The sequence below is a fragment of the Natrix helvetica genome (assembly GCF_964273705.1).
Source record: "Natrix helvetica genome assembly, contig: HAP1_SCAFFOLD_226, whole genome shotgun sequence".
Taxonomy (NCBI): Eukaryota; Metazoa; Chordata; class Lepidosauria; order Squamata; family Natricidae; genus Natrix; species Natrix helvetica.
Genome location: NW_028113550.1, coordinates 11,668 through 75,094, shown reverse-complemented (window position 1 = coordinate 75,094; position 63,427 = coordinate 11,668). Strand labels below are relative to the sequence as shown.

The 63,427-nt window shown below is 46.5% G+C and overlaps 1 protein-coding gene across 1 annotated transcript; it reads right to left on the bottom strand.

The window, feature by feature from the left end:
- Positions 1 to 2,717: 2,717 nt before the first annotated feature.
- On the bottom strand, positions 2,718 to 30,723 carry PDRG1 (p53 and DNA damage regulated 1). The gene is made up of 5 exons (XM_081971842.1): positions 30,564 to 30,723; positions 29,390 to 29,465; positions 19,325 to 19,399; positions 15,570 to 15,650; positions 2,718 to 3,243 (listed from the first exon to the last, which is right to left on the bottom strand). Exons 1-5 carry the CDS (start codon positions 30,648 to 30,650, stop codon positions 3,161 to 3,163), a joined length of 402 nt encoding a protein of 133 aa, XP_081827968.1. The 5' UTR covers positions 30,651 to 30,723; the 3' UTR covers positions 2,718 to 3,160.
- Between the last annotated feature and the right edge of the window lie 32,704 nt (positions 30,724 to 63,427).

The window sequence follows — 63,427 nt, the reverse complement described above, 5'->3', positions numbered from 1 at the left end:
ACAACCGCCGTCTTCAGCAATTCAAATCCTGGTCCTGATTGTGGTCGTAACTCAAGGACCCCCTTTACCATTTAAATTTTTTTTTTAACCTTGTCGTATCTCCAAGACTGGAGGCTTTTAAGAAGAGTTTGGATAACCATGTGTCTGAAATGGTATAGGGCTGTGATGACAAACCAATGGCATGCGTGGCACAGGTGGCACATGAAGCCATATTAGTTAGCATGTGTGCATGGGCCAGCTGATTTTGGGGCCTTCCGGAGGGCTGGTGGAGGCCATTTTCATTTCCCCAGGCTTCAGGAAAAACTCCAGGGGCCTGGGGAGGGCGAGAAACGGCCCAACCGGCAAACAGGAACTTCAATTGTTTGTTCTTGTACTTCCAGTTGGGACATTGGGCCTGTTTTTCACCCTCCCCAGGCTCCGGAGTTTTTCGGGGGGGGGGGGGTGTCATGCGTCCATGCGCAGGTAGGTGGGCATGCGTGTGGTGCATGAAAAAGGTTAGCCATCACTGGTATAGGGTTTCCTGCCTGAGCAGGGGCTGGACTAGAAGACCTCCGAGGTCCCTTCCAGCTCTTGTTATTCTGTAATTCTGTAAGGGTCTCCTGCTTGACAAGGGGGCTGGACTAGAAGATCTCCGAGGTCCCTTCCAGCTCTTGTTATTCCGTAAGGGTCTCCTGCTTGAGCAGGGGGTTGGACTAGAAGACCTCCGAGGTCCCTTCCAGCTCGTTATTCTGTAATTCTGTAAGGGTCTCCTGCTTGACAAGGGGGCTGGACTAGAAGATCTCCGAGGTCCCTTCCAGCTCTTGTTATTCTGTAATTCTGTAAGGGTCTCCTGCTTGAGGAGGGGGCTGGACTAGAAGACCTCCAAGGCCCCTTCCGATTCTGTCATTCTGTAAGGGTCTCCTGCTTGAGGAGGGGGCTGGACTAGAAGACCTCCGAGGTCCCTTCCAGCTCTTGTTATTCTGTAAGGGTCTCCTGCTTGAGCAGGGGGTTGGACTAGAAGACCTCCGAGGTCCCTTCCAGCTCTTGTTATTCTGTTATTCTGTAAGGGTCTCCTGCTTGAGCAGGGGGTTGGACTAGAAGACCTCCGAGGTCCCTTCCAACTCTGTTATTCTATTCTATCCTATCTCCTCTGTTGCAGGTTATAGCAACGACAGAAAGAAGCAGCTGCAGCAACTTTTCAAGTCCTTACAGGCTCAGCAAAAAATTTAAGGCCCAGCCAGAAGGTGGCTGGATGTTTAAAATACAACAACCAGAAGCCGGACAGGGGATAGGAGGGTGGGGGAGCTCCCTGCTTTACAGAGCTTAACCAGGAATCGTTTCCAAGTTTTCTGCCTTCACCTGGATGCCTCTTTATTTTGGAAGAGGTGACACCTTACACCCTTGAAGGAGTTTCGACTGGCAGGGTTGATTGTGGGCACCAAACGGCTCTGAAGATGGATGAACAGCAAGTTATCTCCGTGGCGGAGATGCCTTCCGGAGGCAGACTGGCTGCGAAACGTGGGGAAAAGGCTGTGAGATGTTGGCTCTGCCCAGAATTGCCACCCGGTGGCACTGAAGCTGGGCAGAGAGAGGGAAATCTTAGCGAAAGAACGCTTCTGCCCATCCGGATGCCAATTTAAATCTATTGGAACGAGCGGGAATCATAAAAGAACGCCTTTGTACCACAGAGCATTTGAAAACCTTCTTTTCCTCTTCATGGTGAATATAATCCAGGGACTGCGGGGTCCCTTGGTGGTCTCTGAGTAGGGTTGTTTTCTTGCAGATGTTTCCTCACCACGCTAGGTAACGTCATCAGGGGTAGAAGGGAGGGGAGTTTGTGGAGAGGAGGAAGGAAGAGACCTGTGGGGTCCTTGGTGCTCTCTGAGCTTGGTGGATTTCTTGCAGACTTTTCATGACCCAATTAGGGAACATCATCAGTGCTAGGAGGGAGGGGAGTTGGTGGAGAAGGAAGGCAGGAGAGGAAAAGGAGGATGAGAGGGAGGGGAAAGGAGGAGGAGGAAGAGAAGGTAGAGGACAACAACAGGAGGGCCTTGGTGCTCTCTGAGCTTGGTGGTTTTCTTGCAGACGTTTTGTAACCCAATTAGGGAACATCATCAGTATTAAAAGGGAGTGGGGTATGGGAGGGGGAGGGGGAGGGGGAGGAGGAAAAAGGGGAAGGAGAAGAAAGAGGAGGATCGTATGGTGCTTGGTACTCTCTGAGCTTCGATGTTGTTCTTGCAGACATTTCATTACCAAACTAGGGAACAACATCAATGTTAGAAGGGAGTGTGGTTTGCAGAGAGGAGGGGAAGGATGGATGGAAGGAACGAACGAAAGGAGGAAGAGGAGGGGCACTGATGAGGTCCTTGGTGCTCTCTGAGCTTGGTTGATTTCTTGCAGACGTTTCATGACCCAACTAGGGAATATTATCAGTGTTAGGAGGGAGTGGAATTGGAGGAGGAGGAAGGCAAGTAAAGAAAGGGAGGATGAGAGGGAGGGGGAAGGGAGGAGGACGGTGAGGTTCTTTGTAGCCTCTGAACTTGATTGTTCCCTTGCAGACCTTTTGTGACCCAACTAGGTAACAGCATCAGGGCTAGGAGGGAATGGGCTTTGCTCTCTGATTAGATACCTAATCAAGGGATTGCCAAAAAGAAAACCACAATCCCACCAACACTGACAAGATAAGGTATGGTCTAGAAACAGAGAGCAAAGCCCCATGGATGAAGCGGGGCGAGAAATTGTCCTTCATCTCAAAAGGGTTTTAATAGAGACGATGTTCAGAGGGACAAGCAAAACGAAGTAGAGACCTTCTCCCAACGGAGGTGGGCATCTCCTTCCATTTATTGCCACGCAGGCCCTGCGCATAGAGGCAAGAAAAGTGTGAAGTCCTACAACCTCGCTTCCAATCGTTCCCATTCAATGTCAAATCTCAAAAGTAGGAAATTCTGACCCCCTCCTCCAATTTTTAGTCCGGTGTCCATAAAGCGTCAACGAGGTCTTCTCCGGGTCAGATTTTGGAGGCATCTCAACAGCTCTACGAGAGGGGCATAAAAAACGCCCATGAAATGCTCAACTGCTCGTCAAACTCGGGAGCATGGGAGCGAGGCACATGGAAAGCAGCCCTCCTTTGCACTTTGCCCCCGCCGAGAGCTTCCGCGGGAATCCACACCAGGAGATGGCTTCAGTTCTCCACCACTTTCTTCATGAACCACATTTCTTCAGTGGTCAAGGGTTTCAAATTGAAGCCTTTGAGTTCCGGTTTACCTTCAAGAAGGACAAAGAGATGTCATTAAACCATGACGAGTCTGTTCGGTTTAGTGGCCAAGGCACCGGGCTAAAAGCTTTGGGCCAATCACCAGGAGACGGTGAGTTCTAGTCCTGCCTTAGGCATGAAAGCCAGCTGGGTGACTTTGGGCCAATCACCAGGAGACGGTGAGTTCTAGTCCTGCTTTAGGAATGAAAGCTAGCTGGGTGACTTTGGGCCAATCACCAGGAGACGGTGAGTTCTAGTCCTGCCTTAGGAATGAAAGTCAGCTGGGTGACTCTGGGCCAATCACCAGGAGACGGTGAGTTCTAGTTCTCCCTTAGGAATGAAAGCTAGCTGGGTGACTTTGTGTCAGCTCTTGTCTCTCAGCCCACCTTCTATTTCAATTTTCAATTTTATTTAATTTCTAGACCGCCCCCTCTCCTCGAAGGGACTCGGGGCGGTGTACAGGCACCACATTAAAAAACCATATACATAGAATAAATACCCTTAAAATCAAATTAAACCATTAAACCCTGTACAAATTGATAAAAATTAAAACTCGGCCTAAAACCAACCCATAAAATTTAAAAATGCAGACTTGAGGTGGGTAAACTGGGATTAGGCCAGGCCTGCCAAATTGAACAGGTGGGTTTTAAGCTTCTTACAGAAGGGGCGGAGGTCCGTGGTGGTTCTAATATCAGGGGGAAGGTCATTCCAGAGGGTCGGGCCCATCACAGAGAAGGCCCTTCCCCTGGGCGTCGCCCACTGGCACAGCCTCGTGGACGGCACCCAGAGGAGTCCCTCTCTGTGTGAGCGGATCGGCCAAAGGGATGTATGGGGCAGGATACGATCCTGCAAATACCTAGGCCCTGTGCCATGGAGCGCTTTAAAGATGATAATCAACACCTTGAAATGCACCCGAAAAGCCACAGGCAGCCAGTGCAGACCGCGCAGGAGAGGTCTTACGTGGGAGTATCTAGAGACTCCCGAAATTGCCCGCGCGGCCGCATTCTGAACCAACTGCAGCCTTCGGGTGCATCTCAAGGGGAGCCCCATGTAGAGAGCGTTACAGTAGTCCAGCTGGGATGTCACAAGCGCATGGGTGACTGTGTGCAGGGCGTTCCGGTCCAATAGGGGACGCAATTGGCGCAGCAGGTGAACCTGGTGAAATGCCCCCCTTGCCACGGCTGTCACATGGTCATCCATTGACAGCCGGGCATCTAGGAGGACGCCCAGATTGCGTACCCGATCCATGGGGGCCAGATGTTCGCCCCCAATGGCCAGTGATGGAGTCAACTGGTTGAACCGGGGTGCCGGTAGCCACAGCCACTCCATCTTGGACGGGTTGAGCTTGAGTCTGTTACTTCCCATCAGATCCGTACGGCTTCCAGACACCGGGACATCACTTTGACGGCATCGTTTGGGGTGGTTTGGGGTAGAGATGTACAGCTGGGTATCATCCGCGTACAGATGGTAATCTACCCCAAACCCACGAATGATCTCGCCCAGCGGCTTCATGTATGTGTTGAACAGGAGAGGCGAGAGGACCGACCCCTGCGGCACCCCACAAGTGAGCGGCCTCAGGGTCGACCTCTGCCCCCCTGCCAACACAAATTGAGAGGTAGGAGGAGAACCACCGCAGAACGGTGCCCCTCACCCCCAGCCCCTCCAGTCGATGCAATGGGATACCATGGTCGATGGTATCAAAAGCCGCCGAGAGGTCTAATAGGACCAAGATGGAGGAGCAGCCCCCATCTCTGGCCCTCCAGAGATCATCTACCAACGCGACCAAAGCCGTCTCCGTGCTATGGCCGGGCCGGAAACCGGACTGGCGCGGGTCCAGATAATCAATTTCCTCCAAGTGGCGTGGGAACTGTTGTGCCACCACACTCTCTACAACCTTCGCCAAGAAGCAAAGGTTGGAGACGGGACGGTAGTTGGCTAGCATAGCTGGGTCCAGGGAAGGCTTCTTGAGTAGGGGCCTCACCACCGCCTCTTTCAGGACGGCCGGCAAGAACCCCTCTCTCAAAGAAGCGTTGACTAACTCCTGGAGCCAGCCTCGTGTGACCTCCCAGGATGCCAGTATAAGCCAGGAGGGACACGGGTCCAATAAACATGTGGTGGCTCGCAGTCGCCCACGCAACCTGTCCATATCGTCGGAAGTAACAGAGTCAAACTCCTCCCAGAATGGAACCCCAAGACCCACCTCCGACGTCCCCTCTAGACCGCTAGAGGGGACGCACTCGCTGCGAATCTGAGCAATTTTGTCCTGCAGATACTCCCCAAATTCCTCTGCTCTACCCTGCAAAGGGGCTTCCCACGGCCTCTGTTGAAGGAGGGAGCGGGTCACCCTAAACAGGGCGGCAGGGCGGTTATCTGCGGACGCAATAAGAGTGGCACAATACTGACGCTTGGCCACTCTTAATGCCACAAGGTAAGTCCGCAAATAGGCTCTCACCTGTGATCGGTCAGATTCAGAGCGTGACGATCTCCATCTGCTCTCTAGGCGTCTCTTGCGGCGCTTCATCACCCTCAGCTCCTCGGTGAACCAAGGGGCCTGGGTGGATCGCTGCCGCAGGAGAGGCCGCAAGGGCGCAACCCGGTCCAAGGCCCCGGCGGCCGCACTGTTCCATGCAGCCACTAGGTCCTCCATCCGGGTGCGGGTCAGGGCTACAGGAAATGGCCCAAGCTCTGTCTGGAACCTATCAGGTCCCATCAGGCGTCTGGGGCGGAACCATCTTGGACATTCCGGTTCCGCCTCCCCGCGATGGGGAGTAGTGGCTGGGAAGTCGAGCCGGAGAAGTGAGTGATCTGACCATGACAGGGGTGTAATGACTAAATCCCCTACTCCTAGATCACTCCTCCACTGGCCAGAGACAAAGATAAGATCCAGTGTGTGACCTCCCTCGTGTGTGGGGCCCTGAATTACTTGGGTCACGTCCATGGCTGTCATGGAGGCCATGAACTCCCGAGCTACCTCGGATGTTTCCCCTACCGATGGCAAGTTAAAGTCCCCCATGACCAACAGCCTGGGGGTCTCAACCGCCATCTCGGCGATCACCTCGAGGAGCTCTGGCAGGGCTGCTGATGCATAGCGAGGAGCCAAGTATACAATCAGCAAGCCCAACTGTCTCCCTGGGCCCCATTTCACGCACAGGGACTCATAACCGGTTATCTGTGGCACAGTGGACTCTCTTGGCTCAAGGCCTTCCCTTACGATGACCGCTACCCCACCACCCCTGCCAAGGGCCCGTGGCTGATGAAATGCGCGGTAACCTGGTGGGCACATTTCCACGAGGGGGAGACCTCCCTCGTGGCCCAGCCAGGTCTCCGTTATCCCTTCCAGGTCCGGCTCCCCCTCCGAGACCAGGTCGTTAATGAGGGGGGCTTTATTGGCAACGGACCTGGCGTTGCATAGCATCAGTCTCAGGCCCTGGCTCTGTAAGTCCTGACCACTTAGATTGCGGGGGTTGGGACATATGACCGGCCGTAACCAACGACCACGGTCTCCCAACCGGTTATAGGATCTATGTCTACCCTCACACCTACCCCTCCCTGCGACCGTTGGGATAGAAAGACCCTCTTTTGGAGTGTCGCTACTCCCCCCCCCCCCTTAATAGCTCCGCTCACTCCCTTGCTAACCCCACCCGTCGGCCTGGCACTGGTCCCTCCCTCAGCCTGACTAACCCCACCCCCCACCCTGGAACCCCCTAAAATACGGATAAAAAATTTAATTAAAAACCCCCTGAGACTACGCTTCGTCCACCTCTCTGGATTAATAAATCCCTCTCTCACAAGGTTGGTTGTGGGCAAAATACGGAATATCAGCTGTGCATAAACATAAATAAAGCCAAGATATAAATGCTAAATAAAATAAAGAAATGGAAGGTAGATTCCTCAAGATATCACATTGGCAAAGAGGAGGAGCCAACGTCGTGACGGAACGGAGGTGCAGTCTCGATGCTCCGAGACTGCCACCGATACTTTTGCTGCTGGGTAGTCCAATCGGACCTAAACCGTCCCGAAGAGACGGTGAACAGGAAGACTATGTCTTGCTGATTTCAGGGACCCCGCAAAGTCCCTGATCGATCCAAGAGAAGGTTTTCAAGCTGGCGACAAAAGGCAGGCTAGGCTGATGAAATTGGGCCGGCTCCGGAACAGAAGGAAAACGGAAAGAGAAAGTGTGTCCATTTGGTGAGAAATCCTTTCTGTTTTGAAAAAGACTACCCCCAAAATTTCTCTTTTTAAGCTAAATTAAATCCTTAAACAGAAGAAGTAAGTGGCGAAATTAACCTGCATTGGATTGGTTTTTTTTTCTTTTTTTGGGTAATTATACTTTGCGGATTGAAGTGCTCGCAACTTTTTTTTCTCTCCTCTTTTTAAAGTGAACGGACCGGTTTTTCTTCTATTTTTTGTTGCTTTACTTTTTAACTTAAGGATTAAAATCTCCTTCTTTATTTTAACAAAAGTTTCTACTATTTGCTATTAAATTCCATTTAAGAACTTTGCTTCCCTTAAGCCTGAGACAACATTAGAGAGTGAAAGGAAGCAATACTGCCGCTTGAAAGCTAGAGGCTAGAGTTTATGAAACTGCGCATTTTCTCCTGTTTCTCCTTTGATCTTACAGTTTCTGTACTTCAAAGTTCCGTAATTAAAAGTGATAAGAGCCAAGGGCACGAAGTGTTTACACAGGTGTCCTTTGAGAGCTTTATCGGCACTGGGAGAGGGGGAAAAAACAGAACCCCTTTCTTGTGAAGATTACAAATGATCTTGCATTTAAGTTAAATATTTTTTTAAAAAGTCTGGAAAGCTAGAGTGGCAGCAATTTACAATTTGGAAATATGGATCAATTTTCAGAAGAGGAAACTTTAATTTTGCAAAATATTTGGGATGAAATTCAAAATTTACTGGAGGTAACTGGGAGAATTGAGAAGAAGATAGAGTTTTTAACTAGAAAAAATGATGGAGATGGAGCACCAAAAATTGAAGAGAAAAATGAATACAAAGATAAGAAAACTGATGATTTGATTTGTGGAGTGAATGTGGTTGAAAGTGAAAAGAGTATGGAAAAGGGAATGATGGACTGGAGCTCTAACCCAAAATTTCAAGGGACAGAAGAAGAAAAAAGGGGAACAATGATGATTTTAAGGAGATAAACTTTACCAGAAGCATGATCGCACAAGATTAATTAATTAAAGTAGCAAATGGAGGGCGCCGAGATTACCCGAGAGATGCAACAAGTAACAAGGTGCGGAGAGATGTCCATAAAAACTTTACTAAGGAAGCAAACAGAAGATTAATTCCACAAATTAATTCCACAAATTTCCACCCATTGCTTCTTGTTCTGTCCACAGGTGCCTTGGAGAATAGCTTGACTCCCTCTTCTTTGTGGCAACCCCTGAGATATTGGAACACTGCTATCATGTCTCCCCTAGTCCTTCTTTCTCTTAAGCTAGACATACCTAGTTCCTGCAACCATTCTTCATATGTTTTAGTCTCCAGTCCCCTAATCATCTTTGTTGCTCTTCTCTGCACTCTTTCTAGAGTCTCCACATCTTTTTTACATTCTGGTCGCCACGATGTAAAAAAGATGTGGAGACTCTAGAAAGAGTGCAGAGAAGAGCAACAAAGATGATTAGGGGACTGGAGACTAAAACATATGAAGAACGGTTGCAGGAACTAGGTATGTCTAGCTTAAGAGAAAGAAGGACTAGGGGAGACATGATAGCAGTGTTCCAATATCTCAGGGGTTGCCACAAAGAAGAGAGAGTCAAGCTATTCTCCAAGGCACCTGTGGACAGAACAAGAAGCAATGGGTGGAAACTAATCAAGGAGAGAAGCAACTTAGAACTGAGGAGAAACTTCCTGACAGTTAGAACAATTAATCAGTGGAACAACTTGCCTCCAGAAGTTGTGAATGCCCCAACACTGGAAGTCTTTAAGAAGATGTTGGATAGCCATTTGTCTGAAATGGTATAGGGTTTCCTGCCTAGGCAGGGGGTTGGACTAGAAGACCTCCAAGGTCCCTTCCAACTCTACTATTGTATTGTATTATTGTATTGTAAATGGCAAAAGAAATGACTATATGCCTATTGGAAGGACACAGGTTGATATATGAAAGTTGATAATAAAAAAGTAGCTAAGTCTGGTGATTAGTAAGTAGTAATTTAATAATTTTTAGATTGCTATGTTAAATAAATAATTGATAATGGCAACAAGGTACATATTTGTGTTGGCTGGATGTGAGGAAGTTGGATATAAATCGTAAATGATTTTGTTAACAAATATTAATGATAATAATGAAATGATGAGATATAGTTAATGATATACATATGTACTGGTTTAACATAAGGAATTTGGATATAAATTGCAAACAGTGACTTGGGAAAAAAAAGGCTTAGAAATTTTGTTAATTAATCCTTATTTTGAATGTGTTACAAAGGAGTAATGTTACTGGATATATGAAAGTTGATAACAAAAAATTAACTAAGTTTTATAATTAGTAAGTAATAATTTAGTAACTTTTAGATTGTTGTGTTAAATAAATAATTGATAATGGCAATAAGGACACATATGTGTTGGCTTGATGAGAAGAAATTGGATATAAACAATAAAGGATTTTCTGTTAACCAACATTAACTATAACAATAAATAATGGAATGATAATGATAAGGGATATAGTTAATTATATATATAATTAACTATATATATATATGTTGTATTTGTACTGATAAATAAATATATATGTGTGTGTGTGTGTTGTATTTGTACTGATAAATAAATAAAGGGAGACTAGTATAGATCTATTTCGAGCTAATTAGCTCTCATCAGCTAGCCATACCCTTACTAGGATTTGAACCTGGGCTGTATTATATTTTAGGCAGGCGTCTTAGCCACTAAGCCACAGGCTCATCTCCTTATCAGTTGAGCCAGGGAAATAGGTATGTATTTGCGTTATGCCTAAATATGGGAGGAAGGTCACTACACTCTCTCTCTCTCTCTCTCTCTCTCTCTCTCTCTCTCTCTCTCTCTCTCTCTCTATATATATATATATATATATATATATATATATATATATATATATATAGGTCTTTGGTTGTTCGGGTTTTCTCCCGCGTAGAATTGGAAGTATCTTCACGACGTTTCGATGAAGTCTCATTCATCATCTTCAGGCTGCTGCTTCCGGCTTGGTGCTTCCGGCTTGGTGCTTCCAGGAGCAACCAAGCCGGAAGCACCAAGCCGGAAGCAGCAGCCTGAAGATGATGAATGAGACTTCATCGAAACGTCGTGAAGATACTTCCAATTCTACGCGGGAGAAAACCCGAACAACCAAAGACCTACATACAAACACCCGCGAAAACCTCAGAAAACATATATATATATATATTACCATATATATATGTACTACCATAACAAAAGGAACTTGGACACAAATTGTAAACAGTGACTTGAAAAAAAAGGCTTAGAAATTTTGTTAACTAGGACTTCCGGTTCCGGCGGCTACGGCAACAGGCAAGCCTTTGCCTGCTCCCGCTCTCCCGGTGGGCTTCCCCCGCTTCTGGGGGGGCACAGGACGCCCCGGAGAGGCGTCCTGCTGAGGGAACGGCTCGCGGAGGGTCCTGGCGTCGGCGTCGGCTGGCGGGGGCTTCTCCGCTTCGTTCTAGGCATCGGGGAGCAGTTTTGGAGGGCGCGCGTGCGTCTCGCTCCATGCCGATCGGAGAACGCACTCTTGAACGAAGCAGCGGCAGTATGGTGAGAGGCTTCCTTTCTTCATTCCCTCTCTTTTGAATTGATGGACTTTTCAGCACTTTTAAAAAGTTAAACTTTCGGATCCTTGCTAGAGGTGCGGCTAGAGGGAGGGGGACTTCCCCCCCTCCCTTGGACAAGCGGCTTGAGAAGATTTTGCTTTCACCCCCAGGGGAAGGAGGAGGGGGGAGAGCCAACTAATGATGCCTCACCCTCATAAAAGTGACTTTCATTGGACTTAGCTCCAGAACTTATGGGTGAACTGAGAACTTTCTGAACTTTTAAAATTTTATTATGCCTCTGAGCCCAAAGCTGGCAGGGCAAGATGGCACACTTCCGTTGTCTTCATGAACTGTGAAACCTGACTCCACCTTTAAAATTCAGGCTTCCGGTCTTTGTCTCCGAGTCACCCAGAGGAACCTCTTGTGGATTGTTATTTTCTGAACTCTTTGGAGAAAAAACTTTCATCTATCGCTAGAGTGACTAAAGAAACTCCCACCTGTTTGGATCCTCTGCCTTCTGAATTCGCCTGCCTGCTCTACTTCTCCAGCTGCCCAGCTTCTACCCTGACTGATCTCCTTGCTTCATAAACCATGTCTCCAAAAAGACCACCTCCTGGAAAGCCTGGCTTTGCTACTTCTGCCCCAGCGTCTGCAACGTCTAGTTCAGCTACACAGTCAAAGATAACAGAACTGATGCAACCCAAGACTACAGAGATAGACTTTCAACAAATGCTTCAACAAATTTTACAGGGCCAGGAGGAAATTAAGAAACAGTTAAGGGAAATGAAAGATGAAATTAAAGAGAATCAAGCCCAAATCTTTAAGAACTCACAGAGACTGGACCTTGTGGAGGGTGGGGTGGCGGAGGCGAAAGGGGGGGTAGAGGCTTTACAGAAGGGGAACAAAGAACTCGACATCCAACAAATGAAAACAGAGTTTGAGAGAATGTCCTTTTATCTTAGATTTCAAAATGTAATAGAAGCAGATGGGGAAAATATAAGGGACATTATGACTAATATTTTAGCTGAATACATACATAAAGATAAACAGCAGATGGAATGGGAGATAGACCTAGCCTATAGAGTGAATTCAGCATATGCCAGAATACATAATGTACCCAGGGAGGTTCATATTAAATTCCTTAGGAAAACCACAAGAGATGAAATTCTGGGTGTACAAAGGGGGCAAACACTGACATACCACGACAGGGAGATAACCATTCTGAAGCAGATTCCCAAAAAAATTAGGGAAAAAAGGAAAAGCTATTCGCAATTGGCGAATAAATTATACCAGAAGGGGGTGTGGTTTAGATGGTTGATGCCTGAAGGTATGCTGATATTCTGGGAGGAGACAAGAATCAGAATCAACACACCCATAGAGGCACAGGCCTTTATGGAAAAAAATAAAGCGAACCTAGAAAAAACAGAAGACACTACAACGGTCACACAAGACACGGGAGGGGCCGGAGCTCTGCCAGCGGGGGGTGAAGGGGCAACACCAAGAAAGCTCAGATCACAAAAATAAATAAGAAAACCACAATGTTATAAACAGACCGAAAGTAATAATGAATTTATAACTAGACTATATATTATAACTATATAAACTGATTGAAAATTATTTCTTCTAGAATTAATATGCTGATTTTTTATGATTATGTATTAAGGTTTGATATTTTGATGTAACCTAGGAGTCTGGAGGGAGGGGGCGTCTGCCACACTTGCAACTGCCAAAATTTGTAACCATTCCACTTACCCTTTTCCGCATAAATGTTTTTAAAAAAAAAACCAATAAAACTTCTTGAAAAAAAAAAAAGAAATTTTGTTAACTAATCTTTATTTAAAATATGTTATAAAGGCTTAAGGTTATTGGATGATTTTTGTAATAACTAATGAAATGCCATCAGGTGGTTGTGTTTTTAACTATGGATTGTTTTAGGCAAAAGGGCGTTAAAACAACTTTAGTCAAATGAGAATTATGCTATGTTGACAGTAAGCTTCATAAAGAATTTTTGATAACTGATATGAATATAAGCAATGACTGTGGAAGAGATGCACGAAAGTTATTTGTAACCAATTGACATACTTTCTACAAGATGTAATGTAGGATTACAAGATTACAAAATGTAATGTAAGATTAAGTAACATTATCAAAGAATGCAATAAAATTAGTCTGGCATGATCTGTTTTTGGGTTTGTCAAAAACAGATCATGCCAGACTAATTTTATTGCATTCTTTGACAAAGTGACAAAATTAGTGGGCCAAAGGAATGCCGTCAATATAGTTTACTTGGACTTCAGTAAGGCTTTTGATAGGTAGACCATAACCTACTACTAGATAAAGTAGAAGAATGTGGGTTAGACAGCATCACCACCAGATGGATTCGTAACTGGCTGACCAACCGCACTCAACGTGTAGTCCTCAATGGAACTGCATCTACATGGAGAGAGGTATGCAGTGGAGTACCCCAAGGCTCTGTTTTAGGCCCAGTACTCTTCAACATCTTCATCAATGATTTGGATGAGGGAATAAATGGGGAACTCATCAAATTTGCAGATGACACCAAACTGGCAGGAATAGCCAACACTCCAGAAGATAGGCTTAAGATACAGAAGGATCTTGACAAACTTGAACATTGGGCACTATCTAATAAAATGAAATTCAATGGTGAAGAGTCAGGTTCTACATTTAGGCAAGAAAAACGGAATGCACAGGTACAGTATAGGTGGTACCTTGCTCAGTAGTAGTAACTGTGAAAGGGATCTTGGAATCCTAGTGGACAACCATTTAAATAGGAGCCAGCCGTGTGCAGCAGCTGCCAAAAAAGCCAACACAGTTCTAGGCTGCATCAACAGAGGGATAGAATCAAGATCACGTGAAGGGTTAATACCACTTTATAATGCCTTGGAAAGGCCACACTTGGAATACTGCATTCAGTTCTGGTCGCCACGATGTAGAAAAGATGCGGAGACTCTAGAAAGAGTGCAGAGAAGAGCAACAAAGAGGATTAGGGGAATGGAGGCTAAAACATATGAAGAACGGTTGCAGGAACTGGGTATGTCTCGTTTAATGAAAAGAAGGACTAGGGGAGACATGATAGCAGTGTTCCAATATCTCAGGGGTTGCCCCAAAGAAGAGGGAGTCAAGCTATTCTCCAAAGCACCTGAGGGTAGAACAAGAAGCAATGGGTGGAAACTAATCAAGGAGAGAAGCAACCTGGAACTGAGGAGAAACTTCCTAAGAGTGGAATACTGGGCGACACCAAGGAGTAGGGCCTTCTCTGTGATGGGCCCAACGGGCGACACCAAGGAGTAGGGCCTTCTCTGTGATGGGCCCAACCCCTTGGAATGACCTCCCCCCCGACATTAGAACCACTTCTGACCTCCGCTCCTTCCGGCAAAAATTGAAGACTCACCTGTTCCGATTAGCTGGCCTGGCATAATTACAACTGTCCCTCCTGGCAAATGTATTATTATCTGGTTATCTTAGGGTTTTTTAATCTGTTGTGTCTGTTTTAGGGATTTTAAAAAAATTATATTTATTTAGCTTTGTACAGTTCTTTTAATTGCATTTTAACCTCCTCCAAACTGTACATATTTAATTTTTTATTGTATTTTGTGATATTCTCTATGGACTGTACACCGCCCCGAGTCCCTTCTGGGAGAGGGGGCGGTCTAGAAGCACCAAATATAAATAAATAAATAAATAAATAAATAAATAAATAAATAAATAAATAAATAAATAAATAAATAAATAAATAAATAAATAAATAAATAAATAAATAAATAAATAAATAAATAAATAAATAAATAAATAAATAAATAAATAAATAAATAAATAAGAGTGAGGACAATTAATTAGTGGAACAGAAATTGTCTCCAGAAGTTGTGAATGCAACTTAATCAGTGGAACAGAAATTGCCTCCAGAAGTTGTGAATGCCCCAACACTGGAAGTCTTTAAGAAGAAGTTGGATAGCCATCTGTCTGAAACGGTATAGGGTTTCCTGCCTAAGCAGGGGGTTGGACTAGAAGACCTCCAAGGTCCCTTTCCAACTCTGCTATTGTATTGTATTGATGATTCTTTTTTTGTGTTGTTCATTTAATGAAAATTTAAAAAAAATGCAAAAAAAAGAGAAAGGTATCACATTGGCCCAGACTGGTGAAAACTGACTCTTGAGATTTCCCGCGGTTTTCATCTGATTAAAAAGTGAAAGAAAAGTTTCCCTTACAACCAAACAATGAGTCCCATGGCCCAATCTAGATGCTGGCCGGTTGCCTGGTTCCTTCTCTCTTCCTCCTCCTCCTCCTCGCTCCAGCCAGCGGTTGGAATGTCCTTGGTTCCCAGGAGAAAATATTTTGTTTTGGCTACTACAAAACCCCAGCTATCTCTATTCCCCCCTTCCTGATCCCTCAGCTCCGGTGTGGCAACAATGAAGACCTCAAAAAAACAGCCTCGGCCAGGCCAGCTTCAGGGTTGAGAATAGCAGCAAGCAAGATAGGATGCCCTTCACACAATGAGCAAATTGAAAAGGCGAAGAGAAGGCGGCTCAGGTTTCCTTTGGACTCAGGGGAGGGAGCCAGGTGGGTTGGTTGCCTACCTTCGGCCTCCATGAGGTTGCTGACTTTCACTTTCAGTTCCTGCTGCAATTTCGCGATTTCTTCCTCCAGCAGCCCTTGGTCTGCGGGAAAGACGAGAGGAAGAAGCAGCCGATGGTGAGATTTAAAAGCCCACACAGATGCCTGCTGGGATTAATACGATTAATTAATTCAAATTAATCCCATTCATTAATTCAAATTAATTCATTAATTCAAATTAATTCATTAATTAATTCACACTAATTCATTAATTAATTCAAATCAATTTGATTAATTCAAATGAATCCCATACATTAATTCAAATGAATCCCATTAATTCAAATGAATCCCATTAATTCAAATGAATCCCATTAATTCAAATTCAACATTGAAAAAAACAGACTTATGACTGGAATTCACACTTACGACCGCCGGTGCTGCAGCATTCCTGTAGTCCTGTGATCAAAATTCAGCTGCTTGGCAACTGGCCCGTACTTATGATGGTTGCGAAGTCACATGGCCACTGTTTGTGAACCTAACCAGGCCAGCTTCCGACAGGCAAATCAATGGAGGGGGAGCTGGATTCACTTAATGACCGCAGGATTCACTGAACAACTGCGGCTTCGCTTAGCTGCTGTGTCAAAAATGGTCGTAAATTGGCAGCCTTGCTTAGGAATGGAAATTCTGGGCTCAATTGTGGTTGTAAGCCGAGGATTAGCCATGTCTCCTGCTTTCCCTTAGAAATGCAGCTCTCATTTTAAAAAATGCCTTTTTCTTCTATTAGTGATCCTGGCCCCAAGACCTCCCTCCTCCGTATTAGTAGCCACGTCTCTTCCCAATTGGGGTGGTCACTCCTTCCCTTTGTGACTTACACATGCCTATTTCTCTCTGTCTCTTTCTGCCTTTCTTATCTCTTTCCTCTCTCTCTCGTCCTTTCATCTCTTCCTTTCCTATCTCTTTCTTTTCTTTCCTCTCCCTCTTCCTTTCCTATCTTCCTTTCCTTTCCTTTCCTCTCTCTCCTTTCCTATCTCTTCCTTTTCTATACTCTCTCTCTTCCTTTCCCATCCTCCTTTCCTTTCCTCTCTCCTTTCCTATCCTTTCTTTCTTTTCCTGTCTCCTTTCCTTTCCTATCTTTCTTTCCTCTCCTCTCCTAGCTCTTTAGAATAGAGTAACAGAGTTGGAAGGGACCTTGGAGGTCTTCTAGTCCACCCCCCTGCCTAGGCAGGAAACCCTATACCGTTTCAGACAAATGGCTATCCAGCATCTTCTTAAAGACTTCCAGTGTTGGGGCATTCACAACTTCTGGAGGCAACTTCTGTTCCACTGATTCATTGTTGTAACTGTCAGGAAATTTCTCCTCAGTTCTAAGTTGCTTCTCTCCTTGATTAGTTTCCACCCATTGCTTCTTGTCCTGCCCTCAGGTGCTTTGGAGAATAGCTTGACTCCCTCTTCTTTGTGGCAACTCCTGAGATATTGGAAGACTGCTATCATGTCTCCCCTAGTCCTTCTTTCTCTTAAGCTAGACCTACCCAGTTCCTGCAACCATTCTTCATATGTTTTAGCCTCCAGTCCCCTAATCCTCTTTGTTGCTCTTCTCTGCACTCTTTCCAGAGTCTCCACATCTTTTCTACATCATGGCAACCAAAACTGAATGCTTTCAAAAACTGAACTTTCTTTCCTTTTCTCTCTCTTCTTTCTTTCCTTTCCTTTCCCTTCCCTTCCTCTCCCCCCCCCCCACCCTCTGTCTCTGTCTCTCTCTCACACACCCATAGTACAATAATACAATACAATACCAGAACTGAATGCAGTATTATAGTGTATTATAGTGTAACTCCTTGCAGGTAGCCAAGAAGACGCCTGATTTTTTATACCCTGCAGTAGAGTCATTCTGATAGGGATCCGATCGTCCATATTTTTTGCAGGTTCTGAAAAGCTGAGATGCTCAGACACACAGGTGGTTTTGGCTTGATTTTTTTTTTTTAAAAAAAAGGTCTCAAACAGAACTGCAGATGGTCCCTAAGCGAGACTGGCACCGCTTGCTAACAGCATGGCAAGCCCTTATGCCACCCTCACGAGAAGGAATGAGGGGGACGACCCAATCTGCTTCCCAAATATGCTGATCCTCCCACAGGGGGGGGGGGGGGGAAGCAGGGAGATGGGAAGAAAGAGAAAGCGGAGGAACCCAAAAAGAACAAAAGCTTTGTTTCTCTCTAATGGGAAATAATTTAATTTAGCCTTTGGCCCCTTCAGCTCCAAGGGGAGCCGTGCGGGGTAGAGGCACCCTGAAAATCGGTTTTCGTTTCATGGATAAGGCTAGGATGCCGATCCTTTCCTAATCAAAGGAGGAATTTCATGGGAAAATGGGGACCTTGGTGCTCTCTGAGCTTGGTGGTTTTCTTGCAGGCCTTTCAGGACCCAACCAGGGAACACCATCAGTGCTAGAAGGGAGAGGGGGTTTGCAGGGAGGAGGAGGAAGGGGAAGAGGAAAAAGAGGAGGAGGAGGAGGAGGAGGAGGACTGTGGGGTCCTTGGTGCTCTCTGGACCTGGTTGTTTCCTTGCAGACATTTCATGACCCAGCTAGGGAATATCATCAGTGCTAGAAGGGAGTGGGTTTACGGAGTGGAGGAAGACGATGGGGAGTCTTCGGTGCTCTCTGTGATTGGTAGTTTTCTTGTAGACCTTTCATGACCCAACTAGGGAACATCATCAGTACCAGAAGGGAGTGGGGTCTGTAGAGACAAGGAGGGAGGGGAAGAGGAAAAAGAGGGGGGGCTGTGGGGTCCTTGATGCTCTGTGCTTGGTGGTTTTGTTGCATGACCTAACTAGGGAACATCATCAGTGCTAGAAGGGGGTAGAGAGAAGAGGAGGAGGAGGCCTTGTGGGGGCCTTGGTGCTCTCTGAAATTGGTGGTTTCCTTGAAGACCTTTCATAACCCAACTAGATAACACCATCAATGCTAGAAGGGAGTGTGGTTTAAGGAGACAAAGAGGAAATCGAAGGGGAAGAGGAAGAAGGAGGACTGCAGGGGTTTTGATGTTCTCTGTGCTTGGTGGGTTTTTCCCCCCAGACATTTCATGACCCAACTAGGTAACACCATCAGTGATAGAAAGGAGTGGGATTTGCAGAGACAAAAAGAGGAGGAGGTGGTAAAAAATTGGGTCCTTGGTTCCCTCTGGAACCTTGGTGATTTTCTTGCAGACTTTTCAAAACCCAACTAGGTAACATTGTCAGTGCTAGAAGGGAGTGGGTTTGAAGAGAGAACAAGGGGAAGAGGACCGTGGGGTCCTTGGTGCTCTCTGAGCTTTGCTGGTTTCTTGCAGACATTTTATGGCCCAACTAGGGAACAACATCAGTGCTAGAAGGGAGGGGGATTTTAGGAGAGGAGTAGTAGTAGTATTGTGGAGTCCCTGATGCTCTCTGAGCTTGGCGTTTTCTTACAGACATTTCATGACCCAACTAGGTAATATCATCAGTGCTAGAAGGGAGTGGGGTTACTCTCTCTTTATATACATTCTGGGAGTTGGAATCAGCGTGTCACAAAGTCACTAAGCCTGAGAAAAACTGTTGTAAGTTACTATCCTGTCAGTAACCACAAATCTCAGCCACCGCAAGGGAAGAGTGGAAGAAGTCTTTGATATTTTCCCGTGCGAGACACAGACGGGACCAATCTGTGAACTTGCCTGACGCCATTCCATGCTCCATCAAATCGTGCCCAACTCAGTCCTTAAGCCTTTAATTCTGCAAGCAGATCGCAGAATTAAATTATGGGGCGCCTCACCTCTCTGTAGCATCTCTTGCGTCTTTGTTTTGGGAAGCTGTATGAACATACTCCCGAAGCAAACCGTGGCTTTGTCTGAAAGCAAGAAAAGAAGGTGTGTTGAATTTAAAAGTATCAACAATATATATATATTTTATATATATATAAATACCCCAAACAGGTCCTGTTTTAAAATCTTAGCCTCCTGGACCAGGAACCTGAAACCTTCCAGATGGGGCTGAACTACAAGACCCAGCAGCCTCAGCAGCATCTGGTAAGGGGAATATAAGAAAAGAAGGCATGCTTAATTTAAAGCATTAACAAGGTTTTTTAAATCTTGAGAGGATGCCACAAAGAAGATGGGGGTTAACCTATTTAAATCAGATTTTTTAAAATTTAAATCAGATTTTTAAAAATTTAAATCAGATTTTTTTAAAAAAAATTATCGAAGTTATTTTAATACAATGCTTTTGGAGTTTAAAAAAATCTACCTAAAGATAGTTTTCTATTTATGATAGATTAATAATTTAGTTGATTCAGCATGAAATGGAGCCTAGCTATGCATTACGAGGCTGTGTATTCTGCAATATTTACATTGTTTTGGTCACCTCCTTCAACGAATCTGAGCTCTGCAAGCTGAGATAACCTGAACTGCATGGTTCCATCCACACAATTCCACAGTAAGCATGAGATAAACCATAAAGCGAAGTCCAGGAATATTCCTTTAGCCCCTTGTTTTGCAAATCTGTCTACACTACAAACTGTATGATTGTGGGAGGAGAAATGCCTCTGTACCCCCAGGCTCTAAGCGTGAGGAGGAAGGGCAAGGAGCGAAAATGAAAGTGAAACCACCTAAGCAGCTCAGAAATACAATATTAAAGAGCGCCTGTCATTTCAGATCCATCCTGGCAGCGCCTGTTAGCGGGCATCCGCTCACCTGCTACCCACCACATCCATCACCTTGTGGTGTCCCTGCCCCATCACCAGTTGTCCCATTAAAGTGAACGGGACGGTCGGTGAGTCAACAGCGGGTCAGAAATGACAGTAAGGCTTTCTACTAGTGATTTAAATCGTAATTTAAATTGACTTGATTTAAATCAAATCCACCCTGTTCAGAAGGTCAGGACAAGACGCAACGGATGGAAACTAACCAAAGAGAGAAGCAACCTAGAATTAAGGAGAAACTTCCTGACAGTGAGGACAATTAACCATTGGAACTGCTTGCCACCAGAAGTTGTGGGTGCTCCATCACTGGAGGTTTTCAAGAAGAGACATAAAGGCACTTAATCCGAAATGGTATAGAACAGGGGGCGCACGGAGCCATTTGTCAGGGCACGCGAGGCTGAGTTCACCCTTTTTTAAAGCCATTTTTTGCCCTCCCCCCCGGGCTCCAGAGGCTTTATAGGAGCCTGGGGAGGGCGAAAACAGCCCCCCCCGCCCCCCCGGAGGCCCTCCAGAGGCTCCAGGAGCTTCCAAGAAGCATCCGGAGTGCAAAAAACCAGCCCTACGGGCAAACCGGAAGTTCAGGAACAGACTTCCGGTTTGCTCTTAGGGCCGGTTTAAGCCCTCCGGAGCCTTCAGGGGCCTTCCAGAGGCTCCGGAGGATGAAAAACAACCCAAATGACAAACCGGAAGTAACTTCCGGTTTGCTTGTAGGGTCGTTTTTCGTCCTCTGGAGTCTTCAGGGAAGCCTGCGGAAGGTCCCTGAAGGCTCCGGAGGACTAAAAAAGGATCTACGGACAAACTGGAAGTGACTTCCGGTTTGCTCATAGGGTCGTTTTTTGTCCTCCGGAGACTTCAGGGAAGCCTCTGGAAGGCCCCTGAAGGCTCCAGAGGGCTTAAACCGGCCAGCGAGCAAACCGGAAGTCTGTTCCTGAACTTCCGGTTTGCCCATAGGAGCATTTATTTTGTGCTCCAGAGGCTTCAGAGAAGCTCCTGAAGGCTCCGGAGGGCCTCCGGGGGGGCAGGGGAGGCTGTTTTCGCTTTCCCCAGGCTCTTATAAAGCCTCTGGAGCCTGGGGAGGGTGAAAAAAAGCATGCAAAAAAATGGGGGGTCGCGCCTGTCATGCACGCATGCGTGCTGGAGGAGTCGCACATTGCATTATGGGTGTGGCATGCCCACGCACGACCCCCCCTGCGCTCTCCCCGCTTATGGCATGCGAACCAAAAAAGGTTTGCCATCGCTGGTATAATCTCCTACTTGACCAGGGGGTCGGACTAGAAGACCTCCAAGGTCCCTTCCAGCTCTTGTTAGTTACACTCTCCCTTAAGGCCAGGGGCCCCTCTTATCCCACTGCATCAGTGCAGGCCAGGTTATCTGCTCCACTTTGCCCCCATTAATGCAAAAGTTACATAATGTCTCAGTTTGCTGTGCAAAATATTTCCCTAGAGGAAAAAGGCGATCTGGCTGCCATGAGAGCAGACATTAGTCACTGGCGGTAATGTGTATTTAGAAAAAAAAGAGAAAGGAAAAGAATGAGGCAGAAAGAAAGAGAGTAACAGAGAAAGAGGGGGAGAGAGAGATGGAAAGAAAGGAGAGAGAAAAGAGAGAGAGACAAAGATAGAGGAGCGGAAAAAAGAAAGAAAAAAAAGAGAGAAGAGGAAAAGATAGGAGAGAAAAACAGAAAGAGAAAGTGAGAAAGAAAGAGAGGAACAGAGAGACAGTGAGAGAGAAAGGGAGAGAAAAGGAAGAAAAAGAGAAACAGGAACAGAGAAAGAGGGAGAGAAAGAGAAAAGAGAAAAAGCAGAGAGGGAACGTGAGAAAGAAGAAAGAGAAAGAAAGAGAAAGAGGGGAGTAAAAGAGAGACAGATGTGGGAAAGAGAATGAAAGAAAAAGAGGGAGAGAAAAAGAAGAAGGAAAGTAAGAAAAAGAAAGAGAAAGAGGGAGAGGAAAAAGAGAAAGAGAGAGGTGGGGAAAGAGAAGAGAGAAAGCATGAAAAGGAACAAGAGAAGAGAAAGAGAGACAGAGCGCATGTGTGAGTCACAAAAGGAAGGAATGACCTGCACAATTTTGAAGACTTGTCACAGAAGGTCCCAATCGCTCCCTATTCTCTAATGTGTCATAAACCCTCTATGCTTTTTTTAAAAATAGCATTTTAAAATGTTCTCCAGCGACAAGCGGCACGAGCCAGACCAGTGCCCTGAATAACTTGCCCTGCACACATACACACTTCTTGCAACCAAAAAAAGAAAAGTTGCTTCAGCCAGGATGCCAAAAAGAGAGGAGAGAAATCTGATTTTTGGCCTCGGATGTGATTTATTAGACAAGTAATTTTTAAAAAAACAAACAGATGTAATTAGCAGAGAGGAAGACGGAGACAGAGCTGAAAAAAGCATTCCAACTTTTCTCTGACTCAGCAGGAACCTTTTCATGTCTCCAGTCGTTTTTCCAGCTTCTGCTATCCTAAAGCCACCAGGAAGATAACAATAGCTCAAGCAGACATATAAGCAATTTAAAGAAAACAGGACATTTACAAAAAAAAACCCTCCATCTTCTACTAAACCTAGAGAAAATAATAATAATAATATTAATGACAACCACCACCACCACCAGTAATAATAATAATAATAATAAATTTGAATTTATTAGCCGCTCCCTTTCCAGACAGGACTCGGGGCGGCGTACACTAGGACATATATAAACATACATATATACAAAGACATACATGCACGGAGGAGGTAATAGATTACAACATTTAGACAATTAAAACCATTAACATACCCCAATAATAAAAACCCAATATACAATAAAAATTTAAAATTTAAAAAAAAGACAGTCAGGAGGAATATGAAAAATTACGGTTGAGCCAGGCCAGATAATTGAAAGAGGTGGGTCTTCAACTGTACACGGAAGGAGCGAAGATCGGAAATAATCCTGATGTCACGGGGGAGGTCATTCCACAGGGCTGGGCCCATCACAGAGAAGGCTCTGCTCCTGGGTGTCGCCCCCCGACACTGTTTGGCGGACGGCACCCGGAGAAGTCCCTCTCTGTGTGAGCGAATTGGTCGTAGGGATGTGTGGGGCAGGATGCGATCCTGCATGTAACTAGGTCCTGTGCCATGAAGCGCTTTAAAGATCATAATCAAAACCTTGAAACGCACTCGGTAGACCACAGGAAGCCAGTGCAGCTCGCGCAGGAGAGGTGTTACAGGGGAGTATCTAGTCCTCCCCATAATCACCCGCGCGGCCGCGTTCTGGACCAACTGTAGTCTCCGAGTGCATCTCAAGGGAAGCCCCATGTAGAGAGCATTGCAGTAGTCCAGGCGAGACGTCACTAGCGCATGGGTGACTGTGCGTAGGGCATCCCGGTCCAATAAGGGGCGCAATTGGCGCATCAGGCGGACCTGATGGAACGCCCCCCTTGCCACGGCTGTTACATGGTCATCCATGGACAGCCGGGCATCTAGGAGGACGCCCAAATTGCGCACCTGTTCCATGGGGGCTAGTTGCACGCCCCCGATGGCCAGAGATGGAAACACCTGGTTGAACCGGGGGGCCGGAAGCCACAGCCACTCCGTCTTGGAAGGGTTGAGTTTTAGTCGGTTGCCATCCATCCAGACCCGTACGGCCTCCAAACACCGGGATAATAATAAGGCCTTTTTATGTATCCAGAAGCTTGGCTGGTTTCTAACGAGAAGCAAATACCGACATTCCTCAACTTACGACCAATCATTGAGTGACCATTAAAAGTTACGACAGCCCTGAAAAAAAGTGACTCACGACCGTTTTTCACAATTATGACCGTCGCTGCATCCTCTAGGGTCATGTGATCAAAAGCCAGACGTTTCTGACTCATATTTACGACAGTTGCGTGGTTCCCACGATCCCCTTTTGGCAAGCAAAGCCAAGGAGGACTTGATTCATTGAACCCCCAGATGGCTAACTTAACATCAGCAGCGACTCACTTAACAGCAGTGGTAAGGAAGGTCGTAAAATGGGGCAAAAGCTCACTGAACCACTGCCTCGCCCAGCCAGGGAAATGTCGGAAGCGTCGTTAAGCCGAGGACTACCAGTACTATTGCGATCCCAGGGACGTCGGCCGTGACGGATACCTGGCAGGGCGCTTGGGCGAATGAAAAATTGGCATTTGCGTTCCACTTCCTTTGTTTAAAAGCAAATTCAGGGCGTCCACTTCAATTTGCAGTGTTTATTCTCAAGGAGGTACTCTTGAGCCTTCCCATTTCGCCTGGGAGCGGTTGGATTTGGAAAAAAAAGAAAGGGAAGATGATCAGTCCTGACAATGGAGGCATTTTTCTGGTTCTGGGGGCCATCAGGGCGCATTCAGTTTAGCTAGTTAACATCTGCCACAATCAGCTGCTTTTGTTAACATGGAGCTGCTTCCTCACTTCAGGCCAAGCAGGTTTTCTTCCACAGCGGATTAGTGGGCTTGAATCATCCACGGAAGAAATTATCCCAAGTTATGAAACTCTTCCCCCCCATTTCCGACTGTCTGTTTTCTTGCGTTCCTTAGAAACTTGTCCAGCTTAGCTAAAGGTGGCTAGGAATGGTGGCAGGAACTGGGTTTGGCCAGTCTAGAGAAAAGAAGGGCTAGGGGTGACGAGAGAGCAGTCTTCCCCTCCTTCTCCCTTGGGTGTGCAATCTACATTCAACCATGGTTTTTCTACACCATTAAACAAATTGCTGGGGTTTTCGTGAGCCACCTCACGGACTAACGTGAAGTGTTAATGCCGCTTTATAATGCCTTGGTAAGGCCACACTTGGAATATTTGCATCCAGTTTTGGTCTCCACAATATAAAAAAATATGGAGACTCTGCAGAGAAGAGCAACCAGGATGATTAGGGGACAGGAGGCTAAAACATACAATGAACGGCAGCAGGATTTGTTTAATGGAAAGAAGGACCAGGGGAGACATGATAGCAGTCTTCCAATATCTCAGGGGTTGCCCCAAAGAAGAGGGAGTCAAGCTATTCTCCAAAGCACCCGAGGGCAGGACAAGAAGCAATGGGTGGAAACTAATCAAGGAGAGAAGCAACCTAGAACTAAGGATAAATTTCCTGACAGTTACAACAATTAATCAATGGAACAACTTGCCTCCAGAAGTTGTGAATGCCCCAACACTGGAAGTTTTTAAGAACAAATAGGACAGCCACTTGTCTGAAATGGTATAAGGTTTCCTACTTGAGCAGTGCATTAGACTAGAAGACCTTTAAGGTCCCTTCTAACTCTACTATTCTGTTAAAATTGTCCCCTCCCCTCTTTGGAAGAGCTTTAGAGCTCCCCTTGCCTTAAGAAAGTTCAAAACATCCTTAAAGATCCATCTCATCCAGGGCACCCCTTTTTTTAAAAAAAATATTACCATCTGGCAGACGGTACAGGATAATAAAAACGAGGACGAATAGGCTGAAAAACAGCTTCTATCCCAGGGCAGCAAGTTAACTATATTGAATTCTACGGTATAGTGCAATAGTAATGAAATATCGGGTTTTCAATTTCAATTATATATCATGTGAAGGAAGTGTGTTTTTATATGTATAGTTATAATGTACACTGAAGATGCCATTTAATTTATTTGTACAAGATGCAACGGCAGTAAAGTTAAGTTAAGTTAAGTTGGGTTATTTTTAGGGACAAATCTGCAATAGGAATAGGACATGACCACTGAAGTAAAGACAAGGATCAAGGAAACTCAAACGACATTCTTCAGAACAAAAAAGGTCTTCTGCACTCACAACATAAGCCTAAGATTGAAAACTTGTCAGATGTTCCATCTTTTCTATACAATACAATACAATAGCAGAGTTGGAAGGGACCTTGGAGGTCTTCTAGTCCAACCCCCTGCCTAGGCAGGAAACCCTATACCCTGCCTTGCTCTACGGAGGGAGGGGAGAGTTGGTCTCGGACAGAAAGCCCCTTGAAGAGACCAGAAGCCTTTGAAATGTGGATTGACAGGCGGCTGTGACGTAGAAGCTGGATTGACAACGTCAGGAATGAGGAGGGGAGAAGCCGCCTGGGAAAATCAAGGAAAATCATAAACCGTCAAAAAGCAAAATAATATTTTGGATATGCGATAAAAAGACCCAGAAAAATACGGCATCCTTCACTTAATCCTTCAAAGAAAGTAGGCAAAATGAGATCCAGGCAGAAGAAGAACATCATGGCTTCAAAATCTAAGGGACTGGTTTAGACAAAACTCAGCAGCACTTTTTCGTGAGGCTGTTGATAAAAATAGGATCGCCATTAAGATTAAACATTTGGGAACATGGTTATCGGCAAAATGTATTACAATAAAAGAAGACAACTACAATAAATTGCTACGACAAATACAAAAAGATTTGGATAATTGGACTAAACTACAGCTATCACTAATTGGCAGAATTTCAACAATTAAAATGAATGTACTACCCAAACAACTTTTTCAAAAAATTAGAGAAATTTTTTTCAAACAACTAAATAAGATGGTATTTATCTGGTCAGGGGAAAAACGCGTATTAAATACAAACTTCTACAAGACAGTAGAAACAAAAGGGGACTTTGGCCTCCCAGACTGGGAACTTTACTATCAGGAGGCAGCCCTGACATGGCTCAAGGACGGGATTCAACTAAAAAATAAAAGGATTCTTATGCTAGAAGGCCATGAACTCATGAACTAGGCTGGCGTGGCTTCCTCTGGGAGGTTAAGAATAAATCTCTTTCATACTTCCAGAGACCCATAATAAGGGATGCCCTGTTTAAGATCTGGGAACCATTAAAAAAAACCATTACATGAAAATACCAATCTGGTTATCAACGATGGAGGCAATGACATATCCAAATATTATAGATCTCAGCAAAATGGTCAGCTATGCAGAACTCTCAGATGGAAAAGGAGAACTAAAATCCAGTACAAGATCTGAAAACACAAGGAATAAATATGGAATGGTGGCCCTATTTACAAATTAAAACAAGGTTTAAAAAAGATCAGGAACAATACTGAATACACGAGAAACAAATGGAATTAGATAAAATATTATTAGGAACAGGAGGAAAAGTGATTACCAAATTATGTACTTTTATTTTAAGATATAAAATGGAGGAAGAGACGGTAAAGGAGACAATGATTAGCTGGGGAAGAAATTTTGGCCATAATATAGAGTTAGAAAAATGGGATAAATTATGGGAAAGAAATTATAAATTTAAGACGGCAGTAGCTTACAAAAGGAAACCTCTATAAAAGGTTTTATAGATGGCATTTGCCCCCAGTGAGATTGGCCAAAATGTACCCAAATTTATCCCCCAAATGTTGGAGATTTAGACACAAGTCTGGAACATTCTATCATATGTGGTGGACGTGCCCCATCACAAGGAAATACTGGTGCCAAATTCGGAAATGGTTGGAAGAAATTACGGAGCAAAAAATAGAACTAAAACCAGAAGCATTCTTATTAGAACTACTAGACTAAAAAATTGATAAACAATCTCAATACATAATCATACACATACTCACTGCAGCCAGGATTGCTTTCGCACAAAACTGGGAAAAAATCAGTACACCCACAGGCAAAACAATAATTAGAAAAGTACTCAAATGTTCAGAGATGGACAAAATGACCATAGAACTAAAAGAAAGGGAAGAATCAGATTTCTATAAAATATGGAATAGAATTTATAAGTCGCTAGAAAACAGAAGCCAAAACAGAAAATAGAGATTGTAAATATAATGGTGATATAAATAAGCAATATTACTCTAAGTGTTAGTACTACTGTTATTATATTATTGGACAAGGTAAAATCAATAGGAGGGCAATGCAGAATGGAGAACCATAAAGGCTAAACACAAAAGCCGATACAGAAGGCTGTATAATTACTTTATATTGTTATGTATGTTTTTTTTTCTTGTGTTTTTCTTTCTGTTTTTAAAGATTAAAATGTTTAATAAAAATAGGATAGCCAACATGATTACTGACGTCCGATGACAGATATGGCACAAAAAGAAGAAGAGGAGGAATGGAATGGAATAGAGTTGGGAGGGACTCCCGAGGTCTTCTAGCCCAACCCCGTTCAGGCAGGAAACCCTGTACCCTTGATGGCGAACCTAGAGCACGCGTGCCATAAGTGGCATGCAGAGCCATCTCTCTGGGCACGCAAGCTGTCGCTCGTTGCTCTTCTGGGTTCCAGAAGCGCATGAGTGCTAGAAACCAGAAGTCAGGTTTCTGAATGAAAGTGCAGCAGGCAGCTTTCTTCTGGTTTCAAGCATGCATGTGTGCATGCACACACACTCTCGTTTTGGCACTCGATGCTGAAAAAGGTTCACCAACACTTCCCTATACCATATCAGACAAATAGCTGCCCAATTTCTTCTTGAAAACCTCCAGTGTTGGAGAATTCACAACTTCTGGAGGGAAGCCGTTCCACTGATTAATGGTTCTCACCGTCAGGAAATTTCTTCTTAATTCTAGGTTGCTTCTCTCCTTGATTAGTTTGCATCCGTTGCTTCTTGTCCTGCCCTCAGGTGCTGATTTTACAGCTACTGCTGATTTATTATAAGTTGTCTAGAGCCTCAAGTGATGGGGAATGGATGCAATTGTAAAAAAACAAAAGCAAAAAATCCAAATACAGGTAGTCCTTCAATTACAATCACAATTGGGACCAAACTTATTGCCATGAATTATTGCAGATGTAAGATGTAAATTTTATGACAATTTTGGCAGTAGTCACTAAGCGAATGTCGTTTTCGCAGTGGTTTTTTTGTTTTGCCAGAAATCAACAACAAAAGTCACAGACATGATCTGTGACCACAGGGTGCTGCAACTGGTTGTAAATGCCAGCCTGTTGTCAAGTGCCAACATTGCAATTGTGTGTCTGCAAGGATGGTGCAGCGATTCTCAAGCGCAAGGTCAGGTCGTAAGTCACTTATTGGACAGGACAGGACAGTGTATGTGTGAACCCTGGTGACTTTAAGGTATGTGGACTTCAACTCCCAGAATTCCCCAGACAGCATGACTAGTTGGGGAATTCTGGAAGTTGAAGTCCACCCACTTTAAAGTATCCAAAGTTGAGAAACACAACTACCTTAAGCCATTAGAACATCAGATGGACCCAAATCAAAACTCTTCACTTTTTCACACAATTCCAGAACAAAAACTCACCAACAGAATTCAATTCCTTGCTCAGGGCTCTTAAGGCTTCCCGGTTCTGGTTCCGTTTCTGATTCAGAACGACAATCTACAGGAGAAATGGATGAAAACCTCAAGCTACTCTCGCTTCTTCCCCTCTGCAGATTGAACAAGCCATCTTTATTCACTTCTATCCAAGCAGTCCTGTATTTAAAGCCATCAAAGCCGTTCAGAGTCACTTTGGAGGGGAAATGCCTGGGATAGGAAGGAAGGAAGGAAGGAGAGGAAAGAAAAAGGAAGGAAAGGAGGGAGTGAGGGAGGAAAGAAAAGAAAGGAAGGAAGGAAGGAAAGAGGAGAGGAAAGAAAAAGGAAGGAAAGGAGGGAGGAAGGAGAGAAAAGAGAAGGAAGGGGAGAGGGAGGGAGGGAAGAAAGGAAGTAAAAAAAGAAAGACAGGAGAGGAAAGAAAAAGTAAGGAAAGGAGGGAGGGAGGAGAGGAAAGAAAAGAAAGGAGGGAGGGAAGAAAAAAGAAAGGAGGGAGGGAGAGAAAGGAAGGAAAGAAGGAAAAGAAAGGAAGGAAGGAGGCAAGGAAAAGAAAAAGGAAGGAAAGGAGGGAGGGAAGAAAGGAGAGAAAAGAAAGAAGGGAGGGGAGAGAGGGAAGAAAGGAAGGAAGGAAGGAAGGAAGGAAGGAGGGGGGAGGGGAAGGAAGGGAAAGACATTAAAACAATAAATGTTGTTATGGGGTGAGGTGTTAATCTCCTTGTGCAGATGTTTTGAAATAAGAGGCTTTACAGATATTTCCCCTGGATAGCAGGCGTGGGGCCTTGCTGCCCATTGCTTAGGGGTGGACTGGACGACCTCGGGGGACCTCTTCCAAGCAGACAATTCTCTGGATGTGGCCTGAGCTCCCTGCCCCACTCCCCCCCCCGGAAGGGGGGGTTTGGTTGTTGGACTAGTCTTGTGGATCTCTAGGGTTCCCTTCCAAGTGGACAGTGGGACACTTCCTTCTCGCGATTATTCCTCCGCCCCAAGTGTTTGAAATCTTTAATCTTGTTGTATATATTATATATATATTATATGGGGCTTTTTTGTGTGTGTGGGGGAGACGGAAATCCTTAGGCCTGCCTTGTTCTAGGCGCGGGGGGAGAGGACTACAACCCCCATCATGCCTCGCGGCGCCAATTCGCCCCAACAGTGCTCCCCGGCCTACCTGCTGCCTGGTGGCCATCACCTCCTCGGCCAGCGCCTCCACCTCGGCCAAGTAGCGGAGCACGAAGTCCGGCTCCCCACCGGCCATCGCTCCGGATCTCGAAGGAAGAACGACGCCGGGAAGCGACTCGACGCGTCGCGGCCTAGTCGGCGCAGGCGCCTGAGCCAGGCAGTTGCCATGGCGACCGGCCAGGCTTTGAGGCCTACTCCAGGCCTTCGCGGGCCTCCCTCGCCGAGCTGGGAAGGAGGCGGGCCGCTAACCCGCGGGCGACAGCCGGGGAGGATAGGCGGGTCTTCCCCGGACGCCTTTCGATGCTTTGGACTCCATGTCCTCTCCTCGGCCTCCCAGGATCAGGATGGGCTCGGATTAGGCTTTCAGTAACAGTTGGAAGGGACCTTGGAGGTCATCTACTCCAACCCCCTGCTCACGCAGGAGTCCTATACTAGGGATTCGAACCACCGACCTTTATGATTGACAAGTCTTAGCCACCTAGCCACATTAGCTCTGGCCTCCTTCCTGACATCCAGGGGCCCTTTCCTGGTAGTTCTCTGAAGATGGATCACAAATCCCATCATTCGGCGTCTTACGGGGCTGTGGGGCTGGGCATGATGGGTCAGCTTGACCTGCTTTGGGAAGGAAAGAGCTGCTGGTGGCATTCACACGACGCCCAAAGCTTCCTGTGAAATGTGGGGCCAACCCAGCTAACTGTGCCAGCAATGTGTGAACCCCAAAATGGGCTAATTCAACCCTGATTTGGGCCAAGGGATGAAACATGCGCCCTATATCACCAAGCTTGTTTTCTTCCCTGCTTTTGTTGTTTTGCTCTTTTCAAAAGGCAACTGGACTTTCTGTTTTTTGTCTTTGAAGATATTTGGCTTCTCATCCAAGAAGCTTCTTCAGCTTCTGAGCTTGAATGAAAGTCAATTGTCATTTAGGGCAGAGTTTTTCCAACCTTGGCCATTTTAAGATACGTGGGCTATAACTCCCGAAATGCCTTCAAATAAAAAAACCCCGAAGTTGCCTCTTGAAAAAGCACCTTTGGGACAGCTGTGACCTGGGGGACTGAGAATCTCCATGGGCAACGTAGTGAAACATACACTCCTGCCACCTATTTTCCCCACAACGACAGCCCTGCGAGGTGGGTTGGGCTGAGAGAGTGACTGGCTGAAAGTCACCTGTAGCTAGTTTTCTTACCTAACTAGAACTTTCCCGCAGAACTAGAACTCTCTGTCTCCTGGTGATTGAGCCAAAGTCAACCAGCTGGCTTTCATGCCTAACTAGAATTTTCATGCAGAACTAGAACTCTCTGTCTCCTGGTGATTGAGCTAAAGTCAGCCAGCAGACTTTCATGCCTAACTAGAACTTTCCCGCAGAACTAGAACTCTCTGTCTCCTGGTGATTGAGCCAAAGTCAACCAGCTGGCTTTCATGCCTAACTAGAATTTTCATGCAGAACTAGAACTCTCTGTCTCCTGGTGATTGAGCTAAAGTCAGCCAGCTGGCTTTCATGCCTAACTAGAATTTTCATGCAGAACTAGAACTCTCTGTCTCCTGGTGATTGAGCTAAAATTAGCCAGCTGGCTTTCATGCCTAACTAGAATTTTCATGCAGAACTAGAACTCTCTGTCTCCTGGTGATTGAGCCAAAGTCAACCAGCTGGCTTTCATGCCTAACTAGAATTTTCATGCAGAACTAGAACTCTCTGTCTCCTGGTGATTGAGCCAAAGTCAACCAGCTGGCTTTCATGCCTAACTAGAATTTTCATGCAGAACTAGAACTCTCTGTCTCCTGGTGATTGAGCTAAAGTCAGCCAGCAGACTTTCATGCCTAACTAGAACTTTCCCGCAGAACTAGAACTCTCTGTCTCCTGGTGATTGAGCCAAAGTCAACCAGCTGGCTTTCATGCCTAACTAGAATTTTCATGCAGAACTAGAACTCTCTGTCTCCTGGTGATTGAGCTAAAGTCAGCCAGCTGGCTTTCATGCCTAACTAGAATTTTCATGCAGAACTAGAACTCTCTGTCTCCTGGTGATTGAGCCAAAGTCAACCAGCTGGCTTTCATGCCTAACTAGAATTTTCATGCAGAACTAGAACTCTCTGTCTCCTGGTGATTGAGCCAAAGTCAACCAGCTGGCTTTCATGCCTAACTAGAATTTTCATGCAGAACTAGAACTCTCTGTCTCCTGGTGATTGAGCTAAAGTCAGCCAGCAGACTTTCATGCCTAACTAGAACTTTCCCGCAGAACTAGAACTCTCTGTCTCCTGGTGATTGAGCCAAAGTCAACCAGCTGGCTTTCATGCCAAACTAGAACTTTCCCGCAGAACTAGAACTCTCTGTCTCCTGGTGATTGAGCTAAAATTAGCCAGCTGGCTTTCATGCCTAACTAGAATTTTCATGCAGAACTAGAACTCTCTGTCTCCTGGTGATTGAGCCAAAGTCAACCAGCTGGCTTTCATGCCTAACTAGAATTTTCATGCAGGACTAGAACTCTCTGTCTCCTGGTGATTGAGCTAAAATTAGCCAGCTGGCTTTCATGCCTAACTAGAATTTTCATGCAGAACTAGAACTCTCTGTCTCCTGGTGATTGAGCCAAAGTCAACCAGCTGGCTTTCATGCCTAACTAGAATTTTCATGCAGGACTAGAATTCTCTGTCTCCTGGTGATTGAGCTAAAATTAGCCAGCTGGCTTTCATGCCTAACTAGAATTTTCATGCAGAACTAGAACTCTCTGTCTCCTGGTGATTGAGCCAAAGTCAACCAGCTGGCTTTCATGCCTAACTATAATTTTCATGCAGAACTGGAACTCTCTGTCTCCTGGTGATTGAGCTAAAATCAGCCAGCTGGCTTTCATGCCTAACTAGAACTTTCCCGCAGAACTAGAACTCTCTGTCTCCTGGTGATTGAGCCAAAGTCACCAGGCTGACTTTCATGCCCAAACTCACTATCTCCTATATATATTTATCTTTCTGTAATAGATAAAATTTCAATCTTCCATTTCTCTCCCCCCCCCCCCCCCCCGGTGTATCTTCCATTCTGTTCTTGGAGAGAGAAAGAGAATATATTGTGGAACAAAACTATTTTCAGATAAGATTTGTTTTCCCCCATTCCTTTTCCCATGCCTTGGTCTGACAACTTTCACTGGCCAAAACTCCTGTGATGGATGATTTGCTGCAGAAGCAGCTTTCGAAGAGTTGGCAGCCCAAAATGGGGAAAGGTTATGGCGTCTGTCGGGGGAAAATGGCTGATCCTGGAAGAGGAAAAAGCAAGAACTTTTGATCAAGTGGCAACTCTGCTGCACGGAGTCCTAAATTACGTTAATGTAATTAAACTGGATCGCTTCAGTTCACGAGAGGCATCTGCTAAAAGTGCAGAAACAATAAATGTGAGAAATTGTGGCTTCTAGGAGACTTGTGTCTGCCAGAAAGGAAATTGTCATTCTGGAGTTTTTCAACCTGGGCAATTTTAAGATATGTGGTCGACAACTCCTAGAATTCCCCAGCCAGCATGTGTAAGGCAAAACTAGAACTCTCTGTCTCCTGGTGATTGGCCAAAAGTCACCTAGGTGGCTTTCATGCCCAAAGTGGGATTAGAAAACACCATCTCCTATCTATTTCTATTTCCATTCTTATTCTTTGACAAAGTGACTAAATTAGTAGACCAGCGAAATGCGGTGGACATCGTATATTTAGGTTTCAGCAAAGCATTCGACAAAGTAGACCACCATCTACTTCTTGTTAAACTAGAAATAATGTGGGATAGATAGATGGATTTTGTAACTGGCTGACAAACCGTACTCAACGAGTAGTCCTTAATGGGTCTACATCTACATGGAGGGAAGTAAGCAGTGGGGTACCACAAGCTTCTGTTTTCGCCCTAGTACTCTTCAACATCTTCCTAAATGACTTAGATGAGGGAATAGACAATATGGAATAGGAATCGCGTCATCTCCAAACTTCTGGTTGGCACATTGAGCCTGGTTTTTTTGCCTTCCCCAGGCTCCAAAGGCTTTCCTAAAGCCTGGGGAGGGCGAAAACGGCCTCCCCCAGGTTCCCTGGAGGCTCTCAGGAAGCGGGAAATGGATCATTTCCGAACTTCTGGTTGGACCGTTGGGCCCGGTTTTCACCCTCCCCAGGCTTCAGGAAAGGCCGAAAATTAGCTGTGCGCCCGAGCCAACAGCTCGCGTACCGGCAAATATGGTTCCCCATGCCACCTGTGGAACATGTGCCACATGTTTGCCATCACGGGAGCAGGGGGTTGGACTAGAAGGCCTCCAAGGTCCCTTCCAGCTCATTCCGGTTCAGTCCACGAGATGCGTAATACCGGTAATAGTCTCCAGGACTACTCTTGAAAGACATCCATATTTTTTAAAAAATTCCACCTAGGTCCACTTGGGAATTTTCAGAATTGCACCTAGGAGTAAATATCTCAGAGGGCCTTTTCTCCAGATTAACTAAGGGAGCCTCCTATCTTTGCACGCTCATGCACAAAGCTTCCCTGTACAAGAGATCCTCTCGGCCCCTGAAACGGAGGACTGTTGGTCACACGGCAGTTTGCCCCAGCACCTCCCGGATAAAACACACTGATGTTGGCTCTTGCACAACTACACCCACAGATACATGAGCTCATGGCTGTCACAGAGGGACAGATTTGTTGAGGTTTGGTTTTGACCCCGAGAAGAGAAGACTGCCTGGGGCTGACGGCGTCTGATTCTATTCTCCTTTTTAGAAAAAGCTGGTTCATAAATAACATGACATTTAGCCCTAAATCCCGAAGAACCAAATTCCGTGGCTTGTGCTATAACCCAGGGAAATAAATAGCGTATGTCTGAGTGCAAAGGTGGGGCTTAATCGATTTGCGAAGAGAGTGTTTTGTTCCATAAACTCACAGATGAAGAGCGGGGGCTGCATTGGCCCAATCTGTTAAACGTGGTTAGTGTTAACTTAGATAAATCTTTGTTGTCATTACTGGAACATGATGTGCAGCACAGACTATTTAGTAATATTATGATTCAGTGTTTTGCTTGAATCCAGGACATGAGTAAATATTAGTGAGATAATAGTTAGTGTGGTGGTTAAGGTGCTGGCCTAGGAACCAGGCGTTGGTGAGTTCTAGTCCCACCTTAGGCATGAAAGCTGGGTAGAAGATGATGTGGCCCGCCAGCGGTCAGGTGGAGCTGGCAGCAGAGTTGGACAGTGAGGAGGTTGGGGAGGAACCTGGGCCAGTCCTGGAGTCTGGGGAAGGCTCTGACGAGGGCTCTGTGTCGGAGGCAGAGAGGGGGCCAGGGCCGTATGCCAGTTATCAGCTGCCTTCAGAGTCAGACATCAGTGAGGCAGAAGAACAGCTGGAGCCTGTTTCCAGTGTGCGCATGCGCAGAGTTGCCAGACGAAGGGAACAGCTAAAGAACAGGGGTCGACTTGGGAGTAAGGCCACAGGTGGATGTTGAATGGCCCCTCCCAGAGGGAATAAAAGAGGAGCGACAGGGGAGTGGAGTTTGCAGGAGACCATTAGTTCGCTTCATTGGTTCGTGACTCTCCCAGACTTCTTGCCAAGTTCTGCAGATTTTGGCCTGGCAGCTCTCCAAGCCAGAGAAGGTCTGTGACTGTAAATCCTCCCTTGAAAGACTTTGCTGGATTTGAATGAGCAGAATTCACAGTCAATTAATAAAAGGGGTTTTTGTTGGGCTGAGTAGTAATAATAATAATAATAATAATAATAATAATAATAATAATAATAATAATAATAATAATAATAAATTTATTTCTTAGCCACACCCTCTCCCGAAGGACTCGGGGCGGCGTACAATAAAACACATAAAAAACAATATGGACAATACACACACAGAATAAACGAACACGTGTACATGGAGGAGGTATGAAGATAAGAAAAGACAGTTAAAACATAGTTTAAAATCCCCTAAAAAAAGTCTAAAAGTCACAAAAATTAAAAAACCCGTCAGGAGCAGTGTGAACGAACTATGGTTGAGCCAGGCCAGCTACTTGAAATAGGTGCGTCTTGAGCTTTATCCGGAAGGCGTGGAGGTCAGAGGTAGTCCTAATATCCGGGGGAAGGTCATTCCACAGGGCTGGGCCCGCAACAGAGAAGGCTCTACTCCTAGACGCCGCCCCCCGACATTGTCTGGTGGAGTATACGTCATGCTCTTGGGAAGCCTAGGTCAGAACAGGTGGATCAAATAACCAGGAATCGGTGAGTTCTAGTCCTGCCTTAGGCATGAAAGCTGGCTGGGCGACTTTGGGCCAGTCCCTCCCTCTCAGCCCAACCCACCTCACAAGATTGTTGTTGAGGGCAAAATACGAGGCGGAACGAGTATTAGGTATCTTCACCACTTCGCGTTCTTATAAAATAATAGAAATAGGATGAAATCCAATGTAAAAAAACAAATAAGCAACGCAACCGTCAAATTAAGGTGGCTGTCTGAACCCAGCCAATACGGGATCCTTACGATCCTCGTGACCTCAAATTATCCAACCATATTTTAGGCTACCGTGTTTGGGCTCGTGTTTCTCTGCAGCCCAGGCCGGGGCTAAGCTGCCCGTTAGCTTTCTCCTCATACGGGTGGCATTCCGTTCAGAAATCAGATTTAATTGTTGCTCGTGTGCCAGCAGCCATCATCCACCGCTGGCTGCTTGAGGTCCAGAGCAGCTGCAAAACCATCAGCTGGAGAAACCTCATCGTGCTTCGCTGCACAACCACACCTGAGCCAGGCACGTCCCTGGTAGCCTTCCGTTCACCTGCAATTTGCAACCTTCATATCCGAGGCACAGGGTGATATTTGCAGACAGGGAACTGGCAGGGCCCACCAGGTCCCTGTTCAGACAGGGGAGGAGGGGGAAAGTCCTCAGGAAAAGGTCTGAATGGATGGCGGGGAATGGAAGAGTTTATACTCTTTGCAGAAAGCTGGTCATTTGCATCCTTTTAGAGAGTCATTGGGGCCACCTGGAAGTCTGTCTGTGTCCGGAGGGTCACCTGTTGGGTGCAAATGGGTGTGGAGTCTTCTTGGAACGACTGAAAGGACTGTGCCGTAAACAGGAGACAAATGGGGTCATACCCCTCCATTGAGGGAGGGCTGTTCAATTTGGACCTAGATGACCTTTTTGACCCCTCTTCCAAACCAGCAATCCCCTCTGTCCAAAAGGTGGACTTTGCTGTCTTCAAAAGAGGGCCCTTTTTGATGTTTGTTGTTAATCTCTGGGTGTTGATTGCTGGCTAGGTGTGTAGCTGTTGTTTATCTCTATGTGCCCGTTGATGCTTGATTGGCCTGAGTGCCAAGCATCCAGTTATCCTCTAGTGCAGGGGTGTCCAAACTTGGGAACTTTAAGACTTGTGGACTTCAACTCGCAGAATTCTGGGAGTTGAAGTCCACAAGTCTTAAAGTTCCCAAGTTTGGACACCCCTGCTCTAGTGCAAAGCTGGGGAACTATGGCCCCTTTATGACCTATGTGCTTCCACTCAGGAATTCTGGGAGTTGAAGTCCACAAGTCTTAAAACGGCCAAAGTACCCCACCTTTCCTCTGGAGTTTTTGGACTTAGCTTTGTCTAGGATGAGCACCGTTTCCCACTTGATGTTGTTCCTCTCCAAGCACTCATCCGCCTCTAGAGAGCCCAAGACAGAACCTGAGCCATAGATGGGGTCAATATGAACATTAAATCAGAGACAAGCATGGCGGGACTGAGATCATGGCAGACAATGGGCTGTCACGACTTAATTGATTGCCGAAATAACTTCTGGATGACTCCGCATGAGGCTGCGAAGAGGAGCTGATGTTTCACTAGCAAACTATCAGATGCATTTTCAAACAGGGCATGAGCGAGAAGTCATTTCATCAACAAAAGAAGCTTCATTTATCAGAAGAGCTGCTGAGCCTGTTGCACACAGCCATGGGAGGTCTACGATCCAGAATGCAGCCATAAGGAAATCACAGCCTTGCAGAATTGCAATTCTCAAGGATGTGTTTTCTGAAGCTTGGAGATCATAAGATGGGAAAATATCAACTCCCTGAATTCCTAGCCAACATGTGTGCACTTCAACTCTCAGAATGCCCCATCCAGCATGGATGGACATCAAGAATAGAATAGAAAAGGGAATGGAATAGAATAGAATAAAGAATCGGGAATAGAGTAAAGTAGAGTATTGAAGAGTAGAGTACAGTACAGTACAGTAGAATAGATTAAAGAATCAGGAATAGAATAGAATATGAATTAGGAATAGAATAGAACAGAACAGAACAGGGTGTAGAATAGAGAATAGGGAATAGGATAGAGAAGAATAGAACAGTATATATGTAATGGATGGAATAATAACAGAACAGAAAAGAGCAGAGCAGAGTAGGAACAGAATAGAATAGGAATAGAATAGAATAGAATTACAGAATTGGAAGGGACCTTGGAGGTCTTCTAGTCCAACCCCCTGGTTAGGCAGGAAACCCTACACCACTTCAGACAAATGGATATCCAACATCTTCTTAAAAACTTGCAGTGTTGGAGCATTCACAACTTCTGGAGCCAACTCCCAGAATCCCCCATCCAGCATGAAGAGCAACCAAGAAGATTAGGGGACTGGAGGATAAAACAAACGAAGAACGGTTGCAGGAACTGGAGGTGTCGAGTTTAATAAAAAGAAGGACTACGGGGGACATGATAGCAGTCTTCCAATATCTCAGGGGTTGCCACAAAGAAGAGGGAGTCAAACTATTCTCCAAGGCACCAGAAGGCAGGGCAAGAAGCAATGGGTGGAAACTAACCAAGGAGAGAAGCAACTTAGAACTTAGAGGAGAAATTTCCTGGCAGTTAGAACAATTAACCAGTAGAACGACTTGCCTCCAGAAGTTGTGGGTGCTCTTTCAATAGGAAGTTTTAAAGAAGAGATTGGCTAGCCATTTGTCTGAAATGTAATAGGGTCTCCTGCTTGGGAGGGGGGTTGGACTAGAAGACCTCCAAGATCCCTTCCAACTCGGTTATGTTGGTATTCTTTTAGGGTCTCCTAACAGAAGGGACATGGTGGCTCAGTGGCTAAGATGCTGAGCTTGTCAATCAGAAAGGTCGGCAGTTCGGAGGTTCGAATCCCTAGCACCGCATAATGGAGCGAGCTCCCATTACTTGTCCCAGCTTCTGCCAACCTAGCAGTTGGAAAGCAGGTAAAAAATGCAAGTAGAAAAATAGGAAACACCTTTGGTGGGAAGGTAACAGCGTTCCGTGCACCTTTGGCGTTGAGTCATGCCAGCCACATGACCACAGAGACGTCTTCGGACAGCGCTGGCTCTTGAGCACCGCCCCCTAGAGTCGGGAACGACTAGCACATATTTGCCAGGGGAACTTTTACTTTTATCTTTAACAGAAGGGGAGGCAAGGGGTTGGACTATAAGATCTCCAAGGTCCCTTCCAACTCTTGTTATTCTGTTAGTACCTTGCTCAATAGTGGTAACTGTGAAAGGGATCTTGGAGTCCTAGTGGACAACCATTTAAATAGGAGCCAGCCGTGTGCAGCAGCTGCCAAAAAAGCCAACACAGTTCTAGGCTGCATCAACAGAGGGAGAGAATCAAGATCACGTGAAGGGTTAATACCACTTTATAAGGCCTTGGTAAGGCCACACTTGGAATACTGCATTCAGTTTTGGTCACCACAATGTAGAAAAGATGTGGAGACTCTAGAAAGAGTGCAGAGAAGAGCAACAAAGATGATTAGGGGACTGGAGACTAAAACATATGAAGAACGGTTGCAGGAACTGGGTATGTCTAGTTTAATAGAAAGAAGGACATGGGGAGACATGATAGCAGTCTTCCAATATCTCAGGGGTTGCCACAAAGAAGAGGGAGTCAAACTATTCTCCAAGGCACCTGAGGGCAGAACAAGAAGCAATGGGTGGAAACTAATCAAGGAGAGAAGCAACTTAGAACTGAGGAGAAATTTCCTGACAGTTAGGACAATGAATCAGTGGAACAGAAGTTGCCTCCAGAAGTTGTGAATGCCCCAACACTGGAAGTCTTTAAGAAGATGTTGGATAGCCATTTGTCTGGAACGGTATATAGGGTTTCCTGCCTAGGCAGGGGGTTGGACTAGAAGACCTCCAAGCTCCCTTCCAACTCTGCTATTGTATTGTGTTGTATTGTATTGTTTTTTTAAAAATACTAATGAGAAATTTGCCTTCTTCTTTGCGGATTCTGGGGGAGGTTTGCGACGGCTTTGCATTTGTCTGATCTCTTCCAAAAGCTTTTGCTTCATCGACCGCAGTGCAGCCGTCACTGTGACCGAAAGCCCTTCTCAAGGAAGGCAGGGGTAGCTTTCTCACTGGGGAGGGCCCAGAAGTGGTTTTTGATGGGTCCCAGGACACCAGCAACAGGCCAGGCGAACAGATGGTGGCAATCTGTGGCGGGGGGCAAAGACATTTGCAAGCCAACTGGTGTTTCGGTCACATGTGCATCGTACGATGTGGGGCAACGGGGAAAGATTTTTGCTCTGGGGAAGCTTTCCAGGGCCTGTAATTACGTTTATTGATCAAAATGTTTCTTTTTTTATTTATTAGGTATTGCTCAAAAAGAGCAAAAGAACAGAAGAAAGAAATGAAAGGCAAAGATAATTATAATGACAACAGATGCCAAAATTGCACCTAAAAGGTGCTTTTAAGAAGTGAAAAGAATACAACAGGGGAAAAAATAAATCACGGTATATCAGTATTGTAATTAATGGTTACAATTCTTTATATATAATTATTTAACATAAACATTATACTATATATCTATATCATCTATATCAATCTATCTCCCATCTATCTATCATCTACCTACCTACCTACCTCTTATCTACCTACCTATCTATCTATCATCTATCTATCTATCTATCTATCTATCTATCTATCTATCTATCTATCTATCATCTATCATTTATATCATTTAGCTATCATCTACCTACCTTATCTACCTACCTACCTATCTAATCTATCTACCTATCTACCTACCTATCTTATCTATCTATCTATCTATCTATCTATCTATCTATCTATCTATCTATCTATCTATCTATCATCTATATCATTTACCTATCATCTACCTACCTATCTTATCTACCTACCTAGCTAATCTATCTATCTATCTATCTATCTATCTATCTATCTATCTATCTATCTATCTATCTACCATCTATCTATCTCTCTATCTATCTATCATCTATCTACCTACCTACCTACCTACCTATCATCTATATCATTTACCTTTTATCTACCTACCTATCTTGTCTGTCTGTCTGTCTGTCTGTCTGTCTGTCTGTCTATCATCTATCTATCTATCTATCTATCTATCTATCTATCTATCTATCTATCTATCTATTTCTATATCTCTATATCTATCTATCTCTATCCATTCATCCATCCATCCATCCATCCATCCATCCATCTATCATCTAACATCTATCATCTATCTACTATCTATCTATCTATCTATCTATCTATCTATCTATCTATCTATCTATCTATCTATCTATCTATCATCTATCTATCTATCTATCTATCTATCTATCTATCTATCTATCATCTATCTATCTATCTATCTATCTATCTATCTATCTATCATCTATCTACCTATCTCTATCCATCCATCCATCTGTCTCTCTCTCTCTCATCTATCTATCTATCATCTATCTATCTATCTATCTATCTATCTATCTATCTATCTATCTATCATCTATCTATCATCTATCTATATCTATCATTCTATCTATATCTATCATTCTATCTATCATCTATCTATCATTCTATCTCTATCTATCTACCATCCATCCATCCATCCACCCATCCACCCATATCTATCTATCATCCATCTATCTATCTATCTATCTATCTATCTATCTATCTATCTATCTATCTATCTATCTATTCCTGCAACCATTCTTCATATGTTTAGTCTCCAAGCCTTTGATCATCTTAGTTGCTCTTCTCTGAACTTTTTCCAAAGTCTCAGCTTTTTTTTTTTTTTTTGTGATGTGACGACTAAAACTGGATTCCAGGTGTGGCCTTACTAAAGTGTTACAAACCGACACTAATACCGTCATGTGATTTTGATTCTGTGCCTCTGTTCATACAACCCAGGATTGTATTTGATTGGTTTGGCTGCTAGATGACCTCCCAGGTCCCTTCCAGCCCAAGGATTCTATGATTCTTTTCTGGGTTCCAAGTTGGGGTGCAGCTCAACCCCATTTTTCTTTCCAGCACACTTGGATTCGTGGCAAGACAGAAACAGTCACCTCTCCACACGGCTTAAGATCAAGGCAGCAGATGCATCACGAGTAATAGAGATCATTGTTTCGTCTTACATAATAATGTCTTATGAAAGATGGCTTCCTAAATTTGGAAACCGGAGAGGGATCACAATCAGAGGAGTGTGTTCTCATTCAGAGGAGGAGGGGCCGTCCCTGGAGACCCCTCAAGCTGCACCTGGGAAGCTGAGCTAAGTGCATGGCAGTGATTGGAATTGCGATTCTGGCAGAGAAGTTATTCTTTTTCTCTACTTTTCCTCTATATTTTATTCTCTCTCTTTTTTAAAAAAAAATTCTCTCTCTTTCTTTGCCGTTCAAGTGGTGTGACACAGGGGCGTGTACAGAAAAGGACTTTCCCATAATTAAGACAAAGGTTCTCGCACATATGTTCTAGTCGTTCCCGACTCTAGGGGGCGGTGCTCATCTCTGTTTCAAAGCCGAAGAGCCAGCGCTGTCCGAAGACGTCTCCGTGGTCATGTGGCTGGCATGACTCAAGCCGCAAGCAGGAAGAAGTGGAGCTACCATACGTGGGGAAGCAAATAAGACCCCCCCCTGAAAATAAGCTCTCGTGCTTATTTTGGGGCTTAAAAGAAAACAAGACCTTATTTTGGGGAAAACATCAAATAAAATAAATAAAATAAATGGTGGAACAGAATCATTAAAGAAAGCATGCAAACGGAGGGACAGAATGAAATGGGAATGACAAAAATTAAAAGCAAGTTTTAATTATGGTGTGGTTGAATTCTCCGGCAATGAGTTGTTATCCTCCCACGGTGAATTGGTTTTGCTGAGTTGCCCCATTCTGACACATTTGTGGCCTGGCATCTTGAACTTCCCAAAGTAGGAGATGAGATATGGTGGGAAAGCTGGATTTTTGCCAAGGTGCCAAGGGGAGAGGGAACGCTTGGAATCGGTGCGTGGAACCAGCTGTGAGCCGATCACAGAGAGGCAGAAAACGTGGTTATTTTTCAGGATTCTTTATCAGCCTTAACGCCCAAAAGGGGGACAATAAATTCATATTCCGCAGACTCAGGGGTGGGCTTCAAAACTTTTAGCAATGGCTTCTCTGCCTGGTTGCTGGGCGGGCGTGTCCTAGCCAGCCTCTTGCCCCATGGCGGGGAGACAGGGATGTCTGTTTTTGCCCCCCGTGGGCTCTGGAGGTTACCTGGATGCTTGAAACAGGCCCATTTCCAGCCATACAGAGCCTCAGGGAGGCCTATTCTTCGCCCTCTCCGAGCCTCTGTGTGGGCCCTGCCCTTACCTGGCATCCAAAACGGGCCTTGTGGAGACTCTTGGGGGGGCTGGGGGGGGGGGGCAGCCAGGGATGAGATTTGGGGGTCCACTGAACCACACAGAATCTTTGCTAGAGGATCAGCCGAACCCGGGCAAACTCCGAGCAGCCTACCCCTGCCCCTCCTATCAAATGCAGAAAGTCTTCAAACAAAGCAGAATGACCTCTGTGTGTGTGTGTGTGTGTGTGTGTGTGCATATGTTGAATTTACAATACAATACAATAGCAGAGTTGGAAGGGACCTTGGAGGTCTTCTAGTCCAACCCCCTGCCTAGGCAGGAAAACCTATACCGTTTCAGACAAATGGCTATCCAACATCTTCTCAAAGGCTTCCAGTGTTGGGGCATTCACAACTTCTGGAGGCAACTTCAGTTTCACTGATTCATTGTTCTTACTGTCAGGAAATTTCTCCTTAGTTCTAGGTTGCTTCTCTCCTTGATTAGTTTCCACCCATTGCTTCTTGTTCTGCCCTCAGGTGCCTTGGAGAATAGTTTGACTCCCTCTTCTTTGTGGCAACCCTGGAGATATTGGAAGGCTGTTATCATGTCTCCCCTAGTCCTTCTTTCTATTAAACTAGACATGCCCAGTTCCTGCAACCGTTCTTCATATGTTTTAGTCTCCAGTCCCCTAATCCTCTTTGTTGCTCTTCTCTGCACTCTTTCTAGAGTCTCCACGTCTTTTTTACATCGTGGTGACCAAAACTGGATGCCGGATGTGGCCTTACCAAGGCATTATAAAGTGGTATTAACATTTCACGTTAGTCCGTGAGGTGGCTCATGAAAACTCAAGCAATTGGTTTAATGGTGTAAAAAATCCATGGTTAAATGTACACTGCACACCCAAGGGAGAAGGAGGAAAAAGGACCCATTAGAGCTATTGGGGGGGGGAGGGGGAAGAAATGTCCTTATTGCTATAGCCCCATGCATTTGCAACTGAATTGCTCCTTCAGGAGTACTGTAAACACACAGTATAAATAATAAATGCACACAGACATAGGGACAGGATGAAAAGCAGAGCAAATACTATGAGCACACATCATCTTTTAAAAAATACACATCTGCTTCCTGTAAAAAATAAATAAATAAGGATTTGAGCGGTTGGAAACCTATTCAGAAGTGCTTTGAGTAGAGCGCCTCTCTGCCATTCATTAAAGTAGCCACGGAGCAGGCTCAGACTGAACGCTAATGCCTGATTGTTGCATTCCCACAAGATATTTAATTTGGTTGCCAAGAGTAGGAGCCGGTATTCAGCCGGTTCTGACCAGTTCAGGAGAAACGGTAAATACCACCTGACTGGCCCATCTATTCTCATCCCATCTATTCTCTGCCTCCCAAGTCCCAGCTGATCAGGAGGGAATGGGGAATAGAATCACAGAGTTGGAAGGGACCTTGGAGGTCTTCTAGTCCAACCCCCTGCCTAGGCAGGAAACCCTATACCACTTCAGATAGATGGCTATCCAACATCTTCTTAAAGACTTCCAGTGATAGAGCATTCACAACTTCTGGAGGCAAGTAGTTCCAAGAAAGAAAGAAAGAAAGAAAGAAAGAAAGAAAGAAAGAAAGGAAGGAAGGAAGGAAGGAAGGAAGGAAGGAAGGAAGGAAAGAAAGAAAGAAAGAAAGAAAGAAAGAAAGAAAGAAAGAAAGAAAGAAAGAAAGAAAGAAAGAAAGAAATTGGGTGACTATTAATGATTAGCAAACAGTAGCTGTCAACCAGCATGATTGGTGAACGGACAGCTGACAAGGAAGAAATCAGGGTGCTAAATGGCCTTCTTTCCTGGGCTTCAGAGGAGATAAGGATGGACTGAATGTTCTGGAGAGGTAGAGAAGCCCTTAATCCCAGGCAGGGTGGCAGTGACAAATGTAAGAAAGATTATGAGGGATTAAGACAACATCTCCGAGACCACCAAGATCGGGAGAATAATGATCTTTCTGTGGCCACATATATAACGCTCAGAGCTGGACCTGAGACAGAATGAGTGAAACATATTTGGGGGAGGGGGCTTCAAATCAGGAGTCTGAACACCAAGAGGACCACGGAAGGAGCCATCATTCCTGCACCAAACCAAGACCCTTCCCTCCGTCTGTGACCCCCAGGAGTAATTCACTGACTTCAGGCCTGTGATGTGAGCAGTTAAGGGGCCAGGAACATTTATCACACTCTGCGAGATGGAGAGAAGAGGAGATAAACAGACCAGCTAGATGGATGCAACTGGAAAGTTGCCAATAGCAAGACAGGAGTTGGGCTCAGGCTGCATCACTTCCTGAATTAAACCACTGTCCAACCTGTGAATGAAACAAAAAAAATAGAATAGCAGAGTTGGAAGGGACCTTGGAGGTCTTCTAGTCCAACCCCCTGCCTAGGCAGGAAACCCTATACCGTTCCAGACAAATTGCTATCCAACATCTTCTTAAAGACTTCCAGTGTTGGGGCATTCACAACTTCTGGAGGCAACTTCTGTTCCACTGATTCATTGTTCTAACTGTCAGGAAGTTTCTCCTCAGTTCTAAGTTGCTTCTCTCCTTGATTAGTTTCCACCCATTGCTTCTTGTTCAACCTTCAGGTGCTTTGGAGGATAGGGTTTGCAGTAACCTTCTCCTGCCATGCCCACCAAGCCATGCCACACCCTCAGAACTGGTAGTAAAAAAAATTGAATCCCACTACTGGTGGGAATGGTTATCAGAATAACAGAGCTGGAAGGGACCTTGGTGGTCATCTAGTCCAACCCGCTGCTCAAGCAAGGGACCCTATAGAAAACAACTTCGGAAGGCAACTTCTGTTCCACTGATTGTTCTCACTGTCAAGAAATTTCTCCTTAGTTCCAGGTTGCTTCTCTCTTTGCTTAGTTTCCATCCGTCGCTTCTTGTCTTGCCTTTGGGTGTTTTGGAGAATAGGTTGACCTCCCCACCTTCATTGTGGCAGCCCCTCAAATATTGCAAGACTGCCATCAAAGCCACACTTGGGATACTGCATCCAGTTTTGGTCACTAAGGTGTAAAAATGATGCTGAGACTCCAGAAAGAGTGCAGAGAAGTGCAACAAAGAGGATGAGGGGACTGGAGGATAAAACATACGAAGAAGAAGGTTGCAAGAACTGGTATGTCTTGTTTAATGAAAAGAAGGACCAGGGGAGACATGATAGCATTCTTCCAATATCTCCGGGGCTGCCACAAAAAAGAGGGAGTCCACCTATTCTCCAAAGCACCTGAAGGCAGGACAGAAGCAATGGGTGGAAACTAACCAAGGAGAGAAGCAACTTAGAGCTAAGGAGACATTTCCTGACAGTTGGAAGAATTAATCAATGTAACTGCTTGCCTCCAGAAGTTGTGAATGCTCCAACACTGGAAGTTTTTAAGAAGAGATTGGACAACCATTTGTCTGAAGTGGGTTTCTTGCCAGAGTAGGGGGTTGGACTAGAAGACCACCAAGGTCCCTTCCAACTCTGCTATTCTATTCCTATTCCTATTCCATTCCATTGTCTCCCCAGTCCTCCTTTTCATTAAACTAGACATACCCAATTCCTGCAACCGTTCTTCATGTGTTTTAATCTCCAGTCCCCTAATCCTCTTTGTTGCTCTTCACGGCACTCCTTCCAGAGTCTCCATATCTTTTTTCTATCGTGGTAACCAGAATTAAACACAGTATTCCAAGTGTGGCCTTATCAAAGCAGCATAAAACAGTACTAACACTTCACATGATTTTGATTCTATCCCTCCATTGATGCAGTCTAGGAGTGCATTGGCTTTTAATCAGTGGAACGACTTGCCACTAGAAGGTGTGGTTGCTCCCTCACTGGAGATCTTTAAGAAAAGACTGGGCAACCATTTGTCTGGGATGGTATAAGGACTTCTGCCTTGAGCAGAGGGCTGGACTAGAAGACCTCCAAGGTCCCTTTCAGCGCTAGAATTTTAGGATTCTATGAATTCATCCATTGCTTGGATTTCAGGATCGATTAAACCATAGCTGAGTCAAACAGGCTACATTTTTGCAACACACTAAACCAACTAGCTGTGATTAAATTCAGCCAAGCTTAGCAGATTGCCTCTTTGATTTATTCAATCTTGCTTTTTTAAATAACAACAAAGAATGAACCAAAGGAGGAAAATACAATGATAACGGTATTTATTATACTATATTATTTATTATGGTAGTTATTATGTGATGGAGATGCACGCATTGCCAAAAAGAAGTAAAAAGGATACTGAAAAAATGCTTTATCAAAAAAGTGAAAGAAAATATGACAAAGAAAAGAAAAGCACAATATGGTATGTAGTTCTAACAATGAGTACATATAATTCTCAACTTACAGGCATTCGTTTAGTGACCATTCAAAGTCACAATGGCATGAAAAAAATGGCCTTCTGACTGTTTCTTTCACGCTTACAACCCATTCTGACTGGAGAATTCTGGGAATTGAAATCCACAAGTCTTGAAGCGGCCAAAGTTGGACAGTTTGTATAGAGTCTCTTGCTTGAGCAACATCTCTTGGAGATCTCCAAGGCCCCTTCCAACTCTTGTTGGAATTTATTCTGTATCCCAGCTTTATTTAATCTCCTGCAACGTCACTTTAACAGGTCAACAGAGTTGGAAGGGGCCTTGTAGGTCATCTAGTTCAATCCCCCCTACACCATTTCTGACAGATGACAGTCCAGTCTCTTCTTGAAGGCCTCCAGGGATGAAGCTCCCACAACTTCTGAAGGCAACTTTTGTTCCACTGGTTGATTGTTCCCACTATCAGAAAATTCCTCATTTCTAGGTTGAATCTCTCCTTGTTCAGTTTCCATCCATTGTTCCTTGTCTGGCCTTCAGGTGCCTTGGAGAATAGCTTGACCCCCTTCCTCTCTGGGGCAGCCCTTCAAATATTGGAAGATGCTATCCTGTCTCCCCTGGTCCTTCTCTTGCCTAGACTAGCCAGTTCCTGGAATTGTTAGATTCCTCCTTATTTCCAGGTTGAATCTCTCCTTGATCAGTTTCCATCCATTGTTCCTTCTCTGGCCTTTGGGTGCCTTGGAAAATAGCTTGCCCCCCCCCTCTCTGGGGCAGCCCCTCCAATATTGGAAGATGCTCTCCTGTCTCCCCTGGTCCTTCTCCTCACTAGACTAGCCAGGCCCAGTTCCTGCAACCGGCCCTTCTTTTTAATATGGATATTTCCATAATGAGGGTGAGTCAGCTCTCCAAGAAAAGTTGCCATGTTAATGGGGATTTAAATATTTTAGCAGATGCATTGGGAAACCGTCAACAGGAAATGAGAAGTTGGGCCAAAACCTCTACGATTCCTTGTTGTTAGCTCTATCAGAGGCAGCCTTGCCCATTCCTTCCATGGAATATTCCTCTCCTGGTTTTCTTTCCAACATGAAAATCCAGGGATTTAATTTGGGGAGGGGAGACAAAGCTTTTTAGAGGTTCTTCTCGCCCAGGGGTATCAGATCAGCTTGGTAAAATTGACAAATTGACAGCAGAAGGATCCTAAAAAGTCAAGGGATGAAGGCAATTCATCCCCATTTCTTTTTCTCATGTGCCACTCAGGCAACATATAGGTAGTCCTCACTTTATGACCAGAATTGGGATGGGATGTTCCATGGCTAAGCGATGGGATCATTCAGCAAGTCCTGCCCAGTTTTATAACCGTTTTTTTTTGCTGCAGTTGTTAAGTGGATCCATCATCTCCCATGGACTTCGCTTGTCGGAGTTTGCATGACCCACAACTGGGACTGGATTTCCCGTTGCTAAGCGATTTGGTCATTAAGCGAGGCCTATTCTTTTTTGCCACGGCCATTGCAAGCAGCCAAATTGTGGTGATGTGCCCAGGGGGATGCTGCAACGGTGGCAAGTGCGAGGTCTTTTCAATTCAATGTGAAATAGAGCTGAAAGGGACCTCAGAGGCCTTCTAGTCCAACCCCCTGCTCAAGCAGGAGACCCTATAGACTTTGAGAAAAGTGCCTGTCTAACCTCTTTTTTAAAAACCTCCAGCACCCACAACTTCTGGAGGAAAGCCATGCCACTGATTACAATAGAATCATAGGGCTGAAAGGGACTTTGGAGGTCTTCTAGTCCAACCCCCGCTCAAGCAGGAGACCCTAGACCGTTTCAGACGTGGCTGCTCAGTGTCTTCTTAAAAAGACACTGTGATGAAGCACCCACAACTCCTGGGGACTTTGGCCCAATCACCAGGAGATGGGGAGTTCTAGTCCCGCCTTAGCCAATGGCACGAAAGCCATCTGGGTGACTTTGGGCCAGTCCCTCCCTCTTTCAGCCAAACCTACCTTACAGGGTGGTTGTTGTTGTAGGGAAAATCGGAGGAGGAAGCTAGGTTGGACACATTCACCGCCTTCAGTTATTTAAATCAGTGTTTCTCAAACTTGGCGACTTTAAGTCCTGTGGACTTCAACTCCCAGAATCCCCCAGCCAGCGGCTGGGGAATTCTGGGAGTTGAAGTCCACAGGACTTAAAGTCGCCAAGTTTGAGAAACACTGATTTAAATAATAATAATAATAAAGGAAGGGATATAAACAAATAATAACAAAAAACGATTGGACAGCCATCTGTCCTGGATTGAATAAGGTCTCCTGGCTTGGGCAGCGGGTTGGACTAGAAGACCTCCAGGGTCCCATCCAGCCCTGGGATTCTACAATTCCCTCTTCTATTTTTTTTGCACTGCTTTTGTTTTGCCTCCTATGACTCAAGGCTGCAAAGCAAAACCAGGAAACCTGTTTCTGTCTCTGGTTCCCCCCTTCCCCTCCCCCCCTTTTACCGCAATGCCAGCCCTTCTCTTCCCCTGCCAGCCCATCTCCCCCACTTCTTGGCACAGGCTCCTCCATTTGGCAGGGCTGCCCCTTGGCCAAGGAAGCAGCTCGCGGTGAGTCAGAGGCATCCGTCCGCCTGGCAGCATCTGACCCCAGCATTTCTCCCAATGCCACCGTTGCAGAGAAGGAAAACAATCTTCCAGAAATACAGGATTTGGGCTCCGGCATTATCCCCTCTTCCCTCCGATTCTCCCACCCACCCACCCCGGCCAAAGGAGCCAGAGAACAAAAGCTCTAAAACGCCTCCGGGGACTTTAGCAAACCACCCAACTCCCAGAGAGAAGGAAAAATAAGTTTGGCTAGGAAGATGATAGCTGCCTTTCAATACCTGAGGGGCTGCCCCAAAGAAGAGGGGGTCCCACCAGGGGTGAAATGCTGCTGGTTTGGGCTGGTTCACCTGAACCGGTAGTAAAAAATACTAAAGAAAGTAAAGAAAGAACAACTTTCCCACGATCGTACATCGCACAGCTGATCTTCGGAACTTTTTAAAAAACGTTTAAAGCATTTTTTTACTACGGGTTCTCCAGAAACGCGCAGGGGAGTGGGGTGTCTTTGCTCCCAGGAGGCTTCCCTAAGGCCTGCTGGGCCAAAAACGGGGGCAGGGGGGGGTTGCTGAGAAAGAAAGAAAAAAAGAAAGAAAAAAAGAAAGAAAGAAAGAAAGAAAGAAAGAAGAGAAAGAGGAGGAGGGAGAAAGAAAGAGAGAAAAAGAAAGAAAGAAAGAAAGAAAGAGGGAGAAAGAAAAAAGAAAGAGAAAAAGAGAGAACAAAAGAGAAAGAAAGAAAGAAAAAGAAAGAAAGAAAGAAAGAGAAAGAGAGAGGGGGAGGGAGAAAGAAAGAAAGAAAGAGAGAAAGAAAAAAAGCGGGAGAAAGAAAAAAAGAAAGAAAGAAAGAAAAAGAAAGAAAGAGAGAGAATGAAAGAGAAAGAAAGAAAGAAGGGAAGGAGGGAGGGAGGGAAAAATGTGAGGAAGGAAGTACTACAAACCTGGCATTAGACGTAGCTTCAGAGGATAATCCAAGGCTAGAAGGGACCTAGAGGTCATGTAGTCCAACCCTGCTCCAGCAGGACACTGTGGGTTTCTGTCTTTTGATCCCCCAGTTACATGACTATATAGCCACGCCCACCCAGTCACATGATTCCCACCAATCCACGCCCCCACCAATCCACGCCCATAGAACCGTTAGTAAAAAAAATTAGATTTCACCCCTGGGTTCCACCTATTCTCCAAAGCCCCTGAAGGCAGGACAAGAAACATGGAAACTAATCAAGGAGAGAAGCAACCTGGAATTAAGGAGGTATTTCCTGACACTGAGAACAGTTAACCGTGGGAACCTCTTGACACCAGAAGTTATGGGCGCTCTTTCCCCCCACCCAAGTTTTTATTTTTTTACAAACATCATTGTATGAAGAGTGTGGAACCAGAATGTCTTACATTTTAATACAAATAAAAAACCACATTCTTCATATTTAATACAGTTGACAATCTCATAAACTTTTAGTAATGATACACATATTTTGTTGAATTATAATCTTTCATTATTCGATTATTTGATGTTTAAGGATGTTTTTATGGCAATCTCCATATCCTTAATGCCACTCCTTTTACTACAAAAGAAATATTAATAATCATATTTGTTGTGTTTAAAAAACATAGTTCTAAGAGTAATACACAAATTTATTATTAAATAATAACCTTCTGTTGTTTATCCCCTTTCTAATTTTACAATTCAAAGATAAAATTTTCATATATGCAATGTTTGTTTGTTTGTTTGTTTGTTTGTTTATTATGCCACTCTCTCCTTTGTAAGGTGTCTCTGGGTGGCTTACAGGTTATAAAACACATAGAAAAATAACTAAAACTTTAAAAAGGACAGTTAGTCCTCGGCTTACAACAGTTCATTTAATGACCTAAGTTATCATAGCACAGAAAAAAAGTGACTCCGGACCATTTTCCACACTTACGACCGTTTCAGCATTCCTGTGGTCATGTGAATTAAAACGCGGATGCTTGGCAACTGACTCGTAGTTATAGAATAGAATAGAATAGAATAGAATATTTATTTCTAAGCCGCACCCTCTCCCGAAGGACTTGGGGCGGCGTACAATAAAACAAATAAAATACAAAGTACAATACAATACAATACAAATCTGGACAGGACATACATGTAACAAGGACGTATATAAAACGTATACAACGTATACAAGGAGGAGGTAGGCTGATAGCTAAAAAACAATTAAACAATTAACAATTAAAACAATTAAAAAGTCACAATATTTAAAAACCCCAATAAATAAATTCTATTGAATTACATTAATAAAAAACCCGTCAGGAGCGATATAGTTGGATCATGGTTGAGCCAGGCCAGCTACTTGGAATAGGTGGGTCTTGAGCTTAACTCTGAAGGAACGGAGGTCGGACGTCGTCCTAATATCCGGAGGGAGGTCATTCCACAGGGCTGGGCCCACCACAGAGAAGGCTCTACTCCTAGGCGCCGCCCCTCGACACTGTCTGGTGGACGGCACCTGGAGGAGTCCCTCTCTGTGCGAGCGAATTGGTCGCAGGGATGTATGGGGCAGAATACGATCCCGCAAGTAACTAGGTCCTGAGCCATGGAGCGCTTTAAAGATAGTTATCAAAACCTTGAAACGCACCCGATAGACCACAGGAAGCCAGTGCAGCTCGCGCAGGAGAGGTGTCACATGGGAGTACTTTGTACTCCCCATAATCACCCGCGCGGCCGCATTCTGGACCAACTGCAGTCTCCGAGTGCATTTCAAGGGAAGCCCCATGTAGAGAGCGTTACAGTAGTCCAGGCGAGACGTCACCAGCGCGTGGGTGACTGTGCGTAGGGCGTCCCGGTCCAATAGGGGGCGCAATTGGCGCACCAGGCGAACCTGGTGGAACGCCCCCCTGGCCACGGCTGTCACATGGTCATCCATGGACAGCCTGGCATCCAGGAGGACGCCCAAATTGCGCGCCCGCTCCACGGGGGCAATTTGAATGCCCCCAATGGCCAGAGATGGAATTATCTGGTTGAACCGGGGAGCCGGAACCCACAGCCACTCCGTCTTGGAAGGGTTGAGCCTGAGTCGGTTGTCATCCATCCAGACCCGTACGGCTTCCACACACCGGGACATCACTTCGACGGCCTCGTTGGGGTGGTTCGGGGTGGAAATGTACAGCTGAGTATCGTCAGCGTACAGATGATATCCCACCCCAAAACCACGGATGATCTCACCCAGCGGCTTCATGTATGTGTTGAACAGGAGTGGCGAGAGGACCGACCCCTGTGGCACGCCACAGGTAAGGGGGCTTAGGGTCGACCTCTGCTCCCCTGCCAACACACGTTGCGTCCGGCCAGAGAGGTAGGAGCCGAACCACCGCAGAACGGTGCCCCGGACCCCTAACCCCTCCAGTCGGTGCAACAGGATACCATGGTCGATGGTATCAAAAGCCGCCGAGAGGTCTAATAGGACCAGGATAGAGGAACAACCCCTATCTCTGGCCCTCCAGAGATCATCTACCAACGCGACCAAGGCCGTCTCTGTGCTGTGCCCGGGGCGAAAGCCGGACTGGCGCAGGTCTAGATAATCATTCTCCTCCAGATGTCGTGGGAACTGAGAAGCCACCACACTCTCTACAACCTTTGCCAAAAAGGGAAGGTTGGAGACAGGACGATAATTGGCCAGCTCCGTAGGGTCCAGGGAAGGTTTCTTGAGCAAGGGTCTCACCACCGCCTCTTTCAAGGCGGCCGGAAGAGACCCCTCACCCAACGAAGCGTTCACTAGGCCCAGGAGCCAGTCACGTGTAACCTCCCAGGATGCCAGTACAAGCCAGGAGGGACACGGGTCCAGTAAACATGTGGTAGGTCGCAGTCGTCCACGCAATCTGTCCAAATCCTCGATGACAACCAAGTCAACTCCTCCCAAAAAGGTTTCTCAAGACTCGCCACTGGCGTCTCGACTGGGCCACTGAAGGGGACCCAATCCTTCCGGATTTGAGCGATTTTATCCTGCAGATATTTCCCAAATTCCTCTGCCCTACCCTGTAAAGGGGCCTCCCGCGGCCTCTGAAACAGAAGGGAGCGGGACACCCGAAACAGGGCGGCAGGGCGGTTCTCTGCGGATGACGTAATTGCAGCATCCCAGGGCTCACGCGATCCCCTTTTGCGACCTTCCAGCCAGCAAACTCAATGTGGGAAGCTGGATTCGCATAACGACCGGGTGAACTAACATAACAATGAAAGTGGTTCACGTCAAAATGTGGCAAAGAGAGGTCGTAAAACAGGGCAAAATTCCCTGAAAGACTGTCTCCCTTAGCAACAGAAGTGTTGGGCTCAATTGCGGTCCTTAAATCGTGGACTGGCTGTACACAGATTGAGATTTTTAAAATGTGTGCAAGGGTCGCAGTACCTTAGTATTTATTTACTTTAAGACTCTGGAAAGAGTGCAGAGAAGAGCGAGAAAGAGGATTAGGGGACCGGAGGCTAAAACATATGAAGAACGGTTGCAGGAACTGGGTATGTCTAGTTTAATAGAAAGAAGGACTAGGGGAGACATGATAGTAGTCTTCCAATATCTCAGGAAATTGCCCCAAAGAAGAGGGAGTCAAGCTATTCTCCAAAGCACCTGAGAGTAGAACAAGAAGCAATGGGTGGAAACTAACCAAGGAGAGAAGCAACTTAGAAACTTCCTGACAGTGAGAACAATGAATCAGTGGAACAGAAGTTGCCTCCAGAAGTTGTGAATGCCCCAACACTGGAGGTTTTTAAGAAGATGTTGGATAGCCATTTGTCTGAAACTGTATAGGGTTTCCTGCCTAGGCAGGGGGTTGGACTAGAAGACCTCCAAGGTCCCTTCCAACTCTGCTATTCTATTTTTTTTGTTTCATTCACAGGTTGGACAGTGGTTTAATTCAGGAAGTGATGCAGCCTGAGCCCAACTCCTCCTGTCTTGCTATTGGCAACTTTCCAGTTGCATCCATCTAGCTGGTCTGTTTATCTCCTCTTCTCTCCATCTCGCTGTGTGTGATAAATGTTCCTGGCCCCTTAACTGCTCACATCACAGGCCTGAAGTCAGTGAATTACTCCTGGGGGTCACAGACGGAGGGAAGGGTCTTGGTTTGGTGCAGGAATGATGGCTCCTTCCGTGGTCCTCTTGGTGTTCAGACTCCTGATTTGAAGCCCACTCACCCAAATATCTTTCACTCATTCTGTCTCAGGTCCAGCTCTCAGCGTTATATATGTGGCCACAGAAAGATCATTATTCTCCCGATCTTGGTGGTCTCGGAGATGTTGTCTTAATCCCTCATAATCTTTCTTACATTTGTCACTGCCACCCTGCCTGGGATTAAGGGCTTCTCTACCTCTCCAGAACATTCAGTCCATCCTTATCTCCTCTGAAGCCCAGGAAAGAAGGCCATTTAGCACCCTGATTTCTTCCTTGTCAGCTGTCCGTTCACCAATCATGCTGGTTGACAGCTACTGTTTGCTAATCTTTAATAGTCACCCAATTTCTTTCTTTCTTTCTTTCTTTCTTTCTTTCTTTCTTTCTTTCTTTCTTTCTTTCTTTCTTTCTTTCTTCTTTCTTTCTTTCTTTCTGTGGAACTACATTGTGAATGCCCCAACATTGGAAGTTTTTAAGAAGATGCTGGATAACCATTTGTCTGAAACGGTATAGGGTTTCCTGCTTAGGCAGGGGGTTGGACTAGAAGACCTCCAAGGTCCCTTCCGACTCTGCTATTGTATTGTATTGTATTGTATTGCATTGCATTGTATTGTATTTCCTTTTCTCTCCTTCCCTCCATCCCTCTCTTCCTTCCTTCAAGATCAACCTTCCTTCTTTCCTTCCTTTCCCTTTTCTTCTCCTCTCCCTCCTTTCCTTCCCGTCTTCCTCAAGATGAAACTTACTTCCTCTTTCTTTTTTTTCTTTTTCTTCCTTTCCTTCTTTCCTTCCTCTCCCTCCCTCCTTTCCTTTCCTCTTTCCCCTTTCCTTCCTTTCTCCCTTTCCTTTCTCCTTTCTTTTCTCTTTCATTTCCTTTCTTTTCATTTCCTTCCCTTCTCTTTCCTCTCCTTCCCTTCTTCTCTATTTCATTTCATTTTCCTTCCCTTCCCTTCTCTATTTCCTTTCCTTTATTTTCCTTCCTTTCTTCTCTTTCCTCTCCTTCCCTTCTTCTCTATTTCATTTCATTTCCTTATTTCCCTTCCCTTCTCTATTTCCCTTCCTTTATTTTACTTCCCTACCCTTCCCTTCCCTTCTCTATTTCCTTTCCTTTTCTTTATTTTCCTTTCCTTCTCTTCCCTTCTTCACTATTCCCTTCCCTTCTCCCCCTCCCTTTTTTTGTTAACAAATACTCCTAGCTGAATATCTCAAAACCTCCCATTTGCATCCCTCCTCCCATTTCTGGCTGTGCCATTCGTAAAAAATATACTCATTCTTGGATTGAAACAGCCAATGGGGACACAGTGCTTCCTTTCTCAAATTGAATCATTCTGATCCTCCCCACTCAGTCCTTACAAGAATGCCTACTAGCCCCTGTAAAGATCTCTCCCACGAAAACTCCACAGCGCTTTGACACACCCCTGAGCAGACACACCCCTGATTCCATCACCAGCTGCACAATACCAGGCCTTGTGGTGGGGTGAGAGCTTTTCAGCACCTCTGGCACAATGCAAACCTATAGTAGAACAAAAAAGTCTCCGCACACAAGAAGCACCCCAGTATTGCAAAATCACGATGGAAATTGCAGCCATCCTCCCTTTATCTAAGGTCCAGGCTGCTTACGTGTGCGAACAGGTTCTAGCTGGAGCAGAACTCCTACATTTTGGATCCAGAATTCTTTGGCCAAGGAAGATTTCCAGAGATGACTAGGAAGCTGCTGTGTTTTTTTTTTCCTGGCTCCAACTCTGAGGGTCACAGCTAATTTTATGCTTCAGCGGAGAACTTGAGAGGGGAAAATTCTCTCCTTGAATAGAGGGGAAATTAGGAGACTATTGAAAGCATTTTTCTCTAGAATTTCTGGTATCGTCTTTCCTGGCCAGATCTAAGACTAATGCCTGCCAGAGGAAGGGGTGGGGGTGGGGGAGCGGGAGCAGGAGAGAGACCTCCCCCCATCTCCATCCCCCCCCCCCGCAACCAGGGATATGAGGGCCCTATGGGTTCTTTTCCCCCTTATCTTGTTGCAGGACCAGTTCCTCCCAGTCCAGCCCTGGGGCATTTTCAGGAGTAACTGGAAGGAATGTCTTAATGGGATGCTTCCCTGGTGGGATACCCCCCCCCATCCCGCCCCCCTCCACACACAAACACACCCTCATTAATGACCTTAATTGGTTTACAGAGAGTGGCCTTGCCGGTCCCCCCCCCCCCCCCCACCGCCCGAAATGATCTTGAGGCTTTGTGACTTGATTCTCTCCAGGCTGAATTCTTGGCACGCGAGAGTCGGGCTTTGAAGGAATGGATCGCGATCTGCGGGTGGGGGCTGTGTGTGTGTGTGTGTGTGTGTGTGTGTGTGTAGATTGCAGGATGTTTTCGGGGGGGGGGATGTCCCACAACGGGGCCGGGACACAGCATTGCTTTTTTTCCCCAAGAGGGCTCTCTGCAAGGACACCCTTCCCCCCCCCCATTGATCTGGGCTTTGATCCCCTGCAACCTTGGTGGGGGGGGACCCCTTCCCTTCTCCCCGGGATGAAATGGAGGAGGACCCCCAGCGCATCCTCGGTCGTCGGGGCGAGGGCTGATCAGGGGGAGGGGAAGGAGGGAGCCCGACCTAGCCTCTGGGGCGGGGCAGCGGCGGGTAGGGGGAAGGAGGGGAGTGGGCGTGCCCGGGAGGGGAGAGGGGGGTGCGGCCCCGAGGACCCTTCCGCGAGGAGGCCTGGAGGGCTCGCTCTCCGGCTGCAGCCCCCCATTCCACGCCTGCTGGGGTGGGAAGGGGGGGGCGGCGCCGCGTAGGGAGGGGCGGGGGTGGGCGCTGCCCGGCCTGGCCGCTCCCTTCCTCCTCCTCCTCTTCCTCCTCCTCCTCCTTCTCCGCCGCCGCTCCGGGCTCCCCCACCCCACCCACCCACCCACCCACCCAGCCCCGGTGCCCGTCCCTCTGCCTGGTCCGCCCGGAAGTCTGGGGCTGTGCCTGCCTTCTCCCTCCCCCTCCCCGCCAACATGGCCGCGAAGTCGGATGGCCAGGCGGCCGCCGCGCCCCGCTGCTCCTCGCCCGCGCCCCTCCTGCGCCGGGAAGGCTCCGAAGCGGGCAGCCTCCCGCGGGGGGCCAGGCGGGCCCCGGGCAGCCCGGCCACCGCCTCCTCCTGCTCCTCCGCCCCGCCGCCTCCCTCCCTTCCTCCCCTCCTTCCTCCTCCTCCTCCTCCTCTGCTGCCGGTGCCGGTGCCCGGGCCGCGGGGCCGCGCCTACAGCCTGCGGGATTGCTGCTGGGTGCTGGGCGCCTTGCTGGTCTTCTTCTCGGACGGCGCCAGCGACCTGTGGCTGGCGGCCCACTACTACCTGCGGGGCCACTACTGGTGGTTCGGGCTGACGCTGCTCTTCGTGCTGCTTCCTTCGCTGGTGGTGCAGCTGCTCAGCTTCAGGTGGTTCGTTTACGACTTCGCCGCCGCCTCGCCCGCCGCCGCCGCCGCCTTCAGCACCAAGGACAGCGCCGCCGCCGCCGCCGCCTCGCCCGCCGCCGCCGCCGCGCCCCGCCTGGGCTGCTGCCGCCTCTGCGCCTGGGTCCTGCAGGCCCTCATCCACCTGCTCCAGCTCGGCCAGGTCTGGAGGTAGGCCAGCCGCCGCGCCCCATGGGCTAGGGGGTCCCTGGGTGGGCGAGGGGGGAGAGCCGGGCGACTCTGGCCCAGCCCTGGGGTTTGGGGGTGATCCGCATCCCCAGCCGCTCCTGGTGACTCCCGCAGGGTCCCCGGGTGATGGGATCGCTGTTGGAGACCTTCCCTGATCAGCAAAGTCACGGGGGGGGGGAGCCGGGTTCGCTTAATGACCACGTGATTCACTTAGCGACCAGCTCAAAGTGGGTTCTAAAATTGAGCATCAGCGTAGAGACTGGCCCTCTTTCATCTACTCCAGTTTGGCCAGGTCTGGAGGTAGGCCAGAAGCCGTGCCTCATGGGCTAGGGGGTCCCTGGGGGCAGAGCCCGGGGCCATAATCCGACCTTGGGCTTTGGGGTTATCAGTGTCCCTGGCTGCCCAGGCATCTCTCCTGGCATTTGTGACTTGTGCAGGGTCCCAGGGTGTTGGGATCGCTGTTGGAAACCTTCCCTGACTAGCAAAGTCACTGGGGGAAGTCGGGTTCGCTTAATGACCATGTGATTCGCTTAGCGAGCAGTTCAAAACGGGTTCTAAAATTGAGTGCACCTCTCCTTACCGCCAGAAGGGGGAGCCAGGCCCTCATTCACCTGCTCCAGCTCTGCCAGGTCTGGAGGCAGGCCAACCGCTGGGCCCCATGGGGATCCTTGGGGGAGAATGGGGAAGAGTGGGGCGACCCTGGCCCAGTCCTGGGGTTTGGGTGCTATCTGTGTCCCCGGTAGCTCCTCGTAACTTGCGCAGGGTCCCAGGGTGATGGGCTCGCTGTTGGAGACCTTCCCTGGCTAGCAAAATCACTGGGGGGAGTGGGGTTCGCTTAATGACCATGTGATTCGCTTAGTGACTGCCACACAAAGCATTCTAAAATGGAGCCCTGGGGTTTGGGGGTTATCCTCGCATGTGTGACTTCTTCGGGATCAACGAGTGATCAAGTCGCCTTTTGCACCTTCCCCGGGGTGGGGCTCCGACCAGCAAAGTCCCTGGGCCAGCCGGGTTCGCTTAATGACCACATGATTCACTTAGCGACCAGGTTCTAAAATTGAGGGCACCTCTCCTTACCACCGGAAGGGGAGGGCCAGGCCCTCATTCACCTGCTGCAGCTCGGCCAGGTCTGGAGGTAGGCCAGCCACCACACCCCCATGGAGTAGGGGATCCTTGGGCAGGGGAAGCGGGCAGAGGAGAGAGCCAGGCTCAGGTGGGCATCGGAGGTTTATCTGCATCCCTGGCCACACTTGTGACTTGTGCGGAGTCCCCAGGTGATGGGATCCCTGTTGGAGACCTTCCTTGACCAGCCAAGTCACTGGGGGAAGCCGGGTTCGCTTAATGACCATCTGATTCGCTTAGTGACTGCTGCAAAAAGAGTTCTAAAATTAAGTGTGACCCTCATTCATCTACTCCAGTTTGGCCAGGCCTGGAGGTAGGCCAGTAGCCGTGCCCAATGGGCTAGGGGATCCCTGGGGGGCAGAGCCAGGTGCTTGGGGTTGGAGGGTTTACCCACGCCCCCCGGCTGCCCAGGTGCCTCTCCTGGCATTTGTGACTTGTGCAGGGTCCCTGGGTGATGGGATTGCTGTTTGCGACCTTCCCCAAACAGCATAGTCACTGGGGAAAGCCAGGTCCGCTTAATGTCCACATGATTCACTTAGCGACTGCTGCAAAGAGTGTTCTGAAATTGAGTGCAACTCTCTTTACGACCGGCAGGGGAGAGACAGGTCTTCATTCACCTGATCCAACTCTGCCAGGTCTGGAGGTAGACCAGCTGCCACGCCCTGAAGGGTTAGGGGACCCTGGGGGGATGGTCAGGAGGGGCATGTGACCCCATCCTGGAGTTTCGGGATTATCCACATTCCCAGTCACCCAGCTTCACTCCTGGCATTTGTAACTTGTGCAAGGTCCCTGGGTGATGGGATTGCTGTTTGCAATCAGCAAAATCACTGTAGGAAGTGAAGTGTCGCTTAATGACCACACAATTCCTTAACTTCTACCACAGAAAGGCTTCTAAAATTGAGTCGGACTCCCTTTATGACCGCCTCTCTTAGCGACAGATACTCCAGTCCAGTTGGCGCTCAACCTAGCCATAAATACAACGGGAGGAGCTGGGCTCTTGCCCCTGAGGCTGCCGCCCCCTCCCCATTGGAGTGATCGATCCAAAGGCCCACAGCATGTGAAGGGATGGAGGGTCCCACCCCCGCCCAAGCAGGAGACCCTGCACCATTTCCGACAGAGGGCAGTCCAGTCTCTTCTTGGAAGCCTCCAGGGATGAAGCTCCCACAACTTCCGAAGGCAACTTCTCTTCCATCGGTTGATTGTTCTCACTGTCAGAAATTTTCTCCTTGTTTCCAGGTTGAATCTCTCCTTAGTCAGTTCCCATCCATTGTTCCTTGCCTGGCCTTCGGGTGCTTTGGGAAATAGCTTGACCCCCTTCCTCCTCTCTGGGGCAGCCCCTCCAATATTGGAAGATGCTCTCCTGTCTCCCCTGGTCCTTCTCTTCCCTAGACTAGCCAGGCCCAGTTCCTGCAACCGTTCATCATACGTTTTAGCCTCCAGTCCCCTAATCCTCTTTCTTTCTCTTCTCTGCACTCCTTCTAGAGCCTCAAAATCTTTTTTATAGTGTGGTGACCAAAACTGGATGTAGGATTCTAAATGTGGTCCTTGTGCCTTTTTAGAAGGGCAGAGTGTGGAAGAGGGATTGCATCAGAAACCCTTGCCGAAAGACAGATGGGAAGGGTCTCTGCTCCGCTTCCCATTTGCTGCTAGGCAGCTTGGAGAGGGGAGGGAGCTCTGGGGAGGCATTGACCCCTGAGCCCACTCCCTGGCTAATGGCTGAGTGGGGACTTTGCGGCTCCTCCTGTCTCTGAGGCTGACATAGTGAGCCAAACATAAGAGTTTCAGAGCCAAATTGCCCCAATCGCCCTGAAAGGCTGGCCTAGTAAAGAGGCCAGTGGTTCCAACTCAACTCCCAGAAGACGCTGCATGGGATGCTGAGATGCATCCAAAGGAGGCGACCATCCACAGCATGGAGGGGACACGGCTGCCTTAAATGGCTGCGGAAGGCAGCTACCACCCCACCACCCCATCCCCCTTTGTGCCAGGGCTGAAATTCAGCAGCTTCTGGAGAATTGGTAGCGGAAAAATTGAGCAGTTCGGAGAACCGGCAAATACCTCCTCTGGCTTGCCTCAGAGTGGGGTGGGAATGGGGGTTCTGTAGTATCCTTCCCCTGCCACGCCCACCAAGCCACACCTACAGAACTGGTAGTTTTAAAAATGTGACTTTCTCCTGCCCAAGCAAGAGACCCTACACCCTTTCTAACAAATGGCAGTCCAGTCTCTTCTGGAAAGCCTCCAGTGATGAATCTCCCACAACTTCTGAAGGCAGCTTCTGTTCCTTTGGTTGATTGTTCTCACTGTCAAAAAAATCCTTCTTATTTCCAGGTTGATTTTATTTTATTGATTTTATTTTATTAGATTTATAAACCGCTCCCTCTCCCCAAAGGGACTCGGGGCGGTGTACAATCAAAGGTCAACACGTCATAGACATGTACATTTGCATAGACATATTACATGTTACATGGGATAAAAACTTACAAATCAATTTCATAAAATCTACGCAGTAATGATAGAATTAAAATAAGATTAAAGACTACCCTAAAATTTAAAATAACTGCCAGGAGGATTAGAGGACAAAATTATAATTGGGCCAGGCCGGCTAGTTGGAACAGGTGGGTC

Coding starts and splice junctions, on each gene's coding strand:
- PDRG1 (XM_081971842.1), bottom strand. CDS start 30,650: ATGGCCGGTGGGGAGCCGGACTTCGTGCTCCGCTACTTGGCCGAGGTG. Junction 19,400..29,389: donor CAAGGAATTGAATTCTGTTG/GTGAGTTTTTGT, acceptor TCTTGCTTTCAG/ACAAAGCCACGGTTTGCTTC. Junction 15,651..19,324: donor GCAAGAGATGCTACAGAGAG/GTGAGGCGCCCC, acceptor TCTTTCCCGCAG/ACCAAGGGCTGCTGGAGGAA.